The following is a 59,388-nucleotide window of genomic DNA, read 5'->3' as shown; positions in this document are numbered from 1 at the left end:
TCTACAGCATTCACTTATTGCTATTTCTTCAAGTTGGTTTTCTGCTAAGTGAATGTGATCGGACCCTTCCCCTCTATGCTATAGTCAACCCAATCTGTTCACAAATTCTTCATGTGCGTTCTATTTGAAACTCGTTCAAAATCTTCATTGTGTCCTTGTCAGCTGAAGAAATTGCGAACGGAACTTTAAAACCTATCTTATCGAAATTTTCGGTTTTGCCGCTCAAACCGTTCCGCATCCCTCGATACACTTATCCACTCACCCACGATCTAACACGATCTCCACCTCTCACTACGTGGGTGACACATGTCATGCGAATGAGAAGGGTCAGGGGCACGTTCGTCCAATTTCTTCGGGCGAGCAGTTTTTCACCGTGGCTATAAATACCCCTCATTCCCTTCCTCACTTCTTTTACTCCGCTCGACCTCTCTCTCCAGCTCGAGCTTCTCAAACCCTAGCACCGCTGGTGAGGAAGAGCTTCACTGCCTCGACCTCGTCGCCGACGTACTCGCGCCGACCGCGGACATCTTCACTCCGCCGCCGCCGTAGCCGTCTTCCTCCGCCAAGTTAGGTCGTGGAAGATCTGCACAGACGAACTTCACATCTCCTCACTCCAGTTCATCGTGTTCTTCATCTAGGGTAAATAAAAGTTACTTTTACTGCCCTCGTTGATTCGAATGATTATCTACAAAATCTTCAAAAGTGTTTTTCTTCATATCTTCACACACTTAACACCTCACGAAGTCATATGTTCTTGATTCGTTTCTCTAAGCATCATTTTTCTTCAAGATTCCTCAATTGTGTGGATCATCGATCTATACAACTCTGGAACCTAAGACAAAGAACGCTTAGTGAAAATCTTCAAGACTCATCTGGTCAAATTCCTCAAACCTGTTCATTTTGAAAAACATTCTGAGAACGCATATGACCTCTCCAAATTCCTCGCAACTATACTCTGTTCACAGGTACACATGTCAGCTGCTAAATCACTAGGTTCTCATCAACTTAACTCATTTGCAGCGTTCCTCGAAGAAAAGTTGCATACTTCTTTAGAGAATTCGATTGTTCAAATTCCTCAACTGAAGAAAATGGCTGATGGTAAAAGGCCACGGAAGGGAGGAAAGAGGCCTGAGGTAAATATAGCATTTGAGATCCCTGATGACATATATGCTGGGTACTGCACACCTACTGAGGAAACCAAGAATGAGCGCAAAGTGCGCATTCAGAAGATAGAGAGGAGATGGGAAAGAGAATGGAGGGAGTACAGATATGTCACTCCTAAGTATATGAAGAAATTCGCACTCAATCCTCCATGCCCAAGAGCTCCATTGGCAGCTGGCCAAATTGCTGATCCCACCAGCCTCAAGCGAGGTGAGGACTATCCTAATGAATGGGCCAAGCGCCAAGCCAAGCTAGCTAAGCAAGCCAGAGAAGCAGTGAGGAAATTTATGAAGACTCTGCTGCTGCTGCTGCCTCTGCTGAGGCCTTTGCTGTCAAGCCAAAGAAGGCTATGTCAAAGAAGCCTGCGCGCAAGCCAAGTGCTTCACCAACAATCCCCTCAAGGCCAACTTCCTCAGCAATGCCCTCACGGCCAGAATCATCAAAGCCCTCACGGCCAATTACTCATGCTGCTCCTATTCCTCCAAAGTCCTCAGCTCCTCCGCCGAAGCCTTCAGTTGTTCCGACCAAATCCTCAGCACCTGTGCATCTTGCTTTGTGCCAAAGGACTGCCGACATCTCCATTGCCTCAGGTGTCTCAGCTAGTTCCTCAGCTGCACCAAGTTCCTCAGCTGGCCCATCACTTCTGAAGACAAAGGCCACTGCTGGACGAGGTCCACGCCCAAGTCCTCAAAAGAAGCAAGTCGCTTTCCAAGTGCCGTCTGATGAAGACGAAGCTGATGATGATGAACTTTCAGAAATCATCAGAGACAGGCAAGTCAGGGCCGCTAGAGCCAAAGGATCATAGGTGCCACTGCTTTTGGATCCCAAGCTGATCCTCGACTACATTGATGATTGGCACAAGGACCCCAACACTCCCTTGCCTGACTTCAAGCTGACTCCTGGCCAGAGTCACATGCTGACCCACTTCATTCAAGAAGAAAAGTGGAAATTTGAGAAGGCCAGGCAGATCAAGAAAGCGCAGTACAAGAAAGAGCGCTATCTGAAGAAAAACATTGTCTCTATGACAACTGAAGAACTTGTCACTACTCAGACTGAGATTAAGAAACTCAGTGATGACTTTGAAGCATATCGCGCTGATTGGCTTGGAGCCAAGGTTCATTTTGTGAAACTTGCGGATAACTTCACTTCCAATGTTGCAGCCCCAACGCAACAGGAAATACCTCAGGCTGAAGCATCTGCTCAGCCTACTGAAGAAAATGCCAGCACCGCTGATGACAATCAGGCTGCTGAAGATAATATGAGTTCCAAGGCTGATGACTGCATTCCAGCTGCTGAAGAAATTGCCAGGGCACCCACTAGTGGTGTACCTGAAGAAACTGAAGAACTCAGGGCAACTGCATCAGTTGTGCCTAAAGAAAATCAACCAGATTCCTCAGCTGCTCCTGCACCAACTTCAACTCCAATCCTTCCATCTGCATCGTATGTGAAGAAGACCAAGGCTGCAGAGCATGCTATAGTGAAGAAAAGGAAAGCATCAGCTGCTTCAGATTCTTCAGCTCTGAAGAAAATGAAGCCTATGACAAGTTCATTTGCACATCCGATTGATGTTGTTCCCATCTCAACCAGGCCATCAAAGGACCTTGTTCCTTTTGATGAAGAATATGTGATCCCCAGCGGATCTGATGAAGAAACTCATTCTGCTGCTTCGTCTGAACCATTGGATGAAGAAATTGAAGTGGATGCGATCCCTTCAACACCTATCATCTCCTCGCCTATGCCTCAGTTCATAGCTGAAGAGGCTGACGTTGAAGAAATGGAAGATGATGATGTGGACATTGGCTGCTCCACACCCGTCATCAGTGATGAATTCTGGGAAAGTCAGCATCCAAACTCTCCAATGTTCACTCCTCTACAGCAAATTCCTCAGTCCCCCACACAAACTGTTCACATGGGCTCTGAAGAAACTCATCCCACTGCATCTGTCCATGAGGAAATTCCAGCCACTAGCGCTAATGAAACTGCTGCTGCTGCACAACCAACTACGCAGACTACCACTGAGGAGGAACCAGAAATTCCTCAGCCTGAAGAACCTGCGATTGAGATTCCTGAGGTCGTGATGCAACTCATAGACACTCCTCTGCCGAAGCCAAAGGATCCATTCTCACGCAAGCAAAAGTTCAAGGCTGATGATTTCTTCGGCGAGCACGTATTCTTTGAAGATTACAACCCATATGACTTTGCTCACATTAGGAAGAGGCGTTTCTGGACTGCTAGTCAAGCCAATTTCTATTCCTCAGTGTTGTTCAACAAGGAGAAGATTTTCTATCATGAGCATATTCCTCACGTGGATATGGAATCTCTGTCGTGCTTCACACCAGTCCTCAGTGTTCTTCACGATGCTGGGCTGCTCAACTTTTGCTCTAACATCTGCGATTGGAATGAGGAACTGATTCTTCAATTCTATGCAACGTTGCACATCACCGGAGATGCTGAAGATGTGAATTCATGGGTGCTAGACTGGATGTCTGAAAACACTCACTACACTGTACCAGCCTCTGAATTGCTTCGTGCTCTACCACTCAGTCCTCCCCTTGAAGAAGATCGCTGCATCTACAGTGAACTTGAGCTCATACATCATTACATGCAGGTGCCGATGAACCTTTGAAGCCAGGTCAAGCACCAAGAACCAAATTCCTCATGAAGGAATTGTTGTACATGCCCAGAACTGTCTATCGTATTCTTACGAGGATAATCAGTCCTATCAAAGGCCACGACTCATCTGATGAGGAAATTGTTGGCATCATGAAGAATCTGGTATTCAACATCGTTCATGGCATTCCTGTCAATTATCACGATTTCTTCATGAGGACTATGGCCAATGTTGCACTGTCTCCGTTTGAGATGAAGCCTTATGCACCTTGGATCATGAGATTCCTCAGGACAAGGTCTTCACTCAACTACAAAGCTGATTTCCAGAATCATCTCAGCTACTTGCCCCCAATTGAAGTCCTCAAGCAGACATATTCCTCAGTTGATGGAAAGGGCAAGGCACCAGCTGTAATTGATGAAGCCATTCGTCCATTGGATGGTTAGTTTCACAAAGCTGCATCTTATTCCACCAATGATGACTCTGCCACACATGACTCTGCCAATGCACCTAAGTCCACTCCTCAAGCACTGCTCCGTGCGTGATGACTGACCATGAACTTCTGCTTAGTCTTCACCAGAAGATGGATCGAAATCACAAATGGGTTAAGCATCAGTTTGGTTCACTTCTTCACAACATGACTGCCACACACAATGCAGTGAAGAAAAACCACTACTACCTCCATCAAGTCTTTGGTCGCACCTAGGCAATCCTGTCACATCTGTATGGTGAAGAAGATCTGAAGAACATGGGTCTTATGAAGATTTTGACTGGTCTGCACCTCCTTCGAAGAAATTCAAGAAGGTCAAGGTTCCTTCTCTGGTGGCCAGCTCATATTCTTTATCGCGCAACACTGATGAACATGAAGATTTGGACGACACTGCGGCAGGCCCTGCATCAACAAACGACCCCAACAACGCTGGCACTCCTTCATCAACATGATTATCTTCAGGGGCGTTAGTCCTCATTTTCGATCCTTTTGGTCATTCGATGACAAAGGGGGAGAAATATGAGTTAGTCTTCAAGCGGGTCTACTATATGGGCGTTTTTTATCTACTAAGTTACAACTCTCGTTCTTCTAAAACTTTATTGGATCGAGTTGTAATCTTAAACCCGATGGTGCTCTGATACTTTTGATGCACTGTGCTCTGATACTCTTGATGCACTATTCTGCATGCTTATTCCTCGTTAATATTATTGCATGCATGTTGAATTTCATCAGGCACCATATTTCATCATGCATTTCAAATTCTTCATATTATATGTTAAATGCATGTATGAATTACAAGATATAGGGGGAGATCTCCATGATTCAACTCTTCAAGTGTGCATTGCTTCAAAAGTAAATTCTTCACTATGCACATCTTCAGGGGGAGTTCTTTTATATCTTGCAATCAAATTCCTCAGTATCAGTATTTACACTTCATATGTTTATCCCCATTGAAAACTTAACCTATATTGTCATCAATCACCAAAAAGGGGGAGATTGTAAGTGCATCTAGTGCCCCTTAGTGATTTTGGTGTATTGAGGACTTATAGGTTAAGGGACTAATGCGTGTGTGAGTGTACACAGGTCTATAAGTCTATGAGGAGTTTGATATTTATAAGAAAAGTCGACCCCTAAAAATGAATATCTTTGACTGAAGATTTTGGTATTTCTGAAGACTTTCATGAAGACTTTGAAAGTGAAGAAATTGGTGTGTCCGTGAAGACTTGATATTCATGCGACAAATATGAAGCTTGAAGACTTTCGTGTTCATAGTTTTGTTTTTCTCTTTCTTGAGTCATAGGAAACACCGTACTGTTAAAGGGGGTCGAGTAAATACTAAGCAAAAATTTCCATGTGATGCTCAACTCAAATCCTACACCTACCAATCCCTTCGAGTGAAGCCATTGGAAATCTCATACAGTTCAGTCAATTTCTTTAGTGACAGAGACGAAGTTCTTCTGGTCTCTGAGGAATTTGTCCTGACTGAGGAGTTAGGAATTCGCCAGTGCGGATTGCCTACACAGTGAGGAACATGATAGCCCTGAGGATTTTGCTACTCAAAATTCTGACCGTTGTTGTGCTATGCGCCAGCTATCCCAAAATATCTATCCACCTAACGGTCATATCATGAAGGGCATTTATGTCTTATCATGTCGGGCTGCTCCCTAGGCTATAAATAGCCACCCCCTACAACCACTAGCTGGTTGGATGCTCCGAGAGAAACTGACACTTGTCATTTGAGAGCAACCCATCCTCCGAGGACTTTGAGCGAAAATCATCAAGTGAGGAAAAACCAAAAACCCAAAACCCAAACACCTACAAACCCCAAGTGATTGAGCATCACTGAAGAGATTGATCCTGAGTGGATCCGACGCTTGTTACCTTTGAAGATTGTGCTTCTTCCAGACGGTTAGGCGTCATGGTCTAGAGCATCCAAGAGGAATTGTGGATCGCCGAGTGACCAAGTTTGTGAAGGTTTGGAAGTCACCTGAAGACTTATCATGAGTGATTGGATGAGGTCTGTGTGACCTTAGTTCAAGGAGAATACGGTGAGGACTGGGTGTCTTGGACTAAGTGTCCTTGACTGGGTGTCCGGGATTGTGTGTCCTCGAGTTTAAATACTCAGCCGCTCCAACCAGACATACAACTAAGACAGCAGTTGGAACTGGTCTACCAAATCATTGTCTTCACCGAGCTTACTGGTTCTATTTCCTCAACTCTTTCATTTCCTCATAACTGTGTTGTATGTTTGTTCATATCTGTGTTTGAAGACTTTGACTGAAGACTTTCTCAATTTCCTCAGTTCAATTTCTTCAGTCTGTTTGTCTTCATCCTGTGTTATCCTGTGATTACGCTTCCTGTACTCTGTGCCTGTCTTCATTTCATCATGATGACTATGCTTGCATTCTGTTGTGATTACTTTTGAGTACTTATTCCGCTGCTAGTAGTTCTTCGCTAAGGAATTTCCTCACCAGCAAATTCCTCAGTGAAGAATTTCATAAAAATCGCCTATTCACCCCCCCCCCTCTAGTCGATATAACGCACTTTCACTGACGTTATTTTCCCTTTGAAGGAGGTTTCTCGCTCTTCTGGCGACTCATCTCAAACACAATTTCCGGCCTTCAAGACTGCCCCTGGGTAAGAAAAAAATCATCTTTCCTCTATGTCTTTAAAAATTGCATCGTTGCACTAATTGTCTTATAAAATCTTTCTTAGTGGCCAAGCTAAGTCCAAGAAGGCCAAAGTGGTTAAACCGGTGGAAGACCCGTCAGTTCTTGCACCTGAACTGGCTATGCCAACTCCTCCCCCTCAAACTGAAGCGCCAGAAGATCCGGCTGTGACGGCTCAATAGGACCCTCCTGAACCGTCGGCTGATGAGACCACTCTCAACCGGCTATAACTGAACCATCCAGTTCAGCTAACCCACCGACAACCTCTGACACTGACGTCTTGATTACTGGTAGCCGGTTTGTTGAGCATGGAACCCCAACGTATTAGCTCGACATACTGCTAAACAAGAAGCCTTAGAGAAGCAGAAGGTGCGGTTTGATGTCTCCCATTACACCCATCTCAATGCCAATGACGTGCTGTCCGGCTATCTCAGTCATGTGCATTCCAGCCGTGACTCAGAAATCGAGATGGTCAAGCAATTGCAGCTGAAGTATGAGGTATGCTCTTCCGGCTTTACTTATATTCTGCTAGCCCCCAAGTCTTTAGATTATGGTAAACCTGAATGATCTGTAGACTTATGATATAGGCTAAAGCTTTACCTTTAGATTTTTCTGAAGTCCAACATATTAGTATAAACTTCACCTGTAGTCCCCAAGGGCCGGTTCACTTGATCATAAATGAGCCGGTACTTAATTTCATAATTGTCTTGTGCCCGTCCCAATAAATATTGTAATCCGGTTTAATCTTGAGAGACTTCCTGAATATCATGCATTAGCCCCCAAGTGCCAAGTACTGTTACTTTGTAAGGTACTTGGGACTTGAAATATATAAAAGTCATAAGAAATTGTTTTGGCAGACATTAGCCCCCAAGTGCCAAGTGTTATTACTCTGTAAAATACTTGGGGCTTGAAACATATAAGAGTCATAAAAGATTGCTTTGGCAAACATTAGCCCCCAAGTGTCAAGTAGTATTGCAGCTCAAAGTACTTGAGACTTGAATCTTTATAACTTTTAGTTTAAGCCTTGACACACCTGTGTATGTTTTGTAGAACGCCTTATCTGAACTGGGCTCTCAATTAACTGATGCAAAGACCCGGCTGGAAGATCAAGAGGCAGAAATCAAGTCTGCTGATTCTAAACTTCAATTGAGTCTTGCTGAGATGGAAAAATTGAAAACCAGCTTGACGGCCAAAAAGAAATCCTGGGCCGAAGAAAAGATGCTGCTGACACAACATGCTGAAAAACCCGAAGCGGCTCTTGAGGAGGTCACCACGGAGCTTACCGGCTTAAAGAACCGGGTGTCTCAAATGGTTTTCGCCATCTTTGGTAAGCCATCTGTACTAATCTTTTATACCTTCTTTTGACCCGGAATATAAACCGCTTGTTGACCCCTTGTTTTAAAAAAATATGTGCAAGCCCGTGAAGCAAGAATCTGAGCCAAGATAATGTGACTAAACTGAAGGCGGTCTATACCTTAGTGGAGAAGTTGTATATTGGCGCTCAATGAGCACTTGCTGCTATCTCTCCTGCTAATCAAGGACCCAACCGGCTCAGTGATGTCTTGAAAAAATTGCCAATTTTACCCGCCAGGTTTCAATAAGTCAAACGATCATGTGCCAGAGCTGGAGCCTTGACTGCCCTGAGCCGCTCCAAAGCCTGGGTGCCAGATCTAGACCCAGTGGACGTAGTCAGGGGGTACCCTACCGTGAAGGAAGACGGGTCTCTGTTTGAGCAGGATGACTTCGTTGCTTGCGTGAGGGAAGTTCGACCTCAGGCTACCATTCTTGGAGATGAGACCAACATTGACAAATATCAGCCGAGTTTTGATTTGGAGAATAAGAAGATGGTGACTCCCTCTTACAAGGTGACAGACCTTATCCCGCCGGTTCGTCAACATACGTTTGCTCCAGAAGTTGATCGGATGGCCTGATTGATGATGAATCAAAGTTCATTGCCGTGAACGGCTTTGACTGGTCCAATCCCAGCTTCCAATTAACATAAGGAGGTGAACCGGCAAGGGAAGAGTGAGAACCATCTTTGTGGGCTCTTGAAAGCCTTGAAATAGATTTAGCTTGAAACAACTGTATATTTTGCCTATGCCATCGTGCATAAGATGCCGTGTGTGACTCTTTGCTTCTTGATGTCAATATATGCGTCATATTTATGGTTATCTCTGTAACATTTCAGCTCTGTTCCTGTAGAAAAGGAAAAAACTGGCTTGGCGGTTTAGCACCGGACGGGTTAGAATACCCGGTACATGACCAATGGTTTTATCATAGTAGAAAAACAGAACCAGACGTGAAAATAAACAAGGTTGAAACAACCTTTGATTAACACAGAAAGAAACTATTCATAAATAACAGTCATACCTGTATCTTTTGTATCTGGACCACTGGTTTATATGACCCGGGTAATGAGAAGTCATTGCTTCTTCATGCCTGATGACCATTATGCCTTGGCGGCTTATTGTCAAATAGTCAAGCCGGTGAAAAGACCGCGCTGATTGTTTAAAATTGAGACAATAAAAGACCAATAAGGCAAATAATAGTTTGCAAACAATATAAATTAACCTTGTAACTGAAAATTGGGGGTTTGTGATTCGAATACAGTCAGTAAACCGTACCAAAGGGGTTAAGCTAAGATTCGAATACGATCATATAGCCCCTAGTGGCTTTGGCGTTGCGCCGATCAAAAGGGTACCAACAGCTATGTTCTCTTTGGTTCGAATACGACCTATGTTTGAATAGGAAGCCCTCAAATGACCTTGAGAGGTTTTTAACCACCCTGATTCGAATACGATCCAAGTCGGACCCAAAAGGGGTTAAGCTATGATTCGGATACGATCAAGAAGCCCCTAGTGAGTTTGGCTTTGAGCCGATCAAGAGGGTTATGACAGCTATGTTCTCTTTGGTTCGAATACGACCTATGTTTGAACAGGAAGCCCCCAAGTGATCGCGAGGTTTACAGCTAGATTCGAATATGATCATAAGCCGGACCAAAAAGGTTAGACTTGATTCAGATATGATCAGCTCCTTAATAGTCATTTAAATAGTGAAAAAAAGTAAAGATATATCTTTGAAAAGGAAAAGAACAGAGGTCCTGCTTTATTACTTATCATAGTATATACAACGTCAAAGTATGTACATGATGAGAGCCGGTGGCTCAGGTGTAGTATGGCCAAAGTTGAGCAATGTTCCACGGCCGGCGGGTCTCCTCCTCCGACTTACGTCAGTCTTTGTGTTCTTAGATATCAATGAGGTAATATGATCTGTTGTTTAAATTATTGCTGACCACAAAGGGTCCTTCCCAAGGCGGGGATAGCTTGTGTGCATCTGACAGATCCTGGATGAGCCGGAGCACCAGGTCACCTTCTTGAAAAGTCCTAGACTTAACCCGGCGGCTGTAGTAATGGCGCAGGTCCTGTTGATAAATTGCTGATCGAGCCGCTGCTAAGTCTCTCTCCTCATCTAACAAGTCAAGTGCATCTTGTCGGGCTTGTTCGTTATTAGGTTCAACATAAGCCGCCACACGAGGTGAGTCATGATGGATATCACTAGGCAGCACCGCTTCCGCTCCATAAACCATGAAGAAATGTGTATAACCTGTAGACCTGTTAGGAGTGGTGTTGATACTCCACAGCACCGAGGGTAATTCCTCTACCCAACAACTCGGCGTCCGCTGCAAGGGAACCATAAGCCGGGGCTTGAGACCTTTTAAGATTTCCTGATTTGCTCTCTCAGCCTGACCATTGGACTGAGGGTGAGCTAGAGAAGAAACATCAAGCTGGATATGCTCACGTTGACAAAATTTCTCCATAGCCCCATGGGATAAATTAGTGCCATTGTCAGTGATAATGCTGTGTGGAAAACCAAAGCGAAAGATCACCTTTTTCATGAACTGAACTGTTGTGGCTGCATCACACTTACTCACTGGCTCTGCCTCAACCCATTTTGTGAATTTGTCAACTGCCACTAAAAGATGTGTCTTTTTATCCTTAGACCTTTTGAAAGGTCGAACCATGTCAAGCCCCTAGACTGCAAACGGCCAAGTGATTGGAATCATCCACAACTGTTGAGCCGGCACATGCGCTCGCCATGCAAATTTTTGACATCCATCACACCTACTGACCAGATCCTCTGCATCAGCGTGAGCCGTCAACCAGTAAAAACCATGACGAAAAGCTTTGGCCACAAGATACTTTGACCCGGCGTGATGACCACAATCCCCTTCATGGATCTCATGAAGTATGTCTTGGCCTTCTTCAGGAGAAACACACCGCTAAAACGCTCCAGAGACGCTGCGATGGTATAACTCTCCGTCAGAAATCATCATTGATTTGGACCGCCGGGTTATCTGTCGGGCCAGGGTCTCATCCTCTGGCAACTCGCCCCAGGTCATGTAAGCCAAGAACGGTACTGCCCAATCTGGGATGACGTGAAGAGCCGCCACCAACTGTGCCTCCGGGTCAGGAACAGCTAAATCTTCCTCTGTAGGTAACTGAACAGACGGGTTATGCAAAACATCCAAAAAGGTGTTAGGTGGCACCGACTTACGCTGAGATCCCAACCGGCTTAAAGCATCGGCCGCTTCGTTCTTCCTATGGTCAATGTGTTCCACCTGATAACCTTTAAAATGTCCTGCAATAGCATCAACTTCACGGCGATAAGCCGCCATGAGAGGGTCCTTGGAATCCCACTTGCCTGACACCTGTTGAGCCACCAAATCTGAATCGCCAAGACACCGACCCGGCTCAGGCTCATCTCTTTAGCCATTCGAAGACCATGGAGCAAGGCTTCACACTCTGCTACGTTGTTAGTACAAGGAAACATCAGTCGCAACACATAACAAAACTTGTCACCTCGAGGGGAAGTTAAAACAACTCTAGCCCCCGAGCCTTCCAACTGTCTGGACCCATCAAAGTGAATCGTCCAATATGTGTTGTCTGGTTTCTCCTCTGGCATCTGCATCTCTATCTAGTCATTAATAAAGTCAACCAGCGCTTGAGATTTGATCGCAGTACGTGGCACATACTTCAACCCATGAGACCCAAGTTCAATGGCCCACTTAGCGACTCGTCTAGTAGCTTCTCTATTTTGAATGATGTCTCCCAAAGGAGCAGAGCTAACCACAGTGATCGGGTGACCCTGAAAGTAATGTTTGAGCTTCCGGCTTGCCATGAACACCCCATACACGAGCTTCTGCCAATGTGGATATCTTTGTTTAGATTCAATCAGCACCTCACTGACGTAGTAAACCGGCCGTTGAACCGGATGTTCCTTGCCAGCCTCCTTGCGCTCCACCACAATTGCCACACTAATAGCTCGTGAGTTAGTGGCTGCGTATAACAATAGCGTCTCTTTCTCAACCGGAGGAGCAAGAACCGGCGGCTCAGCAAGCTGTTTCTTCAGATTCTCAAAACCAGAGTTTGCAGCATCACTCCAAACAAAGTCATCCATCTTTTTCATCATCTGATACAAAGGCATCGCCTTCTCCCCTAACCGGCTTATGAACCGGCTCAAAGCAGCGACGCGACCCGCCAGCCGTTGAACGTCATTGATGCACACCGGTTTGTCCAGGGAGGTGATTGCCTTAATTTTCTCCGGTTTAGCTTCAATACCTATGTTAGACACCAAAAAACCCAAGAGTTTGCCAGCTGGGACTCCAAAAACACACTTGGTCGGGTTAAGCATCATCTTGTAGACCCAGAGGTTATCAAAGGTCTCCTTCAGATCTGTTACCAAGGTTTCCTCTTTTCTGGACTTCACCACTATATCATCCACATAAGCATGAACATTATGTCCAATCTGATTGTGAAGGAAATTCTGCACACATCATTGATAAGTCGCATGGGCACTCTTAAGCCCAAAAGGCATAGACACATAGCAGAAGGCTCCAAATGGAGTGACGAAAGCTGTCTTCTCCTGGTCCTTGACTGCCATCTTGATCTGATGATAACCTGAATAATCATCTAGAAAACTCAAACGCTCACAACCCGCCGTAGCATCAACGATCTGATCAATACGAGGGAGAGCAAAAGGGTCAGCTGGACAAGCTTTGTTTAAATTGGTGTAATCCACACACATACGCCAGGTGTGTTGGAAATATGCCCTAGAGGCAATAATAAATTGATTATTATTATTATATTTCCTTGTTCATGATAATCGTTTATTATCCATGCTAGAATTGTATTGATAGGAAACTCAGATACATGTGTGGATACATAGACAACACCATGTCCCTAGTAAGCCTCTAGTTGACTAGCTCGTTGATCAATAGATGGTTACGGTTTCCTGACCATGGACATTGGATGTCGTTGATAACGGGATCACATCATTAGGAGAATGATGTGATGGACAAGACCCAATCCTAAGCATAGCACTAGATCGTGTAGTTCGTATGCTAAAGCTTTTCTAATGTCAAGTATCATTTCCTTAGACCATGAGATTGTGCAACTCCCGGATACCGTAGGAGTGCTTTGGGTGTGCCAAACATCACAACATAACTGGGTGGCTATAAAGGTACACTACGGGTATCTCCGAAAGTGTCTGTTGGGTTGGCACGAATCAAGACTGGGATTTGTCACTCCGTGTGACGAAGAGGTATCTCTGGGCCCACTCGATAGGACATCATCATAATGTGCACAATGTGATCAAGGAGTTGATCACGGGATGATGTGTTACGGAACGAGTAAAGAGACTTGCCGGTAACGAGATTGAACAAGGTATCGAGATACCGACGATCGAATCTCGGGCAAGTGTCGTACCGATAGACAAAGGGAATTGTATACGGGATTGATTAAGTCCTTGACATCGTGGTTCATCCGATGAGATCATCGTGGAACATGTGGGAGACAACATGGGTATCCAGATCCCGCTGTTGGTTATTGACCGGAGAGTCATCTCGGTCATGTCTGCATGTCTCCCGAACTCGTAGGGTCTACACACTTAAGGTTCGGTGACGCTAGGGTTATAGAGATATTAGTATGCGGTAACCCGAAAGTTGTTCGGAGTCCCGGATGAGATCCCGGACGTCACGAGGAGTCCCGGAATGGTCCGGAGGTAAAGAATATATATAGGAAGTGCTATTTCGGCCATCGGGACAAGTTTCGGGGTCACCAGTATTGTACCGGGACCACCGGAAGGGTCCCGGGGGTCCACCGGGTGGGGCCACCAGCCCCAGGGGGCCACATGGGCTGTAGGGGGTGCGCCTTGGCCTATATGGGCCAAGGGCACCAGCCCCAAGAGGCCCATGCGCCAAGAGAAGAGGGAAAGGAAGAGTCCTAAAGGGGGAAGGCACCTCCGAGGTGCCTTGGGGAGGAGGGACTCCTCCCCTGGCCGCACCCTTCCTTGGAGGAAGGGCCAAGGCTGCGCCTCCCCCCTCTCCCTTGGCCCTATATATAGTGGGGGGAAGGGAGGGCAACCATACCCAAGCCCTGGCGCCTCCCTCTCCCTCCCATGATACATCTCCCTCCTCCCGCAGCGCTTGGCGAAGCCCTGTTGGAATCCCGCTACTTCCACCACCACGCCGTCGTGCTGCTGGATCTCCATCAACCTCTCCTCCCCCCTTGCTGGATCAAGAAGGAGGAGACGTTGCTGCTCCGTACGTGTGTTGAACGCGGAGGTGTCGTCCGTTCGGCGCTAGGATCATCGGTGATTCGGATCACGACGAGTATGACTCCATCAACCCCATTCTCTTGAACGCTTCCGCGCGCGATCTACAAGGGTATGTAGATCCACTCCTTCCTCGTTGCTAGATGACTCCATAGATAGATCTTGGTGACACGTAGGAAAATTCTGAATTTATGCTACGTTCCCCTACAGGGCATCATGAGCTAGGTCTATGCGTAGTTTCTATGCACGAGTAGAACACAAAGTAGTTGTGGGCGTTGATTTTGTTCAATATGCTTACCGTTACTAGTCCAATCTTGATTCGGCGGCATTGTGGGATGAAGCGGCCCGGACCGACCTTACACGTACTCTTACGTGAGACTGGTTCCACCGACTGACATGCACTAGTTGCATAAGGTGGCTAGCGGCTGCCTGTCTCTCCCACTTTAGTCGGATCGGATTCGATGAAAAGGGTCCTTATGAAGGGTAAATAGCAATTGGCATATCACGTTGTGGTTTTTGCGTAGGTAAGAAACGTTCTTGCTAGAAACCCATAGCAGCCACGTAAAACATGCAAACAACAATTAGAGGACGTCTAACTTGTTTTTGCAGGGTATGCTATGTGATGTGATATGGCCAAAAGGATGTGATGAATGATATATGTGATGTATGAGATGATCATGTTCTTGTAATAGGAATCACGACTTGCATGTCGATGAGTATGACAACCGGCAGGAGCCATAGGAGTTGTCTCAATTTATTTATGACCTGCGTGTCAACATAAACGTCATGTAATTACTTTACTTTATTGCTAACTGTTAGCTGTAGTAGTAGAAGTAATAGTTGACGAGACAACTTCATGAAGACACGATGATAGAGATCATGATGATGGAGATCATGGTGTCATGCCGGTGACGATGATGATCATGGAGCCCCGAAGATGGAGATCAAAAGGAGCAATATGATATTGGCCATATCATGTCACTATTTGATTGCATGTGATGTTTATCATGTTTATACATCTTATTTGCTTAGAACGACGGTAGTAAATAAGATGATCCCTCACTAAAATTTCAAGAAGGTGTTCCCCCTAAATGTGCACCGTTGCGACAGTTCGTTGTTTCGAAGCACCACGTGATGATCGGGTGTGATAGATTCTAACGTTCACATACAACAGGTGTAAGACAGATTTACACACGCAAAACACTTAGGTTGACTTGACGAGCCTAGCATGTGTATAGACATGGCCTCGGAACACAAGAGACCAAAAGGTCGAGCATGAGTCGTATGGTAGATACGATCAGCATGAAGATGTTCACCGATGTTGACTAGTCCGTCTCACGTGATGATCAGACACGGCCTAGTTGACTCGGATCATGTAATCACTTAGATGACTAGAGGGATTTCTATCTGAGTGGGAGTTCATAAGATGAACTTAATTATCCTGAACATAGTCAAAAGGTCTTTGCAAATTATGTCGCATCTCGCGCTTCAGTTCTACTGTTTAGTTATGTTCCTAGAGAAAATTTAGTTGAAAGTTGATAGTAGCAATTATGCGGACTAGGTCCGTAAACTGAGGATTGTCCTCATTGCTTCATAGAAGGCTTATGTCCTTAATGCACCGCTCAGTGTGCTAAACCTCGAACGTCGTATGTGGATGTTGCGAACATCTGACATACACGTTTTGATGACTACATGATAGTTCAGTTAACGGTTTAGAGTTGAGGCACCGAAGACGTTTTGAAACGTCGCGAAACATATGAGATGTTTCGAGGGCTGAAATTGGGATTTCAGGCTTGTGCCCACGTCAAGAGGTATAAGACCTCCGACGATTTTCTTAACCTGCAAACTAAGGGAGAAAAGCTCAATTGTTGAGCTTGTGCTCAGATTGTCTGAGTACAACAATCATTTGAATCGAGTGGGAGTTGATCTTCCAGATGAGATAATGATGTTTCTTCGAAGTCATTACCACCAAGCTGCTAGAGCTTCGTGATGAACTATAACATATCAAGGACATATATGATGATCTTTGAGATATTCGCGATGTTTGACACCACAAAAGTAGAAATCAAGAAGGAGCATCAATTGTTGATGGTTGGTGAAACCACTAGTTTCAAGAAGGGCAAGGGCAAGAAGGGATACTTCATGAAACGGCAATTCAGATGCTTCTCTAGTGAAGAAACCCAAGGTTGAACCCAAACCCGAGACTAAGTGCTTCTGTAATAAAGGGAACAGCCACTGGAGCAGAATTACCCTAGATACCTGGTAGATGAGAAGGCTGGCAAGGTCGATAGAAGTATATTGGATATACATTATGTTAATGGTGTACTTTACTAGTACTCCTAGTAGCACCAGGGTATTAGATACCGGTTCAGTTGCTAAGTGTTAGTAACTCGAAATAATAGCTACGGAATAAACGGAGACTAGCTAAAGGTGAGCTGACGATATGTGTTGGAAGTGTTTCTAGTGTTGATATGATCAAGCATCGCACGCTCCCTCTACCATCGAGATTGGTGTTTGCGTTGAGCATAGACATGATTGGATTATGTCTATCGCGATACGGTTATTCATTTAAGGAGAATAATGGTTACTCTGTTTATTTGAATAATACCTTCAATGGTCTTACGCCTAAAATGAATGGTTTATTGAATCTCGATCGTAGTGATACACATTTTCATGCCAAAGGTATAAGATAGTAATGATAGTACCACACAAATGTGGCACTGCAATTTGAGTCATATTGGTATAAAACGCATGAAGAAGCTCCATGTTGATGGATCTTTGGACTCACTCATTTTTGAAAAGTTTGAGACATGCGAACCATGTCTATTGGTGTATATGCATGAAGAAACTCCATGCAAATGGACCGTTTGGACTCACTTGATTTTGAATCACTTGAGACATGCAAGTCATACCACATGGGCAAGATGACTGAAAGCCTCGTTTTCAGTAAAATGGAACTAGAAAGCAACTTGTTGGAAGTAATACATTTTGATGTGTGCAGTCCAATGAGTGCTGAGGCATGTAGTGGATATCGTTATGTTCTTACTTCACAGATGATTTGAGTAGATGTTGAGTATATTTACATGATGAATCACGAGTCTGAATTATTGAAAGGTTCAAGTAATTTCAGGGTGAAGTTGAAAGATCGTCGTGACAAGAGGATAAAATATCTATGATATGATCATAGAGATGAATATCTGAATTACAAGTTTGGCACAGAATTAAGACATTGTGGAAATTGTTTCACAACTAATACAGCCTGGAACACCGTAGCGTGATGGTGTATCCGAACATCATAACTGCACCCTATTGGATATGATGCATACCATGATGTCTCTTATCGAATTACCACAATAGTTTATGGGTTAGGCATTAGAGACAACCACATTCACTTTAAAAGGGGCACCACGTAATTCCGATGAGATGACACCGTATGAACTGTGGTTTAGAGAAACCTAAGCTGTCATTTCTCAAAAGTTTGGGGCTACGACGCTTATGTGAAAAAGTTTCAGGCTGATAAGCTCGAACCCAAAGCGGATAAATGCATCTTCATAGGACACCCAAAACAGTTGGGTATACCTCCTGTCTCAGATCCGAAAGCAATAAGGGATTGTTTCTAGAATCGGGTCCTTTCTCGAGGAAAAGTTTCTCTTGAAAGAATTGAGTGGGAGGATGGTGGAGACTTGATGAGGTTATTGAACCGTCTCTTCAACTAGTGTGTGGCAGGGCACAAGAAGTTGTTCCTGTGGCACCTACACCAATTGAAGTGGAAGCTTATGATAGTGATCATGAAACTTCAGATCAAGTCACTATCAAACCTCGTAGGATGACAAGGATGCGTACTACTTCAGAGTGGTACGTAATCCTGTCTTGGAAGTCATGTTGCTAGACAACAATGAACCTACGTGCTATGGAGAAGCGGTGGTGGGCCTGGATTCCGATAAATGGCTCGAGGCCATATAATCCGAGAGAGGATCCATATATGAAAACAAAGTGTAGACTTTGGAAGAACTACTTGATGGTCGTAAGGCTGTTAAGTACATATGGATTTTAAAAGGAAGACGGACAATGATGGTAAGTATCACCATTAAGAAAGCTCGACTTGTCGTTAAGATGTTTTCCGACAAGTTCAAGGAGTTGACTACGATGAGACTTTCTCACCCGTAGCGATGCTAGGAGTCTGTTGGAATTATATTAGCGATTACTGCATTATTTATGAAATCTTGCAGATAGGATGTCAAAACATTGTTTCCTCGACGATTTTCTTGAGGAAAGGTTGTATGTGATACAACCGGATGGTTTTGTCAATCCTGAAAGATGCTAATAAGTATGCAAAGCCCCAGCAATCCTTCTAAGGACTGGAGTAAGCATCTCAGAGTTGGAATGTATGCTTTGATAAGATGATCAAAGATTTTGGGTGTATACAAAGTTTATGAGAAACTTGTATTTCCAAAGAAGTGAGTGGGAGCACTATAGAATTTCTGATGGGTATATGTTGTTGACATATTGTTGATCAGAATGACGTAGAATTTCTGGAAAGCATATGGGGTTATTTGGAAAGTGTTTTTCAATGGAATGCCTGGATTAAGCTACTTGAACATTGAGCATCAAGATCTATAAGGATAGATCAAAACGCTTAATGGTACTTTCAAATGAGCACATACCTTGACATGATCTTGAAGGTGTTCAAGATGGATCAGTCAAAGAAGGAGTTCTTGCCTGAGTTGTAAGGTATGAAGTTGAGACTTAAAGCTCGACCACGGCAGAATAGAGAGAAAGGACGAAGGTCGTCCCCTATGCTTAAGACATAGGCTCTACAGTATGCTATGCTGTGTACCGCACCTGAAATGTGCCTTGCCATGAGTCAGTCAAGGGGTACAAGAGTGATCTAAGAATGGATCACAGGACAGCGGTCAAAGTTATCCTTAGTAACTAGTGGACTAAGGAATTTTCTCGATTATGGAGGTGATAAAGAGTTCGACGTAAAGAGTTACGTCGATGCAAGCTTAACACCTATCCGGATAGCTCTGAGTAGAGATACCGGATATGTATAATGGAGCAACAATTTAGAATAGCTCCATGTAGAACAGTTATTTGAAATGGCTCCAAATATAGCGTAGTAGCTGCATCTACAAGATGACATAGAGATTTGCGAAGTACATACGGATCTGAAAGATTCAGACCCGTTGACTATAACATCTCTCACAAGCATAACATGATCAAACCCAGAACTCATCGAGTGTTAATCACATGGTAATGTGAACTAGATTATTGACTCTAGTAAACTCTTTGGGTGTTAGTCACATGGGGATGTGACCTTGAGTGTTAATCACATATCGATGTGAACTGGATTATTGACTCTAGTGCAAGTGGGAGACTGTTGGAAATATGCCCTAGAGGCAATAATAAATTGATTATTATTATTATATTTCCTTGTTCATGATAATCGTTTATTATCCATGCTAGAATTGTATTGATAGGAAACTCAGATACATGTGTGGATACATAGACAACACCATGTCCCTAGTAAGCCTCTAGTTGACTAGCTCGTTGATCAATAGATGGTTACGGTTTCCTGACCATGGACATTGGATGTCGTTGATAACGGGATCACATCATTAGGAGAATGATGTGATGGACAAGACCCAATCCTAAGCATAGCACTAGATCGTGTAGTTCGTATGCTAAAGCTTTTCTAATGTCAAGTATCATTTCCTTAGACCATGAGATTGTGCAACTCCCGGATACCGTAGGAGTGCTTTGGGTGTGCCAAATGTCACAACGTAACTGGGTGGCTATAAAGGTACACTATGGGTATCTCCGAAAGTGTCTGTTGGGTTGGCACGAATCAAGACTGGGATTTGTCACTCCGTGTGACGGAGAGGTATCTCTGGGCCCACTCGGTAGGACATCATCATAATGTGCACAATGTGATCAAGGAGTTGATCACGGGATGATGTGTTACGGAACGAGTAAAGAGACTTGCCGGTAACGAGATTGAACAAGGTATCGGGATACCGACGATCGAATCTCGGGCAAGTGTCGTACCGATAGACAAAGGGAATTGTATACGTGATTGATTAAGTCCTTGACATCGTGGTTCATCCGATGAGATCATCATGGAACATGTGGGAGCCAACATGGGTATCCAGATCCCGCTGTTGGTTATTGACCGGAGAGTCATCTCGGTCATGTCTGCATGTCTCCCGAACCCGTAGGGTCTACACACTTAAGGTTCGGTGACGCTAGGGTTATAGAGATATTAGTATGCGGTAACCCGAAAGTTGTTCAGAGTCCCGGATGAGATCCCGGACGTCACGAGGAGTTCCGGAATGGTCCGGTGGTAAAGAATTATATATAGGAAGTGCTATTTCGGCCATCGGGACAAGTTTCGGGGTCACCAGTATTGTACCGGGACCACCGGAAGGGTCCCGGGGGTCCACCGGGTGGGGCCACCTGCCCCGAGGGGGCACATGGGCTGTAGGGGGTGCGCCTTGGCCTATATGGGCCAAGGGCACCAGCCCCAAGAGGCCCATGCGCCAAGAGAAGAGGGAAAGGAAGAGTCCTAAAGGGGGAAGGCACCTCCGAGGTGCCTTGGGGAGGAGGGACTCCTCCCCTGGCCGCACCCTTCCTTGGAGGAAGGGCCAAGGCTGCGCCTCCCCCCTCTCCCTTGGCCCTATATATAGTGGGGGGAAGGGAGGGCAACCATACCCAAGCCCTGGTGCCTCCCTCTCCCTCCCATGACACATCTCCCTCCTCCCGCAGCGCTTGGCGAAGCCCTGTTGGAATCCCGCTACTTCCACCACCACGCCGTCGTGCTGCTGGATCTCCATCAACCTCTCCTCCCCCCTTGCTGGATCAAGAAGGAGGAGACGTCGCTGCTTCGTACGTGTGTTGAACGTGGAGGTGCCGTCCGTTCGGCGCTAGGATCATCGGTGATTCGGATCACGACGAGTATGACTCCATCAACCCCGTTCTCTTGAACGCTTCCGCGCGCGATCTACAAGGGTATGTAGATCCACTCCTTCCTCGTTGCTAGATGACTCCATAGATAGATCTTGGTGACACGTAGGAAAATTTTGAATTTATGCTACATTCCCCAACAAGGTGCCGTTCTTCTTGAGTACAAGCACCGGGTTAGCCAACCACTCTGGGTGAAAAACTTCCACAATGAACTCGGCCACCAAGAGCCGGGCCACCTCTTCTCCTATGGCCTTGCGTCGTTCCTCGTTAAACCGCCGAAGGAACTGCTTGATCGGCTTAAACATCGGATCAATGTTAAGACTGTGCTCAGCGAGTTCTCTCGGGACACCCGGCATGTCAGAAGGTTTCCATGTGAAGATTTCCCGGTTCTCACGGATGAACTCGATGAGCGCACTTTCCTATTTTGGATCCAAGCTGGCATTGATGATGAACTGCTTGGATGAGTCACCAGGCACAAAATCGACCGTTTTGGTGTCATCAGCTGACTTGAATTTTAACACCGGTTCATGCTCCGTAGTTGGCTTTTTTAAAGACGTCATGTCTGCCGGGTCAACATTATCTTTATAAAACTTTAACTCCTCTGTTGCACAAACAGACTCAGCTTAAGCGACATCTCCTTCTTCACACTCCAGGGCTATTTTTCGGCTTCCAAGTACAGTAATGGTGCCTTTATAACCCGGAATCTTGAGCTGCAGATATACATAACATGGCCGAGCCATGAACTTGGCGTAAGCCGGCCATCCAAACAGAGCATGATATGGGCTTTTGATCTTAACCACCTCAAAAGTTAGCTTCTCAGCCCTGGAATCATATTCATCCCCAAAGGCCACTTCCAGCTCAATCTTACCAACTGGGTATGCCGACTTGCCAGGTACAATGCCGTGAAAAATAGTGTTGGATTGCTTAAGACTCTTATCAGTCAATCCCATCCGACGGAACGTCTCATAGTAGAGGATGTTGATGCTACTACCTCCATCCATGAGCACTTCAGTGAATTTATATCCACCAACCTGAGGTGCCACTACCAAGGCTAAGTGACCCGGATTATCAACCCGGGGAGGATGATCTTCTCTACTCCACACAATAGGCTGTTCTGGTCACCTTAAATAACGTGGAATCGTCAGCTCAACGGCATTGACTGCCCTCTTATGAAGCTTTTGGTCCCTCTTGCATAAACTAGTGGAAAATACATGGTATTGTCCACTATTCAACTGTTTTGGGTTGCTCTGATATTTGAACTGTTGCTACTGATTACCTTGGCCGGGTTGTGGATTATAACCTCCCTGGTTACCCGTATGGCCCTGACCGTGAAAACCGCCTCCACCTGAACCGGCGCCCGGGCCATGAAAGCTGCCTTCGCCGGAACCGCCGCCAGGCCCTTGACTTCCATCAAATGTGTTGGAATTTTTAAATGCCTTCATGATTGTACAGTCCTTCCACAGATGGGTGGCTGGCTTCTCCCGGGTGCCATGTCTTGGACAAGGTTCATTCAATAGTTTCTCGAGGGTGGGACCTGACCCGCCTGGCCGAGGGGGTTGCCTACCCTTGCGCCGTTGGTTGTTGCCCTGTGCATTGGTGTTAGCCACAAATTCGTCAGCCTTACGTTTATTACCTCCTTGATTTGCCAGGTTATGCTGGTGACCCTTGCCGTTGCCGTTCTTCTTTCCCTTCCATGTTTTTTCTTCATCAGAGACGGGATCCTTGGTACTATCAAAATCAGCATACTTGACCAGAGCCACCATCAACTGGCCCATGTCATTGCAGTCATGCTTGAGCCGCCCCAGCTTTTGCTTCAGAGGTTCAAAACGGCAATTTTTCTCACACATTAAGAATGTTGAGCCGGCATCCATCTTATCAGATGAATGTATTATCTCCTTGACCCGGCGCACCCAATGGGTTGTGGACTCACCTTCTTCTTGCTTACAATTAGTCAGGTCCACGATTGACATAGGTTGTTTACATGTGTCTTTGAAATTCTGAATGAACCGGGCCTTCAACTCCGCCCATGAGCCGATGGAATTGGGTGGTAACCCTTTCAACCAAGTGCGAGCTGTTCCATCCAACATCATTGTGAAATACTTAGCCATTGCTGCATCGCTGACTTCCAACAGCTCCATTGCCATCTCATAACTTTCAATCCACGCCCCAGGCTGCAAGTCAGCCATGTAATTAGCCATTTTACGAGGTCCCTTAAAGTCTTTAGGTAAGCGCTCATTAGGTATAGCCGGTACCAGGCAACAAACACCTCCTGTTCTTGTGGCTACTCCTGTCTCAATAGAGGTTGCTGGATAAGCCGGAAAAGTTCAATGAGTCGCCTGCTCAGCTGCCAGTTGAACTGCCTGCTCAGCCTCTTGACGGATCCTCTCCTGATCTGCTAAGTTAAGGGCTCCAGCCTGCACCGGCTCATGCCTGCGCGATTGGTTATGGCGTTGAGCGTTGCTTGACATATCAGCTGAGTCCATATGCCTGCTATAGCTCGGGCTCCAGCTCGGGCGAGGGGTTGAATGGATTCTGTCTCGACTGTAAGAGTACGCATCCTGCTGCGCTAGAGCCATCTGAAGAAGTTCCCTCACCCTTCGTGTTTCAATTGCTGTCGGAGAGTCGCCTTCCATCGGGAGAGCCGCCAAATGAGCCGACGCAACAATGAGGTTTTCCAAAGGATTGGAGAAGTGACCTGGTGGTGTTGGCGCATAATGAGGTGGAGAGGTACTCATACGAGGTGGTTCCATGGCCCGCGGCTGAACCGGCACTCCAGGTGTTGTGATCCAATTTGCCTCTGGCGGGTTACTTGGACCGGACCTGGGTGTGTGGAAAAGGTTCCTAGGATCGAGCGTCAGAGGTAGACGTGACTGAGTTTTTTGATACCTTCTCATGACCTCGTTTGACGCGTTCAGATCACCGAGAGCCGGAAAGTCTCCGCTTGAAGCTGCTGAGCACGAGCGTCCAAAGCCGCCCGTTCCGCGGCCATCCTGACCTCTTCTGCTGCTAAATTTTCCTTGGCCTGTGTCATCTCTTCGCGTACCCGTGCCACCTCCGTGTCATGCTGAGCTTTATCCGCCGGCTCTACCACGACAGTCAACAGCGCCGTCAGCTTATCCATGAGGTCCATTAGCATCTGAGCCGGGGGCGCGCGAGGTCTCCTGACCCGGCCGCTGCCGACCCGGTGGTTGTTGCTGCTGCAGCCGTGGAGTTCTGCCCGGGCTGAGTGCCTGACTCCGGCTCGATTCGTCGGCTCAATAAGGTCCGGAATACTGCTGCCATCAGAATAGCCCCCAAGCATGCCATCCTGCAGCTGATACAAAGAATTCGTCTTGCCTGTTGATGACGTAGCATCAGAACAGATGGTCGTCTCACCGCCATCTACTGATCCTTCCGAGTATTCACCTCCATGGATGCAACCCACAAAGGCACGCTTTACGGCGGTTCGGGCCCGCGCGGGCCTCGCGCGCTGAGCCGTCTCAATGATGTTGGTGCAGACGTCCGGCTCAGGGCCCGATTCGCCGATCCGGCCAATGAAGACATCAATCCCGCCGAAGGGTACCCGGTACCCGTACTCAATTGAGCCGGCCTCGGGGCCCCGGCCTTCATCGTCGATGTAGAGCTTGCCGCGACGACTCTTGGTCATCCGGCCCACAACGTATCCCTTAAGCCCTTCGAAGTTGCCCTTCAAGAACTCAAATCCACCGTGCGTTGGCCCCACGGTGGGCGCCAACTGTCGTGGAATTGTCACGGCAGATGTCCTAGTGAAAGGACTTAGTCGTAGGGCCATCACAACTAGGAATCTTAAAGGGGTTAATCAGGATCAAGGACACGAAAGGGTTTATACTAGTTCGGCCCCTTACGATGAAGGTAAAAGCCTACGTCTAGTTGTGTTTGGAATTGCTGGGGTTTCGAAGACGAGGGAGCGAATATGCCCGTCCTGGCTTCGAGTTGTTGTCTCTTGTTTCTCGCCCTAAGCCGCCACCGGGTCGTCCCCTTATATACACGGGTTGACGCCTAGCAGCCTACAGAGTCCCGGCCGGTTCATAAAACATGTCCGGCTCGGTGACTTCTTTGTATGCCTTTCTTTACAAGTATTTCCTTACATACGGCGGTTTACAATATTGGGCCTTAAGCTGCCTCTGGGCTTAGGCCTTCTATAAGTCTTAATAAACTATCGCTTTGAATGTTACTGGGCTTCTTTTGTAACGCACCGTTGGGGCTGACCCGGCCCCTCCTGGGCGGGTCTTACCTGGTAGCTATATCCCCAACAAGGGCCTTTAATGTATATATGCTGTTATCTGAAATTACTTTCCTCCTGTGCGGCCGTTTTTTTATATTATTCTGAAAGTTTGCCAGTCGTCGGCTTCAGCCCCCACGTAGATGCTACGAGGGTGTTCGGGATAAATGCACGATCACGCTTGACCCAACGTCTTGGTACGTAAAGGAGGTGTCTGCATAGCGAACCAGGCAATCAGACTATGCGGCTTTATCACTTTCACTTAGCCATAGGAGCTTGACAGTGGGACTAAGTACTAGCCCTTGGTGCGTATACGGCTACCCGAAATGGGATGCCTTAGACGCGTGATCGGACGAAGCCTGGTCCTTCATATAATACGAAAGAAATCACAAGAGATTTATAACAAGTTGCCGAACCGTCGACCAGCTCTCGCCTTATCATGACAGACAGTTTTCGGCTTTCTCTACTGGGGTGTTTGACCAGGCGAACCAGTAACACAATCGCAGTAGTTCTCCCTTTACTACCCTAGCCGAACAAGTGGAACATAAGGTAGTAATCAAAGGATCCGGGCAACCCAACTATTGACCAAAGACATGATTCGGAGCTGATGCATATAATGCAATGTTCGGGATGCCGAAGTGTACTATAGAAGTGTTCGGACTTTCTCTTTTAAAAAAAAAGATATGTGGCCGAATAGAGGCCCTGGCATTTTAAGCCGTAGCAAAGTATATATATGGCAATCTTAGCACAAAGGAGGAATGCAGATTGTGAAACAAACCAAGACCGTAAAAAGGTTGGTGAAAAAATTGTTTCCATTATAATCTGTTTGATACGTCAAGACGTGCTATTACAAATAATGCCATAAAAATCAAGGCTATTTTACATGCCAAGAATTTGAAAACAAGGGAAAACTGTTTACAGGGCCTAAAGAGAGAAAGGTAGTCTTGAAGATCCCCTTGACGCCCTTGCTGCACGTCTGCGCCGCTTTTTGCCTTGGTGCAAGATCCTTTAAGAGGAGCGATCGAAGATCGTGCATATAAAAGGGGCCTGGGAAAGGGCCCTTGTGCAACCGTAAAGTGATTTAGGTTTAAAGAACCTGTAATATGAGAAGAAAAGATCAAAGAAAAAAGGTTAAGGTCAAATAGGGTCAAGCCGCACTATAGACCTTGTCCGCAGTGGGCCTCCGTCGTTGCCCAGGGTATTTTGAGGGCGTAATTATGCACATGTGGTACATATACCGCGGTTGTGTGGGGTGATCGACGGAGGCGACACTGCTAGTCTAGCTCTGGATTACCGTAGCTGTCATTATGCAGAGTAGGCCGGACTCGTTTAACAGTGTCCGGGGGCTTGATGGCCGAAGAGGTGTTCGGCCTGATAAGGCTGCTCTGCACTTCAGCCGCAAGGGCCGCTGCATGCTCCTCGGTACCGAGGGAGATCTCCATGTTTCCATTGACTGTTATAACACCATGGGGTCCAGGCGTTTTGAGCTTGAAGTAAGCATAATGCGGGACTGCATTGAAGCGGGCAAAGGCGGTTCGTCCGAGTAGTGCGTGATAACCATTGCGGAAGGGGATGATGTCGAATATCAATTCTTCACTTCGGAAGTTATCCGGTGAACCGAAGACTACTTCCAATGTTAATGAACCCGTGCAACGGACCTCGACACTGGGTATCACTCCTTTAAAGGTGGTGTTACTAGGCTTGATTCTTGACGGGTCAATACCCATTTTACGGACAATATCTTGATAGATTAGGTTAAGACTGCTCCTGTCGTCCATAAGGTCCCGGGTGAAATGGTATCTGTCAATGATTGAATCGAGGACCAGGGCTGCCGAACCTCCATGAGGGATACTGGTCGAGTGGTCCCTGTGATCAAAGGTGATCGGACAAGCCGACCACGGGTTGAATTTAGGGGCGACAGGCTCTACGGCTTAGATGTCCCTTAGCGCGCGTTTGCGCTCCCTCTTGGGGATATGCGTGACATAGATCATATTCACCGTTTTCACCTTAGGGGGGAATTTCTTTCGCCCCCCTGTGTTCGCTGGGTGGGGCTCCTCATCGTCCTTGCTTGGCGGCCCTTTCGCCTTATGTTCGGTATTTAACTTACCGGCCTGTTTAAAGACCCAACAGTTCCTATTGGAATGATTGGCAGGCTTACCAGGGGTGCAATCTGTCAAGACCGATCGAGTATTTTGTCCAAATTGGATGGACCATCTTTATTTCCTTTGAATGGCTTCTTTCGCTAACCGGATTTAGAGCCACTAAATCCGGAGTTAACCGTTGTATCTTCAGTTTCTTCATTGTTGTTTCGACGCTTATGTTTGTTGCGTCGTGGCCTGCCGTTGCCATCCCTGGCTTCGGAGGTGCCAGGGTCGCTGGTACTGTTGCTTCTACGGGCTAACCAGTTGTCCTCTCCTGCACAGAAGCGGGTCATGAGTGTGGTAAGAGATTCCATAGACTTCGGCTTTTCTTGACCGAGGTGTCGGGTGAGCCATTCGTCGCGAACGCTATGTTTAAAGGCTGCAAGGGCTTCGGCATCTGGACAATCAATGATTTGGTTCTTTTTAATTAAGAACCTAGTCCAGAGTTTGCGGGCTGACTCTCCGGGTTGCTAGACTATATGACTAAGGTCATCGGCATCCGGAGGCCGGACATAGGTACCTTGGAAGTTGTCTCTAAAGGCATCCTCCAGATCTTCCCAGCTACCAATGGAGTTTTCTGGGAGGCTATTTAACCAGTGTCGTGCTGGTCCTTTCAGCTTTAGGGGGAGGTATTTGATGGCGTGGAGGTCATCACCGCGAGCCATGTGAATATGGAGAAGAAAATCCTCAATCCATACCGCGGGATCCATCATTCCATCATATGATTCAATGTTTACGGGTTTAAACCCTTCTGGAAACTGGTGCTGCATTAGCTCATTGGTAAAGCATAAGGGGTGTGCGGCCCTCTATATCGGGCAATGTCACGACGACGTTCGGATGACATCCGTGTTTGGTTTTCGGCCCGGGTGAGGTTATGCCTATCGGGCCAGGCTTAATGGCCGTCATCTCGCGTTGGGGCACGCCCCCTTGATCCATAGATTGATCATCGTACAGGTCCTGACATAAGTCGTAGGTGTATCCGGGAGACGCCACCTCTTTGCCTCTATGGCGAGGTGGTGCGGGTTGGTGTTCGGCGTAGGCAGCCGCTTTGTCTTGCCCACGTGGTGGTCGGTCTGGTTCATCAGCGCGGTCGTATCTTGACGGTATTGGCTCAAGGGCCTCATTGTCGAATTGTGCTAGTAGCCGACGCTTCGGATAACTCTTTGTTGGGCGCTCGAGGCCATATTCCTCGGCGGCTAGGACCTGGGTCCATCTGTCATTGAGCGTATCCTGTTCGGCCTGAAGCTGTTGCTATTTCTTTTTTAGGCTCCTCGTAGTTGTGATTAGCTGTCGCTTGAAGCGTTCTTACTCGAGGGGTTCCTCTGGCACAATGAAATCATCGTTGCCGGGGCTGACATCTTCCTCGGAGATCGGTAGATAGTAACTATCCTGCGAATCCTCATTCCCGACCGGCTCGTCAGGGTTAACTTGTCCCTCTTCCCATTCATCCTGCTCGGACGCAGGCTCAACCGGGTCTTCGGGATCTTCGACATCGTCTGGAGTGTTATTGTCTCCGGTGCTGGTATTGCTTTCCTTTTCGTGGCGCGATTTTGAGCGGCGTCGCTGACGTCGATGTTTTGGTGGTGCCTCGATGGGCTTATCTTCTCTTGGATCCTTCCTGCCATCGTCGTCATCCTTTTTAGGTGTATCCACCATGTACACATCATATGTGGAGGTGGCTGTCCAACACCTGGTAAAGGGCGGGTCTTGGCCTGGTTTGTGTCCGGCATCATCGTCCATGCCATCGATGTCTTCGGAGGCATAGTCGAGCATGTCGGTTAAGTCTTCGATAGTGGCTTCCAAGTGGGTGGTGGGTGGGATGCAAAATTCCCTATGCTCAGCCCCTAGTTCGAGCTGGGCGTAGTTCGAAAGAGATACTTCCGTAATGGCGAGGGATCGCACTAAATCCAAGGCATCGCGTAAGAGCAAAGGCCGGACGGGGAACCGAGGACCTGCGGGGCTAGGCATGGCAGATTCTACTAGGTTGTGCTCACTAAACGCGGACCTTGAGAGTCAGAGTTGGAATCCAGAGCCTAGTTCGGCTCTTCGATGACAGGGAGAGTCCTGCTTAATTCCAGGCTCGGCGAAGACATAGTTGCCTCCGAGTCTCTGAAGAAGAGCTCCGTAGTAGGAGAGAGTCCGGTGGGTTTCAGACACCCATCTTGGATGAAGTGGTCTGCTCTGGATCTAAGGCCAGGGTAGGGATGATAGTTGGTCTTTGAGCGGTGCCTGATGACAAATCCGATGTGTTTCCTTCTTGGAGATGAGGAACAGTGGTCGAGGTCGTGAACCCTTCGAAGATCAAGTCTCCTCAGATGTTGGCGACCTAATTCAGGCTCCCGAATCTGATCTGATGACCAGGGGCGTAGCTGTCGATCTGTTCAAGGTGACCAATTGAATTGGCACGCAGAGCGAAGCCGTCGAACACAAATAGTTGACCGGGGAGGAAGATTTCCCCAGAAACAGCATGATTGTTGATGATTGAACGAGCCATCGAACCTTCTGCTGATGACACAGTGGAACTCTCAATGAGAGCACCAATGTCGGTGTGAAGATACCCTGAACAAGCCTCTCAAAGAATTATTTTCCATAGTGACAAGTGACAATAGATTTCAGCACATAGTATAAATGTTTCCTTTCTGAATTCCACTTACCAAAGGCGCTTCACTCCCCGGCAACGGTGCCAGATAAGAGTCTTGATGACCCACAAGTATAGGGGATCAATCATAGTCCTTTCGATAAGTAAGAGTGTCAAAACCAACAAGGAGCAGAAGGAAATGACAAGCGGTTTTCAGCAAGGTATCTTCTGCAGGCACTAAAATTATCGGTAACGGATAGTTTGGTAGTTAGATAATTCGTAATGGGTGTCGGTGTCAAAACCGGCCGATCTCGGGTAGGGGGTCCCGAACTGTGTGTCTGGGGATCAAAGGTAACAAGGGACACAGGGAACACGATGTTTACCCAGGTTCAGGCCCTCATAACGGAGGTAAAACCCTATGTCCTGCTTGACTGTATTTGATGAGTATAGGGGTTACAAGAGTTGGTCTACCTCGAGATCGTAATGGCTAAACCCTAGATGTCTAGCTTATATGAATTCTCATAGCCTCTACAGACTAAGCCCTCCGGTTTATATAGACACCGGAAGGGCCTAGGGTTGTACACAGTCAGTTATAGAAGAAGGAAACTATACATCCAGACGCCAATCTTGCCATCCACGCATAGGAGAGTCCTATCCAGACACAGGGGACGGCCTTCTATCCTGTATCTTCACGGCCCATCAGTCCGGCCCATATCATACAGTCCGGACACCCGAGGACCCCTTAATCCAGGACTCCCTCAACGGGTAACAAGTAACAAGTGTAGAAAAGTTGCAGCAAGGTGTCCCATTCCTTTTTATAGCAAAGAATAAGTCTGGATGAACTCTTATATAAAGCAAAGTGCTCCCGAGGACACATGGAAATTATTGTCACGCTAGTTTTCATCATGCTCATGTGATCCGCGTTCGTTACTTTGATAATTTGATATGTGGGTGGACCGGTGCTTGGGTGTTGTCCTTACTTGGACAAGCCTCCCACTTATATTAACCCCTCTCGCAAGCATCCACAACTACGGAAGAAGAATTCAGATAAATCTAACCATAGCATGAAACATGTGGGTCCAAATCAGCCCCTTAAGAAGCAACACATAAACTAGAGTTTAAGCTTGTGTCACTCTAGCAACCCATCATCTACTTATTACTTCCCAATGCCTTCCCCTAGGCCCAAATCATGGTGCGGTGTCATGTTGTCGACGTTTACATAACACCACTAGAGGAAAGACAACATACATCCAAGGTAGTCAGAATTCCGACTCGACTCCTAGAATCCTATGACTTCACGACCCTACGGAACCATGTCGATCCAAGTCCCATTATGAATCCGGATCAGGAAGAATCCATGTTGAGTCGATCCAAATCATAGAATCATGTACAAAACTATAGAATCCAGACTATGGTATGGACTATGTCCGATTCTACTAATTTATCTAAGCCATTCGTTTAGTTGTAGTAGAATAGTATGCCATCATCCAAACCATTTTCACATGCGTCATGGCCCTTTATTCCCCTCCCAATCCCAAATGCTCAGGCACCGACACCTTTGATCTGGCTCTCAAAATCTAGATCAAAATTGATGATCAAACTTGTCGACAAATGGAATTTGCGTGGGAAGGAGGATGCATCAAGATTAATCGAAGAATGACAGCAAGACCCTTCAAGGTTAAGCACTACAGGGTGGATATACAAGTGATCGGCTATTCACGTATTCTAAAAAACTCATAAGTAAATTTCATGCGTTGAAGATTTCAATGTTCTATATATTTGCCTCTCATATATGTTACATACATCCAAGCTAATAGTAGGTTAGCCATAAAAAGAAGTGGAATAGAACTAGCATTGATGTGTACGTCTTTGCTCTATATTTAGTGTCAAAACTCTGTAGAGCCCATATAAATTTCTTCCATGGATACAAAATATCTTATTTGAGTAAATCTAGTAGAATCCTCGATTCCGCAACTCGATACTACAACTCAATTCTGTCTAAGGAAAATCGACCCGACTCCGAATCCCGACTCTGACTACCTTGCATACATCTCATCAAAATATCGAACAAATACCAAATTCATATGATTACTTATAACGGGACTTCTCCCATGTCCTTAGGAACAAACATAAATACTCACAAAGCATGCTCATGTTGAAGATCAGAGGGGTATTGAATATCATTAAGGATCTAAACATATGATCTTGCACCAAATAAACCAACTAGCATCAACTACGAAGAGTAATCAACACTACTAGCAACCCACGGGTACCAATCTGAGGTTATGAGGCAAAGATTGAATACAAGAGATGAACTGGGGTTTTAGAGGAGATGGTGCCGATGAAGATGTTGATGAGGATTGACCCTCCCACGATGGGAGGATCGTTGGTGATGACGATGGATTTGATTTCCCCCTCCCGAAGGGAAGTTTCCCCGGCAGAATTGCTCTCCCGAAGTCCTAGATTGCTTCTGCCAAAGTTCCGCCTCGAGATGGCGGCGCTTTGTCCCGAAAGCTTCCTTCTGATTTTTTTAGGTCAAAACCCTCCATATAGCAGAAGATGGATATCAGGGGCTAGCCAGGGGGCCACAAGCTTGGCGACGTGCCTTGGGGCGTAGGGCGCCCCCAGGCTTGTGGCCATCTGGTGGGTCCTCCTCTGTTGTTTCTTCGCCCAATATTTTTTATATATTCCAATATAATTCTTCAAAAAGTTTCAGGATATTTGGAGTTGTGCAGAATATGTATCTCAGGTTTGCTCCTTTCTAGTCCAGAATTCCAGCTGTCGGCATTCTCCCTCTTCATGTAAACCTTGTAAAATAAGAGAGAAAGGCATAATAATTGTATCTTAAAGTGAAATAACAACCCATAATGCAATAAATATCAACATAAAAACGTGATGCAAAATGGACGTATCACAAATTTTCCCTTGGCTTGCTAGGGAAGGACCATAGCTCTCGCTTTTCATACCGGTGTTCTATCTAAAACATTTGTGATGAAGAGATGTAATGACCCAAACCTGATAAGATTCAATGTCTCTGTGCTCATTGTGCTAGTCCCTGGATCAATAGCCAGCACACACAGTACAAGATGTAATATCAAAAATAAACCACATGTCATAATATTACATCGTAGATCCAGAATTTAATATAATACATACCTGCATAGCTCAAGGCTAGCTCATAACAAAAGTACAATGGAAAAGCAAATAAAATCTTCATGAAGTCCAACACCACAGGAAAATGTCGAGTATAGACATCGTAACCCTACATCGTATCACTCACTCGTCGAATAAAATCATGAAACATTGCAGCCACGAAGGGTTAATACTTTGAATATATTGGCAAGTCACACAGGAATGATATAACATACCTATTTCTACTAGCAAAATGCCGTGCGTTGCCACGGGCCTTTTAATTTGTTTTCATCCGATTGCACCTATGAATATAATGCATATCTTATCTCGTTCCCCACTTTGTCTACCACCCTCCATCTCTATCCCTACCCTTCTATTTCCCACCCCCGCTCCCTCTTTCTTTCTAGACCCCTCTATTTCTCCATGACACAATCCACTAATGACAAAAATGCCCCCTGCTTTATATTATAATGCAACAATCACTGTATACATCCGATAAGACCGATACAAATACACACCACCACCGCACTCAACACACACCCAAAGCAAGATACAAAGGTGCCGACAAACCACCCCAGTGACTACCAAGCATACTACGAATGAGCAAAGAAGAACCGCTTCTAGCCGACGGACCACCACATGAGTGATCCACCAAGGAGAGGTGAGGCAGCCAACGCCGGAGCGGGGACTCCAAAATGGTGCCTCCAAGAAGGGCAGGACCACTGATAGCCGCCATCATCTGATCCCGTGGATCAAGTTTTCACTCGGAGTAACACAAAGGGACTGAGAGCACCACGGCGGACCCTGCAAGAGGGAAACAACGTCTGCGGACGCCACCGCCGATGGCTAGTACAAAGATTGGGCAAGTGATGTACCCCGGTGCTCCGACCCCCTCCGTCGCACCCCCGCTCCGCCAACCACCCGCATCCATGCCGCCCGAGTAGCCTTGCCTGCTCTCCCGCTCCTGAGCCGCGCAAATCCGCCCAAGATCAACGCGCCTCCCACTACCAGGGCCGCCACCTTGTACCCAGACCACCCTGAGAACATCAAAGGGGGTGGCTTTCAATAGCTTCTCCAAATCCAACCACTGCCAGAACCGACAACGACCGTCCAACCTCAAGCATCGCCAGAAAGCACCAGGCTGAGGAAAAGGGGAAGGGGAAGGACCGGCACACGACCATGACCGGCACCCCCTACGTCGGCGACAGGCGACTCAAAAACAGCAGAGCCCCCATCCCTCCTACCGACTTCCCCCTCCCCCCGAAGCACCCCTGCTTCGCCCCACCACGGCTACTGGTGCGGACTGGCGAGAGGCCACCAACAGCCACATGTCCGCCGAAGAGGGGGTAGATCCACCGCCATCACCACCAAAGATGGGCACAAGAGAAGCCCGCCCGCGCCGCACACTATCGTCCAGAAGCCGGGGAGGAAGGCCCGGCCGGACTCCAGGACGTGCACGCACCTCCACCACCTCAGCCACGCCACCAGCACTGCCCACCGATCCATGCCAGCGCCGGCCGCACACGGCCCCTGTTGGCCTCAGCCCTCGCCGCCGGACGGGCTGCCAGCGCCAGATCTGTCTGGATCAAACCAGATCCATGTTGCACAATTTGCCTGAAGGACGAAGCCCCACCTCCACCGCACAACCACCACTACACTAATATAGCATCGACTGAGAGTATCAGTCGTGAGACTGGACACTGTATCACAATCCCCTAATTACTTCCAAGAAAGAAAAATAAAAAATCAGCATGCAATCCCCTAATGCCGTCGATTTGATTTGATTGAAGCATGGAATCAAAAGAGAAGCGCGCTGCAGATAGGAAAGAAATAGAGCAAACAGTTACCGACGGCATTACAGTAGAAGAAAACGAAGATATATGCGAAAAGCAGTACAGAGATGCTTGTGCAACTTATCATACGTACCTAGAATATTGTGATCCGCTACAGCACGCCACACTGAGACATACATGCTGAAATGCATTGTTCTCTCTTTTTTATAGGAGCCGAGACATACATGCTGAAATGCATTGTTCTCTCTCTTTTTTTATAGGAACACATACGTAATTTGGTTACAATTACGAATTTTAATGCTGGTTAGTCAATTCTAGCAGAATAAAAGAATAGGTTTCATGCTATCCTGAGAATTGCTGAATCAATATCGATATATGAGCAGGCTCACACAACTTGTAAATTAAGCTAAGGGGTAGATCCTAAATATACTGTTTTTTTTGCTTTAGCACATGTGTCTTCCTGTCCTCTTCACCTTTTGAGGAATATGGTACGCAGGGTTTGCTTAAGAACATGACAAAATCAACGTCGACCGAGAGAATTTGGCTGCTGCATATTACCTTCTGATAATTATTGTAGGCAAACCAGCATAGGCTGTACAACAAATATATACATGCAGAAATGTGGGCTCTAGGAAAGACGATAGTATAGAATGCCTGGCCACCCAGTGGCTTTATGTTTTCAAGATACTCTTAACAACAAACTGACATAATACATGTAGGTTTAGACCAGCAAGCATAATATCATCAGGAACTCATCATTTTCTTACCACCCCATGTCTATCTCCAGCGTATCCTCGTCTTTCCAACAAAGGAAAACATCCTTTGTAAGTGTCAGCGGAGCCTTCTCCAAATTGTCATCAATGAAGCAATTCAGGACAGATCTGGGCAACCCAGTGGAGACTTCGCTGACAATGAAGCTCGAGTAGCTGATCAAGTTCTCAAAGGCACCTCCTGCAGACCTGCACAACCATGTTGACATTTAGTTTCTCACCCTGGCTCCCAGCAAGGCTGTGACTGTAGAAGCTAGTTTTTTTAAACGGAGGCATAAGCATAAGTTGTGAATCTAGAAGATAGTTTTGATGCTTACAACGACAACATTTAATTAGAAAACTAATGCATGTAAAACTAAGGTTGTATTCAAAGTGGTGACATGTTACTTCTTGATAAATATCCGCCGATAAAAGTATTTTAGTAACACAATTGAGTTGAACACATCGTAAATGGAAATAACACAAACTTTAGGCAAAGTAATTACTACAGTTCCTTTGGAATCAAGGACAGAAGAAACACAATAGACAATAACACGAGAAAAGTAATCGCTATTTTTGTTTTAACACTACCGATACACTATAAGATGTTAAGAGTTTTGGGAATCAACATCTTATCGACATAAGTACTTCACTTTTCTCAGGAACATGTGCAATAAGGAGAGCAAAAATATCCAATAGGAAGGAGTTATAGAGCACACACTTCATGCCCAAACAGTCCTAGTCAAGTAATTCAGACAACCATTAATGGTTTCAACCAAATAAAACCAACACATCATAATTCCTGAAACTCCCCGGGGTGCATGCTATGTAACCAGATCATCTATTCAAGTGTATATACCCAGCCAATGTTTATTGTTGCAAAATTGTGCACATTGTAAGAAAACAATTGTGAGGAAACCCATAAGATAAGAGAAATAAAGATGGCACCTTCCAACATGTGCCATCAAGAAAATACTAAACCCCCTTCTCTTGTAGGCTAACTACCTTCCGAACCCAAACTCTCCACACCTTGTATTGGTGCAACTGAATAAATTAGTATAGTAAAACGAGTTGTAACACATACAATTAAGAAAAGTCACAGTTTAGGCCTTAGAGAACCTAAATAGAACGACCCAGGATTAATGTAGAAGCACACAACGACAAAAAAACACATGTCAGAGGAAAGTGCTACTGCCAGCAGAAGTAGCTGCCCCAGTGGTGGTGATCGAGACTATGCATGGGATTCATGTAGAAGCACCTAAACACAGGATTCATTATTGGCACCTGGAACGTGGGTGCAGGCATTCCGGCGAAGTCAGCGATAATGGAAGCTTCGGGTATGGCAAGAACTTGCAAAATTTTAATGAGTGATAAAAGGATCTTATGGAGAAAAAACAGTAAAGGAATGCATATTTCTATTATGCATCATCGATCAAAACGATGGTTAATTGAATGAAGAAAACAAAAAATCACTTTTACTGGGAAAAATTGGTACTGCTACCTATTTTAATGTTATTAACTCGTTGGTGAGAGAGCTGCTCACTTGCAGATCACATAACTCCACGTATTTTCTGTACAAAGGTAATTTAATTTGGTAGTGACATTCAGCTATTTCCTTGGAGCTTAGAGGATTACCTACAAATAAAATTAGAGGAAATGCTTGTATTGCTAAATCTCATCAAGTGGTAGCTATCATTTTCATCAAGAAAAAACAACTTGCTCTCGTTGGTCATTATGTCAGGCGAACCTTCTCTGCATATTACTGAAAAACACACAATTAGCATTATGTTATGTACTGTTTAAGAACCGTGAAATGATTGATTTGGCTCACCTGCTAGCTTGGTTTCAGACAGAACCAACCCTAAAATCACCTGTCTTGTTGGTGTGGCCGCGGGTGGAGATGGCAGCCAGCGCGCGGCTCCCCAGAAGACGGCCTTCTTCGGCCACCATGCCATCACTGCGTGCATGGGTGATAGCATCCTCACGGCGGCGCCCAGCCCCTGCCAGCAGAAGTAGCTGCCCCGGTGGTGGTGATCGAGACTATGCACGAGATTGATGTAAGCACCTAAACACGAGATTGAAAATTGGCACTCTCTTTGGATTGTCAGTCAACTTCCCAATTGTGGCCATTGATTTTCTTGAGTTGAAGCAACGCCTTACAAACCTACTTCACTAAGGAGCTCAAATTGCCGTTGATGGTCTAGACATGCTGCACCGAAATCATTGAAGGCCGAACACTGATAACAATACCATTGTATATCTAGTCATAGTATTCCATTCCAACTATCCCAAGGAAAGAAAGATATCTGAAAGCTGCACTCCAACCTGCAAGGCTGCAACAGTAAGGGGAGAAAATTAGAATACACATAGGCTAGCAAAAATGATTATCATGATCTTAAATAAGCAAGCGATAGAGCAGTGTCGTTCTCACTAAGGCAAACGACAGAGTACAATAGATCGACCATGGATACAAGAAAGGAATTATATTCAATATTTAATAATCTCCTCACTCATCTCTGGTACTCTGCAAGAAAGGAATTAAACTCAATATTGAACAGTTCTCCATTTTTCATCTTGACTTGATTCTGTTGTTAACTGCATTCCCAAAAAATAATGCTCGTGTTCTGAAATTTGAGTCATCTAGCAAAACGTAGTTCAACCTATAAAGTTGGTGCTGGCATCCACTCTGCCTCTAAACCTCCATTTATCTTTCTGTCATGGTCATATTTGCAGAATTTAGTTTGGACCATCAAGTTAGCATTAATTAACTCACAAGCTTATATGCATCTAGACATTTAAGTTTTACTCAAATCTCTACAGAAAGGTGGAAAAAGATGCAGGAACTAAAACTAGATCGTGAACTTCTAAGATATCTCAAAACTGGCACATGAGGGGACATATCCTAATATTAAACGTAAGTCGACATGAAGATATCCCCTAGATACAAACTTTCTGTAATTTATCATGAAAATTGTCACTGATATAGTCTAAAGTCCAAAATTTCATCATTCTTGATTATTATCAAAAACTTTTGTTTTGATTGATTAAATATACATACCAGACCTGAAGACAATGGTGCATCCCTTGCCGTTTTGAAGTTATAAGAAATTTTCCTGGCCTGAAGTGGAACTTGGTACCCAAATGATAGTTCTTCGTTACATGGACAAGCAACAATGAAATGATTCAGTTGCCTAGTTTACAAAGGTTATTCTGATCTGATCTTATTCCATTAAGTTCAACGAAGCGGGGTGACACTCTGGGAGGCATGGTGAACTTATCTTCAGAGGTGGCTTTACGTTTCTTGCTTTTCAGCTCTGCATTTTGAGCACCACCCAAATATATTTGATAAGAAAATAGTTACAGTACTAAACCTGACCATTCCTTGAGAATACACAACAGGAATCATCAATATGTTCAATAACGATCCGGTTGCCTCTAATCAGAATCACGCATGTTGAGTTTACTTATTGTAGGGGCCCAAGATAAGGGGCCTACAAAATAAATTCCAAACTAGGTACAGTACGGAAACAAAATATCCAAAATCATATGAAAAAAATACGCTATAAAGCAGCGAGTGCAAACATCAGGAAACAACTTGATCAATGTACCCTTTTTTCAAGGATGCATCTGACCGATGTGCCCTTGATAAGAGGAGCAAACAATGTAAGAAATGAAGTGCGGTTGTAAGGGAGATACCGCCACCACTCGCCTTAAAGGCGATGTTCACCTTGCTCAGGAGCCATGTCATCACCCCTGTTCGCCTTTCCTCTGCTTGTCCTCCGGTCAAACAGAGCTCGGCTCGGGGTGCGGACATCCTGACAATGATGAGAAGACCATAAAAAACGTTAATGCAGAGGAGTCAAGACTGCAAACTACATAATCTGAAGCACATATAGAGGCCTAGTAAAAATTCACAAAAGGTGTGCACAGTTCAGACGTGCCCAGGCTTGCCCGTTGATCTGGAGTAGAAGATGGGGGGCAAATGAGGTTTACCTTGTGCACAGCCATGAGAGAGACGAGGAAGGTGATGAATTGTGGCTCGCCTCCTCCTCGTCACAGATGTGCCCAGTGCACCACAGCAGCAAGGGGTTGAGGGTCGCCGTCTCCAAGACACGGGATCACCCTGCCCGCTCGTCGAGCTCCTCTCCTCAAGGCCGCCGGCTAGATCCATTATGATGTTAATACATGGGGTTGAAACCGCTCTGCTATACCTATGATTGAAACAGCCCTGCGTTTGAGTTTTCTCCTATCCATACCTCTGGTTGAAACCGCCCTGCGACGGCGATCCAGAACCGTGGCCCCGACGCAAGATTCGGCGGGGTCTTCCGGAGGGGATTGGCGGGGTTTTCTGGAGGGGATCGGCGGCGGCGGCTTTATGGAGTTACGGCGGCAGCGAGATCCGGCGGGATCTTCGCGAGGAGATCAACGGCGGTGAGATCCGGCAGGGTCTTCTCGAGGAGATCGGCTACGGTGAGATCCGACAGGGTCTTCTCGAGGAGATCGGCGGCGGTGAGATCTGGCGGGGTCTTGGCGGCGGCGAAGGGATGGAGGGCGGCCACGAACGAGGGCAGTGAGTCGGGTGCGAGTGGAGGGCAGGAGAGTCGGGCGTGCGAGTGGAGGGCAGGAGAGTCGTGCGTGCGATTGGTTTAGGTTTTTTTGCTGGTTAATTTTCGTAGGTTTTTTTTCATTGGTTAATTTTCGTAGGTTTTTTTCCTTTGCTTTGTAGATGGGTGCGTGGGGGCGGGTGGGAGCCTCAATACGAGGTTTTTTTGGTTCATGGCGGCTCAGTGTGAGGTGAGAGGAAGTACCAAAGAAGTACCAAAAAAGATCGGGTGAGATGGGACGAAAATTAAACCCGGAACGCGACCTACCAACTGAGACATTAGGAGTAGAGATATGCAAGGTGTATCAAGAGGATATTGTAGTGGTTGTTTTGCAGAAAGCTAGTTTTTCCCTGATAACTACATAATATAATAGTCAAATTTTATTTATGTCTTGCTACAATTGAATACATATGGTTGAATTGGGCAATCCAATTCCAACCTATCCCAATTATTAAGTTTCCCACTCAATTTTTATTAAGGTATCATCTGTCAAGATGATCCAACAACTGTAATGGCATAGTGGCTCAAATTTGTCCATAACCGAGAACACGGCTAATCATGATTAGTTTATACACTCTGCAAAGATTTGTACATTTTACCCACTGGACTCAACCCGAAGATTGAGACATAGTCTTTCAGAAGTAGTCGCCTAGTCCCACAGGAGGCCCATCCCAACTATCATAGCTACATTTGCTGGCACATCCGGGTAAGGTCTCCACAATTGATCAACTAAGCCAGAGCGCATATTAGCAGTGGTTGTACATGGAAGCTACTATAGTCACTAAGTCTGTCTGATCTTTTTGAGCCTGAATGGCACCCACTTACATTCAGAGGGTATAAACCATGATGTTCTTGAAACCACCCAGCAATATTGTTCGCGTGCACTTAGCCATGGTCCATGCCCTTAGAAAAGGAACAAGAAACCATGATGCAACCCTGTCCGTCCAGAGGTGAATTATATATTATGTTTTTACTCAAGTTATATTATATATAGTCCTCACAAAATCTCGATGAATACACGAACCAATCCCCGCCTACATAGCGTAGCAAGAATACACTACTGCGGTCTACAATAAGGCCATACTAACTGCATCTCAAACGCAATAGCATACTACCATAATATTCCTACACATGCATAATGTGTATTGTGATATATATAACTACATGCATAGAAAAATAATAGGATGAAGGATGATCAAGGTGTAACTTGCCTGGTACGTTGGATGAAGATCGTCGCACTCACAATCCTGATAATTCTACTAGTCACGCTCCGAGCAATCTATCGCAAACGAAAGAATCCAAATAAACAACCATGCCATATAAAAGAATCAAAAGAACAACAAAACAAATATGGCAAGGTTGAACAACAACAATACATATGGGCTCAATATTATAATATGGGTCTAGATGTGCTATAAGGTGACAAGGGAAAGGATCAACTCACAAGAGTTAATACAGAGAGGGATATTGCTATAAAAGATTATGTTTGAGATAATATAGAATAAAGTCAGAAGTATTTGAATATGAGTGTTCAGAATATTTTTAGCAAGTATTTGATACAAGTGTTTTACGGGCAAAAGAAATCAATTAAATAGGATATATGGTTTGCAAGATATGGCCTCCAGAAGGTTGAATCCGAATTCAAACAAATTCAAATTTGAACAGTGCAAGGGTGTGAATTTGCTTCTAATGGATTCTCCGGATCAATTTGAGTACACAGGAAAAATAATTGATGAATTTGGATATACGGTTCAAGGGACATAGCTAAACGAAAAATTGGTGAAAATATGTCTAAAACATGATTTTGAACCGCGGTTACTGTAGCATATCGCCATGTGCCACATGCGGATTGGCTGAGATGTTGCTGTGCGCGCGTGCTCACCGAAGCAGGGGGAAAACGGCGACGGCTTCGGGCGTGGGTGGCGGCGCTCCTCCGGTGGCTCTCCGGCGAAGATGAGGTGACGGGCGGATGCAGCTTGCGATGACGGAGACGATGGTAGCTTCGACGGAGATGTGAGCGTCCTCTGCTAGCGCTGCAGTGGCGTTTGGAGCTCCGATGTCGGTGTGGCTATGGCGTTTCTCGGTGTGGCCTCTCCGGTGGACCAAGGCGACTGGGAGGGTGGACCAGCAGGTGCGCAGAGTGACGGAGAAGAAGGTTGTGAGGTCAGTGACGACGGGGCGTCGTCAGGCGATGACAGTGTACGGGTGGAGCGACGGGTGGCGGTGATTTGCTCCGGGCAAGCTCGGCGTGCTAGGTTTGATTCTCTCCTGCGCGAGATAAGAAGTGAGGGAGAGATAGGAGAGCACGGAGATCATGGCAGAAAGAAAAGTAGGGGATCCTCACCCTTGGTGGCGCCAAATTCGCCGGCGGAGGGGCTGCTGGCGATGGGAGCTCCGACGAGATCGGGTTGGCTGGGGAGCTCGAACCCGAGCATCTGCTAAGGGGTAAAACGGTGAGGGGGAAGATATAGGACTAGGGAAGGATGGTAGGAGCTCCGAGAGGTCGAAGGCCTACAGGCGGCGACGAATTTCGTCGATGAAGTACCGGCGACGAGGCGAAGATCCGCAAGGTCGCTGCGCTCGATTCCCTGCTCGGTTGTGCGAGGCAAGGCAAGGGATCGAGAGAGGAGATCGACGGCTGTGCGGGGTTGTGCGTATGCGAGCGAATCGCAGACGGATCGGAGGGATCGGTGAGATCATGCGCAGGATACGCGCGCGGGTTGCGTTCTCGGTCGGGAGACCAACTGGAGGTGGAAGACAGCTGGGTGGGGCCCACCTGTCGGCTGGACAGAGAGAAAGAGAAAATACATTTTTTTAAGTGTAACTAGGGCTTTATTCAACATTCAAACAGTTTGGAATACAAATGATGTTTGAGACATTCCCTAGCCACACATCGTGGCCGACGTCAAGAGTTGAGGCGGCCTTAGTAAACTATTAGCCTCACTATTACATTTCCTGGGTTCATTTCGGAAGATAACATGTTTAAAACCATTCGTACGACCTGATATTTCATGCAGAATTGGAGCATAAACTGCAGCTGTATATCTGCTGATGTTAGTAATTACTTCAGCGCAGTCGGGTGCGATTAAAAGCCGTCGAACATGAAGATCCTGTCCTAGAGCAAGTGCCTCATTGCATGCCCACGCTTCCAAGCTGGTCGGGTCGGATAGACCGTCAAAAACAACAGCTGACGCACCCAGGAAGCATCCATTGCTATCTCTACAAATAGCTGCTGCTGCACCAATGTTTCTGTGGCGGGATAAGCCCCCATCCACGTTTATTTTTTGACCTTAGTATCGGCCGGGGGAAGCCAGCCCCGTTGCCTCTGATGCGGTGGAGAACCTGTAGTAGCTTTTGGTAATGATGCAGATGTGATCTCCAAGTCCTGCAAGTACCGATTGATAAAGCACATTGTCGATAAGGGGCTCTGGAACTCATTGTCGCGGATGGCTTTCTTCCTAGACCACCATATAGACCACATCGTGATGAGCACACGGGCTAGGTCATGTTGCGGAAGAGTATCGAACAGCCAGAACAGCCATTGTCTTGCATCTTCAGATTGATTTGATATCACACGCTCCAATATACCTTCATCTCCCACCGCCCAAACACACCGAGCCATACGGCAGTTGAAAAGAGAATGATGCCAAGTAACATCCGAGGCCGAGCATATTGCGCAAACCGGAGAGGTAGCCATCTTCCTCTCATATCTGGTCGTTCCGGTCGGCAGGGACGTGCGAGCCAAGCGCCACACAAAGACCCGGACCTTTGATGGCACTTCGGTTTTCCAAAGCCTGGACCAATCTTTTTTTGATGCTGACTGACTTGAGATACTTGTTCGATTCTCCAGCCAGTCTTCTCGCTGCTGTTTAATCCCCGAGATCATTCTATAAGTAGAGCGAACAGAGAACATGCCCCTTCGATCATAGTGCCACGCCCAGAAATCACCATGTAGTCGTGTACTAAGAGGGATATTCAGAATAACATCAATGTCTGGTGCAATAAAGTGTTCCTCCAACACTTGCCTGTTCCAAGTTCTGGTTGTATGGTCGATCAGTTTGGACACCAACACGGGCGGATGTGCTGATCGCAGGCAGATCGGCCGGAGCTTGTAGTCCCGCGGTAGCCAATTGTGGTGCCAAATTTGTGTGTCCTCCCCTGTACCAATACGTTTGATCAGACCCATAGATAAGACTTCTCTCCCTTCAACTATTGAGCGCCAGACCTGAGATGGATTTGATCCAAGTGGCGCCTCCAAAAAATCTCCATTCGGGAACTACCTTGATTTCAGTACACGGGCACTCAGAGAGTTCGGCTCTTGCAGGATCCTCCAGGCTTGTCTAGCTAGCAAAGCTAAATTAAACAATTCAATATCCCGAAACCCCATTCCTCCCATGAACTTTGGCTTTGTCATAGTCTCCCAAGAGACCCAGGCTGTCTTCCTCTCCCCCCTCTTACTTCCCCACCAAAATTTCCTCAAGATCCCATTAATATGGTTACATAGACCTCGGGGAAGCTTGAAGCACGACATCGAGTATGTGAGTATTGATTGAGCAATTGATTTAATTAACACCTCTTTCCCTCCCGTTGATAGGCACTTCTCCATCCACCGTTGAACCTGCTTCCATATTCCGTCCTTCAAATATCGGAAGCAACCCTCCTTGGATTTGCCAACATCAGGTGGAAGACCCAAGTATTTCTCCGATAGTGACTCGGTGGAGTGGGTTGCATCGTTGGTCCGGCCTGCTAGCGCTTGCTGCGGCCTGCGGGTGTGCTGCGTTGCGCCAGAGCGGTGGTTAGCCAGTGGGCCACATAGGCTAGGCTTAGATTTTTTCCTGTTTAATTAAATACCAGGAAAATGGACATGGCAAAATAAATGACAATTGACGAAAAAAAATCCAAACATACACAAAAATAAATATAGTTATATTTGGGGCTTAGTGAACATTTTCTTCAGGCCAAAATACTTATAAAAAACATATACTATTTTCATATCTTCACTTTGACACTTATAAAATGTTCCATCAAATATTTTTAATCTCCAAAGAAGATTCGAATAACATTTAAAGATTTTCCAACTATTGAAGGAGTCATGTTACCTTCTCTCATAAAAATTATTCTTGAGTTAGGATTTGTTTAAATGTTCAAAATCCAAATGGGAGAATATTCAATTATTCACCAATACTACTCTTTGAGGAAGTCATGTCATCCTCTCTCACATTTAAATTGGAAATAGTTTGAATATCCTCAAACCCAAAATAAGATGCAAATGAATAATTGGGAAAGTCATTTTATTCCCTCTCTTTTAATATTCATTTAAACTCCAAAGTTTCAAATCCTAGTCAAAATTTACTAACAACAAGAAACACAAGCAAGTTTTGAATTACTCCTATTTAAATAATTAACATTCCAAAATTTAAAATTTTGGGATGTTACAAGAGATGCACAGATCCTGCGCGACACATTTCCCCTTGGCTTACTAGGGAAGCTCTCAGTTTGCATACGTGTGTTTTATCTAAAACGTTTGCAATGAGTGTTTTAAATCTAAAACAATGATCTTTTCTTAAAATCGTTTGATAAGTGTGTACATTCAATGAGAAAAATGCAAGTTTGTTCAAACCAGGTTTCATTCAGTCACACTATGACTTTATATTCATACGGCCGAGATACATTATTAAACCCAAAAAAACTAATTGTGGCGGCGACGAAGGTGGTGTGCTACGCCGGTGTTGTGGTTGTCATCCTCAGGGACACCGTTGTTAAAGTCTCCAAGCCAGCACATAATGTTCTTCACATGGAAATCAAATACCCTGTCATCGCGCGATTGACGGGCGGGGCGCGGGAGGACGGCAACTCGCGGCGCTGCGAGGTAGCGGTCAACAGCGGCGTCACATGACGCCGAGGTGTGCGTGCATGGGCACGGGCGTGGCGAGTGCAAGCAAATGCACGAGGACCGGCACCGCGGTGGGTGTAGGGGCGTACACGGGCACAGGCGGGGGCGTTGGCGCTGGCATGTACATGAGCTCGCGCGGGTCCACGGGGACCTCGTTGACGCCCGCAACTTCTAGCGCTGCGATAGTGCTTGCGATCAGCCCGTCAATGCTATGGGGATGGTCGCTGTCGCGGGCACGGGGATGGGAGCTGCAACAGGCGCTGGGGCAGCAACCTCGGTGCTTCCCATCGTTTCCCTGCAACACATATAAGGTAGTTAGCGATCAGGTTAAGTGAGGGTTGGCATGCTATCAGTAAAATATGTAGATGAAAAATAAGCACATTGTAGATTCATCAGAATAATTCTAGCCACATGGAAAAGCCATTTATCTAAACCAAGCATGATCAAGAACTAGGAAATATAGCAATTGTATATGTTTCTCATGTATTAAGTGCAACAAAATTCAATTTATTCCTCAAATGCATAACAATACAAAATTGCACCCACAACAATTGGACATCGCATTGCAGAATTGAACCAAATAGTTAACTAAACACCACAACAAATGAACCAAACATTAACTGAGCACCACATTACACAATATAACATACTCCTAAAAGAGGACCAGACAGTAAACCAAACCAAGCATGCTTAACAACTTGGAAATATAGCAATTGTATTTGTTTCTCATGTATTTTAGTACATCCAAATTTGATTTATTTCTCACATGGTAGACAATAAAAAAATGCACCCACAATAATTGAACATCGCATTACAGAATTGAACCAAATAGTTAACTAAACACCAAAACAAATGAACTAAGCATCAACTGAGCACCACATTGCACGATATATAACATACTAGAAGATCAGACAGTTAACCAAACCAAGCATGCTTGACAACTTGGAAATACAGCCAAATTCGATCTATTTCGCACATGGAAGACAATACAAAATTGCATCCAGAAGAATTGAACATCACATTGCGGAATTGAACCAAACAGTTAACTGAACACAACAACAAATTAACCAAACAGTTAATAAGTGAGCACCACATTGCATGACATATAGAACATATACAGTAGAGGAACATATTGCATGGTAAAAGTAGATAGGAAAATTCACTGGAATTTGCTAAGGAAAGGCAGGAGCAGCACATGCAACGGGTAAATCGAGCATGCTTAACCGGCGTAGCTAGATAACTGAACATACGTCCTTATAGTGAGCTAATAAGGCAAGCTACTCCTCATCGTTAGAGATATCGATGATGATTGGCTCCTTGGACATGGAAGAGGGAGAGGCCTCCACGTCGTGAGTGCCCTCCTCGTAGTGGTGAGTTGCTTGAGACGCTCCAGGCACCAACCTGCTGGCTCTCGAGTTGAGGTAAGCACAGGCACACTGAGAAAACACATCTTAGTCTTCGTAGGAGGCACCGATGATATAGGATGAAATCCTAGAGGGGGATCTTTTCACACTTGGAGGGGGAAAAGGGCAAATTCACAAGAACACAAAGAGGAAATCACTCAAACAGTTCCCCAATCACACATCCACTAGAATAGCAAAGTAAGATCCACAAGTCACAAGCATAATCAAAGGAAAGATACAATGGCAAAGTTCTTCCCACTCCTAGGAGATGAGGTCTTGAAGATAGTCTTCTCCTAGAGGAGGTCTTGAAATCCACTAGGATTCTTCCCAAGAGGGGCCTTGATTCCACAAATGGGAAGGTAGAAGGAGCAAAGCTCACAAATATCTCATCTCATACTTTGCTAACCCTAAACATAGCCCTAGGTACGGTTTATATAGTCTTGGGGTCGAAAGAGATGAAGAGGGGCTCGGTTTGGGGATCTCAGCCGTCCATCCTGGGAGGCCCGTGTGCACGGGGGTCCCGTGGGCACGGTACAGGCCCGTGCGCACGGGGTGCTCCAGCACCAACTTCCTGGACAGCCCGTGGGCACGGGGTCACCTGGGACTTCCAGTTTTGCTGGTGTTGCACTCCGTCTTGGTCCTTGTTGCCTTGGGTTGGTTCCTCTTCTCCTTGGGGGTGCTCCTGAGCCTCTTGGTGGTGTTCCTCTTCGTACCTAATGAGACATAGTGTATCTTGGTGAGGTAGCAACAATGTTCCATGCGTATCCATATGCAAGCTAAGTAGGAAGGAGTTCACCTTGGTTTCCAAAGCACGTGTTCTCTCTCTTGTCATAGGTCCACGTGGGGCTTGATGTGTCGGTGTAGAGTCCATGGGGATGATGGAAGGATGCTCCGCATCATCTCCCCCCCCCCCTTGGGAGAGATCCGTCCACGGATCATGATCTTCATCACCATGGTATTTGGCCAAGTCTTTGACGTTGAATGTGTCGCTCACATTGTACTTGTCTCGTGGGATGTCGATCTTGTAGGCGTTGTCGTTGTAGCGTGCGAGTACCTTGAATGGGCCATCGGCTCTTGGAAGTAGCTTGGACTTGCGTTCCTTGGGGAAACGATCCTTGCAGAGATGTACCCAAACTAGGTCACCCGGTTGAAACACCATTGGGGACTTGTTGGCGTTGCGCTTGGTCGCGAGTCGTTGTACTTGGCGCTCTAAGGTGTGCCTTGTATCTTCATGCATCTTCTTGAGGTGGTTCACTCGGTCGCTCGCGTCCATGTTGATGCGCTCTTGTAGTGGTAGAGGAAGAATGTCCAATGGGGACAATGGGTAGAATCCATAGACAACTTCGAAAGGGGACTTGCCGGTAGTTGAATGTGTTGCACGGCTGTAGGCGAACTCGTCGATTGGTAGGCACTCCTCCCACTCCTTGATGTTCTTCTTGATCAAGACTCGTAGTAGAGTGGAGAGTGTACGGTTCGTCACCTCCGTTTGGCCGTCGGTTTGAGGGTGGTACGCCATGGAGAAGAGTAACTTGATTCCGAGCTTGGCGCATAAGGTCTTCCAAAAGTAACTCAAGAACTTGACGTCGCGGTCCGAGACAATTGTCCTTGGAATTCCATGAAGACGTATTATGTCCCTACAAAACAAATTTGCAACATGTGAAGCATCGTCTATCTTGTTGCAAGGAATGAAATGAGACATTTTGGAGAAATGGTCCACAACAACAAACACGGAGTCCTTGCCATTTCGAGTTCTTCGCAAACCAAGTACAAAGTCCATGCTAATGTCTTCCCAAGGTTGGTATGGAATTGGTAAAGGCATATAGAGACCATGAGATTGAGCTTTGGACTTAGCTTTGCAACATGTAGAACACAAGTTGGTGAAACGATTGACGTCCCTAACCATCTTTGGCCAAAAGTGTTGGGGAACGTAGCAGAAATTCAAAATTTTCCTACGTGTCACCAAGATCTATCTATGGAGAAACCAACAACGAGGGGAAGGAGAGTGCATCTACATACCCTTGTAGATCGCTAAGCGGAAGCATTCAAGAGAACGGGGTTGAAGGAGTCGTACTCGTCGTGATTCAAATCACCGGAGATCCTAGTGCCGAACGGACGGCACCTCCGCGTTCAACACACGTACAGCCCGGTGACGTCTCCCACGCCTTGATCCAGCAAGGAGAGAGGGAGAGGTTGAGGAAAACTCCATCCAACAGCAGCACAACAGCGTGGTGGTGATGGAGGAGCGTGGCAATCCAGCAGGGCTTCGCCAAGCACCACGGGAGAGGAGGAGGAGGAGAGGCAGGGCTGCACCAGTAGAGGGAGAAGTTCTCATGTGTTGGCAGCCCCAAAACCTCAAGTATATATAGGGGGGGAGGGGGCTGCGCCCCCTTTAGGGTTTCCCACCCCAAGGGGTGCGGCCAGCCCTAGATGGGACTTGGAGGGGGCGGCCAAAAGGGGGAGAGAGGGGGCGCGCCCTAGGGTGGGCCTATAGGCCCATCTGCGCCTAGGGTTTCCCCTCTCCCCTCCTAGCTGCGCCTTGGGCAAGGGTGGGAGGCGCACCAGCCCACTCTGGGGCTGGTCCCTTTCCACTCTAGGCCCATGCAATCCTCCGGGGCCGGTGGCCCCACTTGGTGGACCCCGGGACCCTCCCGGTGGTCCCGGTACGTTACCGATAAAACCCGAAACTTTTCCGGTGACCAAAACAGGACTCCCCATATATAAATCTTTACCTCCGGACCATTCTGGAACTCCTCGTGACGTCCGGGATCTCATCCGGGACTCCGAACAACATTCGGTTACCACATACAAGCTTCCTTTATAACCCTAGCGTCATCGAACCTTAAGTGTGTAGACCCTACGGGTTCGGGAGACAAGCAGACATGACCGAGACGTTCTCCGGTCAATAACCAACAGCGGGATCTGGATACCCATGTTGGCTCCCACATGCTCCACGATGATCTCATCGGATGAACCACGATGTCAAGGACTTAATCAATCCCGTATACAATTCCCTTTGTCTAGCGGTATTGTACTTGCCCGAGATTCGATCGTCGGTATCCCGATACCTTGTTCAATCTCGTTTCCGGCAAGTCTCTTTACTCGTTCCGTAACACATCATCCCGTGATCAACCCCTTGGTCGCATTGTGCACATTATGATGATGTCCTACCGAGTGGGCCCAGAGATACCTCTCCGTTTACACGGAGTGACAAATCCCAGTCTCGATTCGTGCCAACCCAACAGACACTTTCGGAGATACCTGTATTGCACCTTTATAGCCACCCAGTTACGTTGTGACGTTTGGTACACCCAAAGCATTCCTACGGTATCCGGGAGTTGCACAATCTCATGGTCTAAGGAAAAGATACTTGACATTAGAAAAGCTTTAGCATACGAACTACACGATCTTTGTGCTAGGCTTAGGATTGGGTCTTGTCCATCACATCATTCTCCTAATGATGTGATCCCGTTATCAATGACATCCAATGTCCATAGCCAGGAAACCATGACTATCCGTTGATCACAACGAGCTAGTCAACTAGAGGCTCACCAGGGACATATTGTGGTCTATGTATTCACACGTGTATTACGATTTCCGGATAATACAGTTATAGCATGAATAAAAGACTATTATCATGAACAAAGAAATATAATAATAACACTTTTATTATTGCCTCTAGGGCATATTTCCAACAGTCTCCCACTTGCACTAGAGTCAATAATCTAGTTCACATCGTCATGTGATTAACGCTGATAGGTCGCATCGCCATGTGACCAACATCCAAAGAGTTTACTAGTGTCTGTAAACTAGTTCACATCATAATGTGATTAAGACTCAATGAGTTCTCAGGTTTGATCATGTTATGCTTGTGAGAGAGGTTATTAGTCAACGGGTCTGAATCTTTCAGATCCGTGTGTGCTTTACAAATCTCTATGTCATCTCCTAGATGCAGCTACCACGCTCTATTTGGAGCTATTCCAAATAACTGTTCTACTTGGAGCTATTCTAATTGTTGCTCCATTATATGTATCTGGTATCTCTACTTAGAGCTATCCGGATAGGTGTTAAGCTTGCATCGACGTAACCCTTTACGACGAACTCTTTTACCACCTCCATAATCGAGAAAATTCCTTAGTCCACTAGTTACTAAGGATAACTTTGACCGCTGTCCTGATGATCCACTCCTTGATCACCTTTGTACTCTCTTGCCAGACATGTGGCAAGGCACACATCAGGTGCGGTACTTAGCATAGCATACTGTAGAGCCTACGTCTAAAGCATAGGGGACGACCTTCGTCCTTTCTCTCTTTTCTGCCGAGGTCGAGCTTTAAGTCTTAACTTTGTACCTTACAACTCAGGCAAGAACTTTTTCTTTGACTGATCCATCTTGAACACCTTCAAGATCATGTCAAGGTATGTGCTCATTTGAAAGTATTATTAAGCATATTATCTATCCTTATAGATCTTGATGCTCAATGTTCAAGTAGCTTAATCCAGGTTTTCTATTGAAAAACACCTTTCAAATAACCCTATATGCTTTCTAGAAAATCATTTCTGATCATCAACATGTTAACAACATATACTCATCAGAAATTCTATAGTGCTCCCATTCATTTCTTTGGAAATACAAGTTTCTCATAAACTTTGTATAAACCCAAAATCTTTGATCATCTTATCAAAGTGCACATTCCAACTCCGAGATGCTTACTCCAGTCCATGGAAGGATCGCTAGAGCTAGCATACCTTTTAGCATCCTTAGGATCGACAAAACCTTTCTGATTGTATTACATACAACCTTTCCTTACGAAAACTGGTAAGGAAACTCGTTTTGACATCCATCTGCCATATTTCCTAAATGCAGCTAATGCTAACATGAATCCGACGGACTTAAGCATCACTACGGATGAGAAAATCTCATCGTAGTCAACTCCTTGAACTTGTGAAAAAACTCTTCGCCACAAGTCGAGCTTCATAGACGGTGACATTACCGTCCACGTCCGTCTTCTTCTTAAAGATCCATTTATCTTAATGGCTTGCCGATCATTGGGCAAGTCCACCAAAGTCCATGCTTTGTTCTGATACATGGATCCTATCTCGGATTTCATGGTTTCTTAACCATTTGTCGGAATTTTGGCCCACCATCGCTTCTCCATAGCTCGTAGGTTCATTGTTGTCTAGCAACATGACCTTCAAGACAGGATTACTGTACCACTCTGAAGTAGTACGTATCCTTGTCACCCTACGAGGTACGGCAGTGACTTGATCTGAAACTTCATGATCACTATCATAAGCTTCTACTTCAATTGGTGTAGGTGCCACATGAACAACTTCGTGTGCCCTGATACACACTGGTTGAAGTGACGGTTCAATAACCACATTAAGTCTCCACCATCCTCCCACTCAACTTTTCGAGAGAAACCTTTCCTCGAGAAAGGACCCGATTCAAGAAACAATCCATATTGCTTTCGGATCTGAATTAGGAGGTATACCCAACTGTTTTGGGTGTCCTATGAAGATGCATTTTATCCGCTTTGGGTTTGAGCTTATCAACCTGAAACTTTTTCACATAAGCGTCGCAGCCCCAAACCTTTAAGAAATGACAGCATATGTTTCTCTAAACCGGTGTCATCTCAACGGAATTACGTGGTACCCTATTAAAGTGAGTGCGGGTGTCTCTAATGCCTAACCCATGAACGATAGTGGTAATTCGATAAGAGACATCATGGTACCCACCATATCCAATAGGGTGCAACTATGATGTTCGGACACACCATCACACTATGGTGTTCCAGGCGGTATTGTAAAACAATTTCCACAATGTCTTAATTGCGTGCCAAAACTCGTAACTCAGATATTCATCTCTATGATCATATCATAGACATTTTATCCTCTTGTCACAATGATCTTCTACTTCACTCTGAAATTACTTGAACCATTCAATAATTCAGACTTGTGTTTTATCAAGTAAATATTCTCAATATCTACTCGAATCATTTGTGAAGTAAGAACATAACGATATTCACTGCATGCCTCAGCACTCATTGGACTGCACACATCAAAATGTGTTACTTCCAACAAGTTGCTATCTTGTTCCATCTTACTGAAAACGAGGCTTTTCAGTCATCTTGCCCATGTGGTATGATTTGCATATCTCAAGTGATTCAAAAACAAGTGAGTCCAAACGATCCATCTGCATGGAGTTTCTTCATGCGTATACACCAATAGACATGGTTCGCATGTCTCAAACTTTTCAAAAAACGAGTGAGTCCAAAGATCCATCAACATGGAGCTTCTTCATGCATTTTATACCATTATGACTTACATGGCAGTGCCACAAGTAAGTGGTACTATCATTACTATCTTATATCTTTTGGCATGAAAATGTGTATCACTACGATCGAGATTCAATAAACCATTCCTTTAGGTGCAAGACCATTGAAGGTATTATTCAAATAAATAGAGTAACCATTATTCTCTTTAAATGAATAACCGTATTGCGATAGTCATAATCCAATCATGTCTATGCTCAACGCAAACATCAAATAACAATTATTCAGGTTTTAACACCAATCTCGATGGTAGAGGGAGCGTGCGATGCTTGATCATATCAACATTGGAAACACTTCCAACACATATCGTCAGCTCACCTTTAGCTAGTCTCCGTTTATTCCGTAGCTTTTATTTCGAGTTACTAATACTTAGCAACCGAACCAGTATCTAATACCCTGGTGCTACCAGGAGTACTAGTAAAGTACACATCAACACAATGTATATCCAATATACTTCTATCGACCTTGCCAGCCTTCTCATCTACCAAGTATCTAGGGTAATCCTGCTCCAGTGGTTGTTCCCCTTATTACAGAAGCACTTAGTCTCGGGTTTGGGTTCAACCTTGGGTTTCTTCACTAGAGCAGCAGCTGATTTGTCGTTTCATGAAGTATCCCTTCTTGCCCTTGCCCTTCTTGAAAACTAGTGGTTTCACCAACCATCAACAATTGATGCTCCTTCTTGATTTCTACTTTCGCGATGTCAAACAACGCGAATACCTCAAGGATCATCATCTCTATCCTTGATATGTTATAGTTCATCACGAAGCTCTAGCAGCTTGGTGGCCATGACTTTGGAGAAACATCACTATCTCATCTGGAAGATCAACTCCCACTCGATTCAAGTGATTGTTGCACTCAGACAATCTGAGCACAAGCTCAACGATTGAGCTTTTCTCCCTTAGTTTGCAGGCTAAGATAATCGTCGGAGGTCTCATGCCTCTTGACGTGGGCACGAGCCTGAAATCTCAATTTCAGCCCTCGAAACATCTCATATGTTCCGCGACGTTGCGAAAACGTCTTTGGTGCCTCAACTCTAAACCGTTTAACTGAACTATCACGTAGTTATCAAATGTGTATGTCTGATGTTCGCAACATCCACAGACGATGTTTGGGGTTCAGCACAATGAGCGGTGCATTAAGGACATAAGCTTTCTACTGTCCGCATAATTGCTACTATCAACTTTCAACTATATTTTCTCTAGGAACATATCTAAACAGTGGAACTAAAGCGCGAGCTTACGACATAATTTGCAAAAGGTCTTTTGACTATGTTCAAGATAATTAAGTTCATCTTATGAACTCCCACTCAGATAGACATCCCTCTGGTCATCTAAGTGATTACATGATCCGAGTCAACTAGGCCGTGTCCGATCATCACGTGAGACAGACTAGTCATCATAGGTGAACATCTTCATGTTGATCGTATCTACTATACGACTCATGTTCGACCTTTCGGTCTCTGTGTTCCAAGGCCATGTTTGTACATGCTAGGCTCGTCAAGTTAACCCTAAGTGTTTCGCGTGTGTAAATCTGTCTTACACCCGTTGTATGTGAACGTAAGAATCCATCACACCCGATCATCACGTGGTGCTTAGAAGCGACGAACTTTAGCAACGGTGCACAGTTAGGGGGAACACTTTCTTGAAATTTTAATGAGGGATCATCTTATTTACTACCGTCGTTCTAAGCAAACAAGATGCATAAACATGATAAACATCACATGCAATCAAATAGTGACATGATATGGCCAATATCATTTTGCTCCTTTTGATCTCCATCTTCGGGGCTCCATGATCATCATCTTCACCGGCATGACACCATGATCTCCATCATCATGATCTCCATCATCGTGTCTTCATGAAGTTGTCTCGCCAACTATTACTTCTACTACTATGGCTACCGGTTAGCAATAAAGTAAAGTAATTACATGGCGTTATTCAATGACACGCAGGTCATACAATAAATAAAGACAACTCCTATGGCTCCTGCCGGTTGTCATACTCATCGACATGCAAGTCGTGAATCCTATTACAAGAACATGATCAATCTCATACATCACATATCATTCGTCACATTCTTCTTGGCCATATCACATCACATAGCATACCCTGCAAAAACAAGTTAGACGTCCTCTAATTGTTGTTTGCATGTTTTACGTGGCTGCTATGGGTTTCTAGCAAGAACGTTTCTTACCTACGCAAAACCACAACGTGATATGTCAATTGCTATTTACCCTTCATAAGGACCCTTTTCATCGAATCCGTTCCGACTAAAGTGGGAGAGACTGGCACCCGCTAGCCACCTTATGCACCAAGTGCATGTCAATCGGTGGAACCTGTCTCACGTAAGAGTACGTGTAAGGTCGGTCCGGGCCGCTTCATCCCATAATACCGTCGAAACAAGATTGGACTAGTAACGGTAAGCATATTGAACAACATCAACGCCCACAACTACTTTGTGTTCTACTCGTGCAAAGAATCTACGCAATAGACCTGCTCATGATGCCACTGTTGGGGAACGTAGCAGAAATTCAAAATTTTCCTACGTGTCACCAAGATCTATCTATGGAGAAACCAGCAACGAGGGGAAGGAGAGTGCATCTACATACCCTTGTAGATCGCTAAGCGGAAGCGTTCAAGAGAATGGGGTTGAAGGAGTCGTACTCGTCGTGATTCAAATCACCGGAGATTCTAGTGCCGAACGGACGGCACCTCCGCGTTCAACACACGTACATCCCGGTGATGTCTCCCATGCCTTGATCCAGCAAGGAGAGAGGGAGAGGTTGAGTAAGACTCCATCCAACAGCAGCACAACGGCGTGGTGGTGATGGAGGAGCGTGGCAATCCAGCAGGGCTTCGCCAAGCACCACGGGAGAGGAGGAGGAGGAGAGGCAGGGCTGCACCAGTAGAGGGAGAAGTTCTCATGTGTTGGCAGCCCCAAAACCTCAAGTATATATAGGGGGAAGGGGGCTGCGCCCCCTTTAGGGTTTCCCACCCCAAGGGGTGCGGCCAGCCCTAGATGGGACTTGGAGGGGGCGGCCAAGAGGGGGAGAGAGGGGGCGCGCCCTAGGGTGGGCCTATAGGCCCATCTGCGCCTAGGGTTTCCCCTCTCCCCTCCTAGCTGCGCCTTGGGCAAGGGTGGGAGGCGCACCAGCCCACTCTGGGGCTGGTCCCTTTCCACTCTAGGCCCATGCAAGCCTCCGGGGCCGGTGGCCCCACTTGGTGGACCCCGGGACCCTCCCGGTGGTCCCGGTACGTTACCGATAAAACCCGAAACTTTTCCGGTGACCAAAACAGGACTTCCCATATATAAATCTTTACCTCCGGACCATTCTGGAACTCCTCGTGACGTCTGGGATCTCATCCGGGACTCCGAACAACATTCGGTTACCACATACAAGCTTCCTTTATAACCCTAGCGTCATCGAACCTTAAGTGTGTAGACCCTACGGGTTCGGGAGACAAGCAGACATGACCGAGACGTTCTCCGGTCAATAACCAACAGCGGGATCTGGATACCCATGTTGGCTCCCACATGCTCCACGATGATCTCATCGGATGAACCACGATGTCAAGGACTTAATCAATCCCGTATACAATTCCCTTTGTCTAGCGGTATTGTACTTGCCCGAGATTCGATCGTCGGTATCCCGATACCTTGTTCAATCTCATTTTCGGCAAGTCTCTTTACTCGTTTCGTAACACATCATCCCGTGATCAACCCCTTGGTCACATTGTGCACATTATGATGATGTCCTATCGAGTGTGCCCAGAGATACCTCTCCGTTTACACGGAGTGACAAATCCCAGTCTCGATTCGTGCCAACCCAACAGACACTTTTGGAGATACCTGTATTGCACCTTTATAGCCACCCAGTTACGTTGTGACGTTTGGTACACCCAAAGCATTCTACGGTATCCGGGAGTTGCACAATCTCATGGTCTAAGGAAAAGATACTTGACATTAGAAAAGCTTTAGCATACGAACTACACGATCTTTGTGCTAGGCTTAGGATTGGGTCTTGTCCATCACATCATTCTCCTAATGATGTGATCCCGTTATCAACGACATCCAATGTCCATAGCCAGGAAACCATGACTATCTGTTGATCACAACGAGCTAGTCAACTAGAGGCTCACCAGGGACATATTGTGGTCTATGTATTCACACGTGTATTACGATTTCCGGATAATACAGTTATAGCATGAATAAAAGACTATTATCATGAACAAAGAAATATAATAATAACACTTTTATTATTGCCTCTAGGGCATATTTCCAACAAAAAGTAGCTCTTGGAGAGCGTAGCGGGTGTCTTGTCGCGTCCGAAGTGTCCCATTAAGCCTCCTCCATGCGATTCCTGCAAAAGCAACAAACGAAGAGACGACTCGGGGATGCAAAGTTTGTTAGCTCTCATAAGATATTTGTCTTTCAAGTAATAGCGTTCCCAAGATGTATGTGACAAACACTTGGCATAAGGAGTAACAAAAGTTGCATCATGCTCATACAAGTCTTTGATATGCTCAAAACCAATGACATTCAATTCAAGTTGGGTGACAAGCATGCATATACGGGAAAGCTGTCAGGACCCCGACTCGATGTCACATCGATCTAGCTGGTAACACCTCATATCACTTTGCGGCCTCACGCACGGTATCCCCACGGGTGTCGTCTTACCTTTTCCCGGGACCGTTTGCGCCTTTTGGCTCACGTATATGAAAGTGCCGCTAGCATCCATATGATAAAGAGCCCGGGCTGACATGACTAGTCGTAAACCCAAAGTGGCACAGACTTACAGGGACAGGCATCCATGACCCAGCTTCGAACGTGTCGGTCATCAGCAAGTGGGTCCGGGCTGTAGCACTGGGCTAACAGGACTCCGGTAAACCGGGCTGTAGCGGGCTAACAGGACTCCGGTACTCAAAGCGTGACATTTCCCCGAAGGGACAGACACAGGAACGAAGAAGGACACATGCCGGCCAGCCTAAGTGTTCCAGAGCAGTAGCAAACTACCATGGCTCGGC

The 59,388-nt window shown here is 46.0% G+C and overlaps 1 protein-coding gene across 8 annotated transcripts; it reads right to left on the bottom strand.

Annotated features, from left to right (window-relative positions):
* Positions 1-35,912: 35,912 nt before the first annotated feature.
* On the bottom strand, positions 35,913-43,522 carry LOC119268965. Of its 8 annotated transcripts, XR_005133390.1 has the most exons (11): positions 43,255-43,522; positions 43,084-43,174; positions 42,622-43,007; positions 40,392-42,018; positions 40,129-40,296; positions 39,832-39,950; positions 39,194-39,626; positions 38,304-38,468; positions 37,967-38,200; positions 37,771-37,897; positions 35,913-36,345 (listed from the first exon to the last, which is right to left on the bottom strand). XR_005133390.1 is itself a non-coding variant. In XM_037550691.1 (4 exons), the coding sequence occupies exons 2-4, from the start codon at positions 38,112-38,114 to the stop codon at positions 36,150-36,152; spliced, it is 471 nt and encodes a 156-aa protein (XP_037406588.1). In that variant the 5' UTR covers positions 38,115-38,468; positions 39,194-39,626; the 3' UTR covers positions 35,913-36,149. The 8 variants fall into 8 exon arrangements, 1 of the variants encoding a protein (XP_037406588.1); XR_005133387.1 differs by having other exon boundaries at positions 37,775-37,897; positions 37,967-38,468; XR_005133388.1 differs by having other exon boundaries at positions 37,967-38,468; positions 39,199-39,626.
* Between the last annotated feature and the right edge of the window lie 15,866 nt (positions 43,523-59,388).

The sequence above is a fragment of the Triticum dicoccoides genome, chromosome 1A, assembly GCF_002162155.2.
Source record: "Triticum dicoccoides isolate Atlit2015 ecotype Zavitan chromosome 1A, WEW_v2.0, whole genome shotgun sequence".
Taxonomy (NCBI): Eukaryota; Viridiplantae; Streptophyta; class Magnoliopsida; order Poales; family Poaceae; genus Triticum; species Triticum dicoccoides.
This window is presented reverse-complemented; position numbering and strand designations above follow the sequence as displayed.

What these genes read in the sequence shown, in the direction of transcription:
- LOC119268965 (XM_037550691.1), bottom strand. Translation starts at nt 38,114, where the DNA reads ATGCTATCACCCATGCACGCAGTGATGGCATGGTGGCCGAAGAAGGCC. An exon ending in GTCTGAAACCAAGCTAGCAG is followed by an intron (nt 37,898 to 37,966) that starts GTGAGCCAAATC and finishes TGTGTTTTTCAG; the next exon opens with TAATATGCAGAGAAGGTTCG. An exon ending in TCCTCTAATTTTATTTGTAG is followed by an intron (nt 36,346 to 37,770) that starts GTAATCCTCTAA and finishes ATGGTTGTGCAG; the next exon opens with GTCTGCAGGAGGTGCCTTTG.